Below are 72,089 nucleotides of genomic sequence, written 5' to 3'. Positions count from 1 at the left end.
TTTGATGCCTAATATATAAGCAGCTTCTCCAAGGTCCTTCATTGAAAAACTTTTATTCAAGTAGGCCTTGATGCTGTCCAAGAGTTCTATATCATTTCCCATCAAAAGTATGTCATCTACATATAATATGAGAAATGCTACAGAGCTCCCACTCACTTTCTTGTAAACGCAGGCTTCTCCATAAGTCTGTGTAAACCCAAATGCTTTGATCATCTCATCAAAGCGAATGTTCCAACTCCGAGATGCTTGCACCAGCCCATAAATCGAGCGATGGAGCTTGCACACTTTGTCAGCATTCTTAGGATCGACAAAACCTTCCGGCTGCATCATATACAATTCTTCCTTAAGGAAACCATTAAGGAATGCCGTTTTTACGTCCATTTGCCATATTTCGTAATCATAGAATGCGGCAATTGCTAACATGATTCGGACGGACTTCAGCTTCGCTACCGGTGAGAAAGTCTCATCGTAGTCAACCCCTTGAACTTGTCAATAACCCTTAGCGACAAGCCGAGCTTTATAGATGGTCACATTACCATCCGCGTCTGTCTTCCTCTTAAAGATCCATTTATTTTCTATGGCTCGCCGCTCAACGGGCAAGTCAGTCAAAGTCCATACCTTGTTTTCATACATGGATCCTATCTCGGATTTCATGGCTTCTAGCCATTTGTCGGAATCCGGGCCCGCCATCGCTTCTTCATAGTTCGAAGGTTCACCGTTGTCTAACAGCATGATTTCCAAGACAGGATTGCCGTACCACTCTGGTGCGGAACGTGTCCTTGTGGACCTTCGAATTTCAGTAGGGGCTTGATCAGAAGTATCTTGATCATTGTCATTAACTTCCTCTCTAGTCGGTGCAGGCACCTCAGGAACATTTTCTTGAGTTGCGCCAATTTCCGGTTCAAGAGGTAATACTTCATCAAGCTCTACTTTCCTCCCACTTACTTCTTTCGAGAGAAACTCTTTCTCCAGAAAGGACCCATTCTTGGCAACAAAGATCTTGCCTTCGGATCTGAGGTAGAAGGTGTACCCAATAGTTTCTTTTGGGTATCCTATGAAGACGCATTTTTCCGACTTGGGTTCGAGCTTTTCAGGTTGAAGTTTCTTGACATAAGCATCGCATCCCCAAACTTTTAGAAACGACAGCTTAGGTTTCTTCCCAAACCATAATTCATACGGTGTCGTCTCAACGGATTTCGACGGAGCCCTATTTAAAGTGAATGCGGCAGTCTCTAAAGCATAGCCCCAAAAGGATAGCGGTAAATCGGTAAGAGACATCATAGATCGCACCATATCTAATAGAGTGCGATTACGACGTTCGGACACACCATTACGCTGAGGTGTTCCAAGCGGCGTGAGTTGTGAAACTATTCCACATTTTCTTAAGTGTGTGCCAAACTCGTGACTCAAGTATTCTCCTCCACGATCTGATCGTAGAAACTTGATTTTCCTGTCACGTTGATTTTCAACCTCACTCTGAAATTCCTTGAACTTTTCAAAGGTTTCAGACTTGTGTTTCATTAAGTAGATATACCCATACCTACTTAAATCATCAGTGAGGGTGAGAACATAACGATAGCCACCACGAGCCTCAACACTCATTGGACCGCACACATCAGTATGTATGATTTCCAATAAGTCGGTTGCTCTCTCCATTGCTCCTGAGAATGGAGTCTTGGTCATTTTACCCATAAGGCATGGTTCGCATGTGTCAAATGATTCATAATCAAGAGACTCTAAAAGTCCATCAGCATGGAGCTTCTTCATGCGTTTGACACCTATGGGACCAAGGCGGCAGTGCCACAGGTACGTGGGACTATCATTATCAACCTTACTTCTTTTGGTACTCACATTATGAACATGTGTAGCATCACGTTCGAGATTCATAAAGAATAAACCATTCACCATAGGAGCATGACCATAAAACATATCTCTCATAAAAATGGAACAACCATTATTCTCAGATTTAAAAGAGTAGCCATCTCGAATTAAACGAGATCCCGATACAATGTTCATGCTCAAAGCTGGCACTAAATAACAATTATTAAGGTTTAAAACTAATCCCGAAGGGAGATGCAGAGGTAGCGTGCCGACGGCGACCACATTGACCTTGGAACCATTCCCGACGCGCATCGTCACCTCGTCCTTTGCCAGTTTCCGCTTATTCCACAGCCCCTGCTTTGAGTTACAAATGTGAGCAACTGCACCGGTATCAAATACCCAGGAGCTACTACGGGCACTAGTAAGGTACACATCAATTACATGTATATCACATATACCTTTTGTTTTGCCGGCCTTCTTATCCGCTAAGTACTTAGGGCAGTTCCGCTTCCAGTGACCGCTTCCCTTGCAATAAAAGCACTCAGTCTCGGGCTTGGGTCCATTCTTTGGCTTCTTCCCGGCAGCTTGCTTGCCGGGCACGGCAACCTCCTTGTCGTCCTTCTTGAAGTTCTTTTTACCCTTGCCTTTCTTGAACTTAGTGGTTTTATTGACCATCAACACTTGATGTTCCTTCCTGACTTCTACCTCTGCTGATTTCAGCATAGCAAATACTTCAGGAATGGTCTTTTCCATCCCCTGCATATTGAAGTTCATCACAAAGCTCTTGTAGCTTGGTGGAAGCGACTGGAGGATTCTGTCAATGACCGCATCATCCGGGAGATTAACTCCCAGCTGAGTCAAGCGGTTATGCAACCCAGACATAGTGAGTATGTGCTCACTGACAGAACTGTTTTCCTCCATCTTACAGCTGAAGAATTTGTCGGAGACTTCATATCTCTCGATCCGAGCATGAGCTTGGAAAACCATTTTCAGCTCTTCGCACATCTCATATGCTCCAAGTCTCTCAAAACGCTTTTGGAGCCCCGGCTCTAGGCTGTAAAGCATGCCGCACTGAACGAGGGAGTAGTCATCGGAACGTGCCTGCCAAGCATTCATAACATCTTGTTCTGCAGGGAGAACGGGTGCGTCACCAAGCAGTGCTTGTAGGACATAATCTTTCTTGGCAGCTATGAGGATGATCCTCAGGTTCCGGACCCAGTCCGTATAGTTGCTGCCATCGTCTTTCAGCTTGGTTTTCTCTAGGAACGCGTTGAAGTTGAGGACTACGTTGGCCATTTAATCTACAAGACATATTGTAAAATATTTAGACTAAGTTCATGATAATTAAGTTCAACTAATCAAATTATTAATGAACTCCCACTTAGATTAGACATCCCTCCAGTCATCTAAGTATTACATGATCCGAGTTTAACTAGACCGTGTCTGATCATCACGTGAGACGGACTAGTCAACGTCGGTGAACATCTTCATGTTGATCGTATCTTCTATACGACTCATACTCGACCTTTCGGTCTTCTGTGTTCCGAGGCCATGTCTGTACATGCTAGGCTCGTCAAGTTAACCTAAGTGTTTGCATGTGTAAATCTGTTTTACACCCGTTGTATGTGAACGTCTGAATAAAACACCCGATCATCACGTGGTGTTTTGAAACAGCGAACTGTCGCAACGGTGCACAGTTAGGGGGAACACTTCTTGAATTTATTGTGAGGGATCATCTCATTTACTACCGTCGTTCTAAGTAAACAAGATGCAAAACATGATAAACATCACATGCAATCAAATAATAAACGTGACATGATATGGCCAATATCACATAGCTCCTTTGATCTCCATCTTGGGGCTCCATGATCGTCTTGTCACCGGCTTGACACCATGATCTCCATCATCATGATCTCCATCATCGTGTCTCCATGAAGTTGCTCGCCAACTATTACTTCTACTACTATGGCTAACGCGTTTAGCAATAAAGTAAAGTAATTTACATGGCGTTTCTCGATGACACGCAGGTCATAAAAAGAATAAAGACAACTCCTATGGCTCCTGCCGGTTGTCATACTCATCGACATGCAAGTCGTGAATCCTATTACAATAGCATGAACATCTCATACATCACATATAGATCATTCATCATTCATCACAACTTTGGCCATATCATATCACAAACCACTTGCTGCAAAAACAAGTTAGACGTCCTCTAATTGTTGTTGCAAGTTTTACGTGGCTGAATTAGGGTTCTAGCAAGAACGTTTTCTTACCTACGTTAAAGCCACAACGTGATTTGTCAACTTCTATTTACCCTTCATAAGGACCCTGTTCATCGATTCCGCTCCAACTAAAGTGAGAGAGACAGACACCCGCCAGCCACCTTATGCAACTAGTGCATGTTAGTCGGTGGAACCGGTCTCACGTAAGCGTACGTGTAAGGTTGGCCCGGGCCGCTTCATCCCACAATACCGCTGAAGCAAGAAAGGACTAGTAACGGCAAGAAAGTTGACAAATCTACGCCCACAACAAATTGTGTTCTACTCGCGCAAGAAGAACTACGCATAGACCTAGCTCATGATGCCACTGTTGGGGAACGTTGCAGAAAACAAAAATTTTCCTACTCGTTTCACCAAGATCATCTAGGAGTTCATCTAGCAACGAGTGATTAGATGCATTTACATACCTTTGTAGATCGCGCACGGAAGCGTTCAAAAGAACGGTGATGATGTAGTCGTACTCGACGTGATCCAAATCACCGATGACCAGCGCCGAACGGACGGCACCTCCGCGTTCAACACACGTACGGGACGGGAGACGTCTCCTACTTCTTGATCCAGCAAGGGGGGAGGAGAGGTTGATGAAGATCCAGCAGCACAACGGCGTGGTGGTGGATGCAGGGCGTCACAGCAGCAGGGCTTCGCTGAGACTACAAGGGAGAGACGTAACGTGGGGAGATGGAGGCGCCAGGGGCTGGTGTGAAATCCCTCCTCTCCCCCCACTATATATAGGGGTGCCATGGGGGGGCGCCGGCCCTAGTAGATGAGATCTACTAGGGGGGGGGGCGGCGGCCAAGGGGAGGTTTCCCTCCCCCCCAAGGCACCTAGGGGTGCCTTCCACCACTAGGACTCCTCCTTGGTGGAAACCCTAGGCGCATGGGCCTATAGGGGCTGGTGCCCTTGGCCCATCTAGGCCAAGGCGCACCCCCTACAGCCCATGTGGCCCCCCGGGATAGGTGGCCCCACCCGGTGGACCCCCGGGACCCTTTCGGTGGTCCCGGTACAATACCGATAACCCCGAAACTTGTCCCGATGCCCGAAATAGCACTTCCTATATATAATTCTTTACCTCCGGACCACTCCGGAACTCCTCGTGACGTCCGGGATCTCATCCGGGACTCCGAACAACATTCGGGTTTCTGCATATACATATCTTCATAACCCTAGCGTCACCGAACCTTAAGTGTGTAGACCCTACGGGTTCGGGAGACAAGCAGACATGACCGAGACGACTCTCCGGTCAATAACCAACAGCGGGATCTGGATTCCCATGTTGGCTCCCACATGCTCCACGATGATCTCATCGGATGAACCACCATGTCGAGGATTCAATCAATCCCGTACGCTATTCCCTTTGTCTATCGATATGTTACTTGCCCGAGATTCGATCGTCGGTATCCCAATACCTCATTCAATCTTGTTACCGGCAAGTCACTTTACTCGTACCGTAATGCATGATCCCGTGACCAGACACTTGGTCACTCTAAGCTCATTATGATGATGCATTACCGAGTGGGCCCAGTGATACCTCTCCGTCATACGGAGTGACAAATCCCAGTCTTGATCCATGTCACCCAACAGACACTTTCGGAGATACCCGTAGTCTACCTTTATAGTCACCCAGTTACGTTGTGACGTTTGGCATACCCAAAGCACTCCTACGGTATCCGGGAGTTACACGGTCTCATGGTCTAAGGAAAAGATACTTTGACATTGGAAAACTCTAGCAAACGAACTATACGATCTTGTGCTATGTTTAGGATTGGGTCTTGTGCATCACATCATTCTCCTAATGATGTGATCTCGTTATCAATGACATCCAGTGTCCATAGTCAGGAAACCATGACTATCTGTTGATCAACGAGCTAGTCAACTAGAGGCTCACTAGGGACATGTTGGTGTCTGTTATTCACACATGTATTACGATTTCCGGATAACACAATTATAGTATGAATAAAGACAATTATCATGAACAAGGAAATATAATAATAATGCTTTTATTATTGCCTCTACGGCATATTTCCAACAAAATCAGCGGAGGTAGAGATCAAAAAGGAAAATCAAGTGTTGATGGTGAATAAAACCACTAAGTTCAAGAAAGGCAAGGGTAAGAAGAACTTCAAGAAGGACGACAAGGGAGTTGCCGCGCCCGGTAAGCCAGTTGCCGGGAAGAAGTCAAGCAATGGACCAAAGCCTGAAACTGAGTGCTTTTATTGCAAGGGAAGCGGACACTGGAAGCGGAACTGCCCCAAGTACTTAACGGACAAGAAGGCTGGCAAAACCAAAGGTATATGTGATATACATGTAATTGATGTGTACCTTACCAGTGCTCGTAGTAGCTCCTGGGTATTTAATACTGGTGCGGTTGCTCATATTTGTAACTCTAAGCAGGAGCTGCGGAATAAGCGGAGACTGGCGAAGGACGAGGTGACGATGCGCGTCGGGAATGGTTCCAAGGTCGATGTAATCGTCGTCGGCACGCTGCCTCTACATTTACCTACGGGATTAGTTTTAAACCTCAATAATTGTTATTTAATATCAGCTTTGAGCATGAATATTGTATCAGGATCTCGTTTAATTCGACATGGCTACTCATTTAAATCCGAGAATAATGGTTGTTCTATTTATATGAGTGATATGTTTTATGGTCATGCCCCGCTGGTGAATGGTTTATTCTTAATGAATCTCGAGCGTAATGTTACACATATTCATAGTGTGAATACTAAAAGATGTAAAGTTGATAACGATAGTCCCACATACTTGTGGCACTGCCGCCTTGGTATCATTGGTGTCAAGCGCATGAAGAAGCTCCGTGCTGATGGACTTTTAGAGTCTCTAGATTATGAATCGTTTGACACATGCGAGCCATGCCTCATGGGCAAGATGACCAAGACTCCGTTCTCCGGAACAATGGAGCGAGCAACCAACTTATTGGAAATCATACATATTGATGTGTGCGGTCCAATGAGCGTTGAGGCTCGCGGAGGATATCGTTATGTTCTCACTCTCACTGATGACTTGAGTAGATATGGGTATGTCTACTTGATGTAACACAAGTCTGAGACCTTTGAAAAGTTCAAGGAATTTCAGAATGAGGTAGAGAATCAACGTGACCGAAAGATAAAGTTCTTACGATCAGATTGTGGGGGTGAATATTGAAGTCACGAATTTGGTACACACTTAAGGAAATGTGGAATCGTTTCACGACTCATGCCGCCTGGAACACCTCAGCAAAATGGTGTGTCCGAACGTCGTAATCGCACTCTATTGGATATGGTGTGATCTATGATATCACTTACCGATTTACCGCTATCATTTTGGGGATACGCTCTAGAGACAGCTACATTCACTTTAAATAGGGCACCATCTAAATCCGTTGAGATGACACCGTATGAATTATGGTTTGGGAAGAAACCTAAGCTGTCATTTCTAAAAGTTTGGGGATGCGATGCTTATGTCAAGAAACTCCAACCTAAGAAGCTCGAACCCAAGTCGGAAAAATGTGTATTCATAGGATACCCTAAGGAAACCATAGGGTATACCTTCTACTTAAGATCCGAAGGCAAGATCTTTGTTGCCAAGAACGGGTGCTTTCTGGAGAAAGAGTTTCTCTCGAAAGAATTAAGTGGGAGGAAAGTGGAACTTGATGAAGTACTACCTCTTGAAACAGTGAGTAGCGCAACTCAAGAAGATGTTCCTGTGGTGCCTGCACCAACAAGAGAGGACGTTAATGATGATGATCAAGATACTTCGGATCAAGCTTCTACTGAACTTCGAAGGTCCACAAGGACACGTTCCGCACCAAAGTGGTATGGCAACCCTGTCTTGGAAATGATGTTGTTAGACAACGGTGAACCTTCGAACTATGAAGAAGCGATGGCGGGCCCAGATTCCAACAAATGGCTTGAAGCCATGCAATCCGAGATAGGATCCATGTATGAAAACAAAGTATGGACTTTGACAGACTTGCCCGATGATCGGTGTCGTGGATTTGTCACGGCAGGTGTCCTAGCGAAAGGACTTAGTCGTGGAGCCATCGCTACGAGTTTACTTGAAGGGGTTAAAGCGGACACAAAGACACGAGGGTTTTATACTAGTTCGGCCCCTTCGATGAAGGTAACAGCCTACGTCTAGTTGTGGTGGATTGATATGATCTCGATGGCTAGGGAGCAAACAAGCTTCGCCTAGGCTCGAGTTGTTGTTGTCTATCTTGAACCGCCGCCGGGTCGTCCCCTTATATACACGGGTGACGCCCGTCGGTCCATAGAGTCCCAGCCGGTTCATATTTGTATCCCGGTCGGTATCTCTCTATTCCTAACTTACAATACAAGTTATACATCAGGTCGGTTTTACAGCTACAGATTCTAAACCGACTATAGGCCTTGGGCCTTCACCTGCTTATACCACTATGAAGTTAACCCGGCCCAAGTAGGCCGGTTTACGCCCAGTGGTAATATCCCCAACATTAGGCCCCAGATTGATTTGAACTGGTTCATGTTAATCCTTCACACCATCTTGCGTCTTGGATGTCTTCTGTTAATTGGCAAATCTCCATGTCGTCATCATTTTTGGTTGCTGTAAACCGGCATGATGTCATCAGTTTTGGCTACTATAAACCGGCATGACGTCATTATGAAATTCATAACGCCCTCTTAATGACAGCTCCTCGATTCGCGCGCTTGACCTAGCTCAGTTGCCTTATAAATAAGACCGAAGGGTCATTTCCTTTCTCTTCCCCTTCGTCCCTTCTTCTTCTTCCTCACATCACCGGCTTTGGAGCTCCGCCACCACCGTCGACCTCTGCCTTGTCTCAGGCCGCTGCATCAACCTGTACATACCAGAGTGTTGCGGCGTCTTTCCGCATCTTCTCCATTCTCGGTAAGTCCTCTCTCCTTCTTAACCTAGATCTGTTCTTAGGGTTTCATGTTCTTGCTATGTTCATTGTGCGTTCATGGCTGTTCTCTGTCCTTGAATGCATCTATGAACTTTACTGTGCTTAATAGCGATCCCTTTAGTATCCGCTTGCTATTTCTCATCCAAGCTCATAAATCTCCTGCACATATCTGCTCGATAGTTCACTTCTGTTCCGCCTTAGTCTTCGAAATTTTTCCTGTTTTTTATGAGCTTGCTGTAGATCCGCGGCTATAACATAATTTTGTGAAACTTGTTTCTGCATAACTAGTTATCCATAGTTTCGATTGCTTCCGATGCTTAGGCCAGGCGGTTTAACTTCACCATAGAGAAAAAATTGTTAGACCGGTATATATGTCATTAGTCCCCTGGTTGAACCGCCAGAATCCATCTGATGTTGCGTTGTAGAAGATCAGTTTATGGGTACTGCCTCCGGTTTACCGTAATTAGATCAACACCGTTTTATCCGGCATGTTCTTGAACCGGATCATTTATTTCTTGTAGATCTTGTCATGGCCAAACAAGTGTACGAGTGCAACTGGGTTCCCTCCCGTGTCACAGAATCACAGCTCAACGATCTAGTCCTGATTGGCGCTTTGGATAGCAAAGACACGATTCATTGGAGGGTTCCTGGAGATGAATGTCCTCCTACACCCCAGGAAGGAGAGGTCGTGGTCTTCACAGATCATATGGCCCGGGGCTTCAAACCGCCCGGCTCCAAATTTTATCGGGATGTGTTAGCCAACTTTCAACTCCGTCCACAGGATATTGGCCCCAACTCTGTCACCAATCTATGTCATTTTCAAGTACTTTCTGAGGCATATCTTCAAGAGGAGCCTTCAGTCGAGTTATTTAGAGATCTCTTTCATCTGAACCATCGTACTGAATTCACTAACGGCCCTAATACCGAACTGGGCGGTATGGCCATTCAGAAGAGGAAAGAAATCACCTACCCTCACGTCAAACTCCATACGCACCCCAAAGAATGGAACGTAACTTGGTTTTATTGCAAGGATACATCTCCTGACAATGAAAATCCCTTGCCTGGCTTCCGTCCAGAACGGCTCAGCAACACTCACCCTTTTCCACAAAGGCTAAGCGCCAAGGAGAGAATTAAATATGCTCCTCAACTGTCCAAGCTCCGGGCCTTCATGGCCAATGGTTTAACAGGAATAGACCTTGCACGCTGCTGGATATCATGGAGTATTTTGCCTCTAAGCCGGCGCCCAAATTTGATGTGTGAGTATACTGATAGTGTCGATGACCCACTCCGACACACTAAAATCCAACTCCCTGAGGACGAAGTCACAGAATCTGTGAAAAAGATGCTGAATGAACCGGAGCACCTCTATGCTCAAACCAGTGTTCTTCCTTACTGCACCACCAACAAACCGCCAGCGGTAATATTTCAATTGCTCTATTGTTGAACCGGGTTACTATTTTATACGTTCAACGTTTAATTGCTGCTGATCCAGGGTGATAATCCGTTCTGGAGTAAGAAACTTCCTCAAGACAAAACGGAGAAGGCAGGACGGCCAACCCGGCCCAACACCAAGGTTGTCAAGAAACCAGCTCATAAGAGAAAAACCACCGCTTCATCTGACCCAGCCATTGATGATGATGTGGGTAATCCGGATCCTGAGGTAGAACTTGATTCACTTGGCTTACTTTTTACATGCCTTATTGATGATGATGTTTGTCAGGATGACGCTGAAGCCAGCAATGCGGTTTTCGTTGACGTAACCATTCTCTCTTCCGATTCAGAAATCTTTCCTTTGCCAAAATTTCGCTGGGTAAACCGGAAAGTTAAATTTTCTCCTCCTCTTGCTTATCTGGATTCCCAATTTCTTATGAAGACCCAGCAACACGAAGCTCGCCGCACAACCCGGCACAGTGGCCAGGTAGTTACCTCTGCCGGTTTACCAAACAGTCCGGTTCGAAAACGCCGCTCCGAGGTCTCCAACCTTTTTATTGATTTAAATCGTAAAGCGGGTTTCTTCCGTCAACCTCTTAATCCATCCGACTCCGATTATCAGGTCACTTCTCATTCATCATCTGGTGAATCGTCGGCCACCCAGCTACCACCTTTGAAAACAGTTGCTGGGTAAGTTAAACGGAACATATGCTTCCAGTATACTGCGCAATGATTTACACTTTTCCTTAATTTTTATCTTTTCTTCCAGGGATAAACCGAAACCAAGCAAGAAGGCCCGCCTGGATAAAGCGGCTGAAGAAAATGTGGCCCTAGAACATGACCAAGCGCCGGATCGTGAAGTGTTTACTTCTGAAGATATCCCCAATGATCCTCCTCTGCAAGACGACATTATCCCTGAAGAAGGTCTTATTAATGCTCCAGCTTCTGCTGATCCGCCTGCCAGCTCTGTCCAGATTGAGAAATCCACACTCCTGCTGACAAAACGGCCGCACCAACCCAAACCGGCGAGTCAAAAGATGATGATGTTGTGATTACCGGTGTAGGCCGCTCTGAACCCGGGAATCCTGCCACCCTTACCAGGCATACCATCAAAGAGGCTTCTTCCTCTTTGAACAAAGGAAAATGGGATGTTGAATTAGAAACATATGCCGCTCTGAATGCTCAAGATCTTCACTCTGGCTATTTAAACCGGCTTTACACTAGCCGTGACTGTGAAGCTGGCCTGGTCAAAATGATGAGGGATAAATTTGAGGTAAATTCCTTTTTTCTTTTCTGCCATTGCATTCATCCCGGTAGCCCCCAAGGGCCGGTTTGTGACCTTGGTCAAACCGGGACTTGATCCTGAATATATATTTTTTGAAATCCGTCGGCATAACCCTCGAGGGCCGGTTTAGCATAAGCAAACCGGGGCTAAAAAATAAAAAGTTGTCCTTAGAACATAACTTGATCAAATAGCCATTAGCCCCCAAGTGCCAAGTTGAATACTTGTATTGAGCTTGGGACTTTGTAATCGAGCAATATACAAAAAATTGAAGGTACATTAGCCCCCAAGTATCAGGCATATAACCTTGTTATGTGGTTGATACTTCAATTTCTTGGCTCGCCTGTGCAAAGCTTTAAAATGCCATCTGTATGCAGGCTGAGATTAAAATCAAGGAGGACCGGATTGCCGATTTGCAAGAGGCCCTGAAGACCCAGCAAGCTGAAACAGATAAGGCCAAGCAAGAATTAACCAGCGCTTTGAGCACTGCTGAACAGCTAAAACAAAATTTCAAGAAAGTGCGAGCTGACTGGGCCACTGAGAAGGCCGGTTTAACCAAAAGAGCAGAAAATGCTGAAGCGGCCCTTAAACTGGTGGTAGATGAACTGACGGCCGTACAGCGGCAAATACACTCCATGACTGCTACAATCTTTGGTAAGCTCCTTGTAACCTCTGTGATAAATTTGAATCTGCTGTATTGTTAATCCGGTTTGAGACCATTCCAATCCTGTTGTAGGCACACGTATTGGGCACTTAGGAAATGATGTGCGGAAGAAACTGAAAGCTGCCTACACTTTGGTAGAACAATTGTACACTGGAGCCCAACGGATCATCAGCACAGCTTCTCACAACAACCTGGCGCCCTCTTTAATCCAGGACACTCTTAGCAAGTTGTCAATGCTTCCAGCCCGGATTGAGGAGCTGAAAAAATCCGCTGCCCGAACCGGAGCCATCAATGCCTTAATCCGGGCAAAGGCATGGTTGCCCGACTTTGATCCTGTGGAAGCAGCTCAAGGCTATCCCAGTCTGAAAGAAGATGGCTCTGAGTTCAATGAAGAAGATTTAAGGATCATAAACCGTGCAGTGCGTCCTCTTGCTTGCCAGTTAGCTGAAGAGGCAGATTTGACGCATTATCAAGCGCAATATAATAATCAAAACAAGCGAGTGCCTGCCCCAACTGTTGAAGCGGAGAATCTGATTCCTCCAATCCGTAAGCACACTTACGCCCCTGATATTGAACCGTCTTCCCTGATCCATGAAGAAGCTGTTTTCCAAGCTTTAATGGGAATCGACTGGACCACTGTTGATTTCCAGCCGATGGGTAGAGACGAGGAAGCTGAAGCGGCGGAGGATGAGGAGCAGGCTTGAACCGGAAGCCGGTTTGAAGAGCTACTTGCAACATCCTTCCTCAAAAACAATGATTTTGTTTGGGCACCATGCTGCCTTGTAATAAGATAGTCAAAACTTCTGCCTGGAATATGCCTTCGTGCATAAGTACTGAAGCTTTTGCTTGAAAAACTTTAATTCATATTTCCTGCAATCAGAAAAATTTGAACTTCGGTAGCGGTTATACCGTCAGCCGGATTATGATCTTAATATGTGTATCAGAAATATAACAAATATATGATACATAAATACCTGCCATGTTTGGGTACAAAGCTGGCTTATCCAAGCCTGAAGCGGTGGTTTTATAAACCATTACCGTCAAAAAGGGAGAAAGTAGCCCCCGTACAAACTGTACTGACTTAATACGAGCCCCCTGGTTACTCCATGATGTTAACAGGGAAAAGGTAAACCGGGCAGACTCCTCCGGATTAGAAGGGGGATCAAAAATCATTGGCTGAACCGGAAAAAATATACTTGTTAACATAAAGAAATCCAACAAAAGCAAAAAACGAACAAACCATGAAAACAACATGGAAGCAGAAGTAATGATAAAAAAACCATTTGCAAAAATATGCTATACTGAGCTGTTCAGATGGCATTACCATGGTCGGACAAGATCAAGGCCCCCAATAGGAGTGACAATGATTCAAGTCAGCCAGGTCCCCAAATGACTCATGGCATATATGCCAAATCAAGAGGCATAGCAATGGCTCGGGCCCGACCATGCTCCCAAGTGATCTTGTGGCCTTAGGCCGACCAAGAGGCGTGACTGGTTCAGACTTGACCAAGTCCCCAAATGATCTGGTGGCTGTTGCCTATCAAAGGGTGTTTGTTGGTTCGGACACGACCAAAGCCCCCAGTGATATATAAAAACAAATGTCAAGGGGTAAACCGGAGGCCGCTTTAGACAGAACCACTCCGTGTAACCTCGCATGATGAAAAAGACAGAGACCCCGCTTCAGCTGAGGATCCGGTTTGATATATCAAAGATAATATATACACTGTCATGATATGTACATAGTTAGAGCCAATGGCTTAAGTATAGTAAGGCCGAAGATGAGCTATATTCCACGGTCTGTTGGTCTCCTCTTCTGATGTACGTGAGTCTTGATGCTCTCGAATATCAATCAGATAATACGACCCATTGTGCAGATTCTTGCTGACTACGAAGGGTCCCTCCCAAGGTGGGGATAACTTGTGCATATCTGTTTGATCTTGGATGAATCGAAGCACCAAATCTCCTTCTTGAAAAGTTCTGGTTCTAACCCGGCGACTGTGATAGCGACGAAGATCTTGCTGGTAAATCGCCGAACGGGCAGCCGCTATATCACGCTCCTCGTCCAATAGGTCCAAAGCATCTTGTCGTGTTGTCTCATTGTCTGCCTCAACATAAGCTGCCACACGAGGCGAATCGTGCCGGATGTCACTAGGGAGAACCGCCTCTGCTCCATAGACCATAAACAACGACGTGTATCCTGTGGACCGGTTTGGCGTAGTATTGATACTCCATAATACAGATGGCAGCTCTTCAACCCAACATCCTGGTGTTCTTTGCAATGGGACCAAAAGCCGGGGTTTGATGCCTCGCAAGATTTCCTGATTAGCTCGTTTTGCTTGTCCATTGGACTGGGGGTGTGCCACTGACGACACATTAAGTCGGATGTGCTCACGTTCACAGAACTCCTTCATAGCGCCCTTGGATAAATTGGTACCATTATCAGTAATGATACTGTGTGGAAAACCAAACCGGAAAATCACCTTCTTGATGAACTGTACCGCTGTTGCTGCATCACACTTGCTGACAGGCTCCGCTTCAACCCACTTGGTAAATTTATCAACTGCCACCAAAAGGTGAGTTTTCTTATCCTTGGATCTTTTAAAAGGTCCAACCATGTCTAGCCCCCAAGTTGCAAACGGCCATGTTATTGGGATCATCCTCAACTCCTGAGCCGGCACATGAGCACGCCTTGAAAATTTCTGACATCCATCACACCGTTTAACCAAGTCCTCCGCGTCAGCATGTGCTGTCAACCAGTAGAACCCGTGACGAAACGCCTTTGCAACCAGAGACTTTGAACCGGCGTGGTGCCCACAATCCCCTTCATGGATTTCTCTTAAGATTTCACAGCCTTCCTCGGGAGAAACACAACGTTGAAACGCCCCTGATACACTGCAATGATGTAATTCACCATTGACAATCGTCATAGACTTGGATCGCCGGACTATCTGCCTGGCCAGAATCTCATCCTCTGGCAACTCCCCCCTTGTCATGTACGCAAGATAAGGAACTGTCCAATCCGGAATAACACGCAAGGCTGCCACCAATTGGGACTCCGGATCAGGAATAGCCAAATCCGCTTCACCTGGGATCTTGACTGACGGATTGTGCAACACATCCAAAAAGACGTTAGGCGGAACCGGTTTACGCTGAGAGCCCAACCGGCTTAAAGCGTCCGCCGCTTCATTCTTCCGACAGTCCACATGATCCACTTGATAACCCTTGAAACAACCTGCAATATTATCCACCTCCCGACGATATGCAGCCATGAGCGGGTCTTTAGAATCCCAAGTGCCAGACACCTGTTGAGCCACTAGGTCCGAGTCACCAAAACACTTAACCCGGCTTAAATTCATCTCTTTAGCCATCCGCAGACCATGGAGCAAGGCTTCATACTCAGCTGCATTATTAGTACAAGGGAACATTAAGCGGAGAACATAACAAAACTTATCACCTCGCGGGGAAGTTAATACGACTCCAGCCCCCGATCCTTCCAATTGCTTGGATCCATCAAAATGAATAGTCCAATATGTGTGATCCGGCTTCTCCTCTGGAGCTTGTAATTCCGTCCAATCATTGATGAAATCAACAAGTGCCTGAGACTTCACTGCCATCCGAGGCACATACTTCAATCCGTGCGGCCCCAGCTCTATAGCCCACTTGGCAATCCGGCCAGTCGCCTCTCGATTCTGTATAATATCACCCAAGGGAGCTGAACTGACCACTGTGATGGGGTGCCCTTGAAAATACTGCTTCAACTTCCGACTGGCCATAAAAACACCATAGACCAGCTTCTGCCAATGCGGATACCTTTGCTTGGATTCAATCAGCACCTCACTGATATAATAAACCGGCCGCTGAACCGGATATTCCTTGCCTGCCTCTTTGCGCTCCACCACAATAGCCACGCTAACTGCCCGAGCATTAGCCGCTACATATAATAATAGTGGCTCCTTGTCGACCGGAGCTGCAAGAACAGGCGGATTGGCTAACTGCCGCTTCAGATCCTCAAATGCCTCGTCAGCAGCTGGACTCCAGATGAAATTGTCTGTCTTCCTCAGCATTTGGTACAAAGGGATAGCCTTCTCCCCGAGGCGGCTGATAAACCGGCTCAGCGCAGCGATTCGGCCCGCCAAACGCTGAACATCATTGATACATTCCGGTTTAGCTAGAGATGTAATAGCCGTAATCTTCTCCGGATTAGCCTCAATTCCTCTGTTAGACACCAAGAAACCCAGTAGCTTGCCTGCTGGAACACCAAAAACACACTTGGCCGGATTAAGCATCATCCTGTAAGCTCGCAAGTTGTCAAAGGTCTCCTTCAAATCATCCACCAGTGTCTCCTTCTGCCTTGATTTTACTACAATATCATCCACATATGCGTGCACATTGCGGCCGATCTGCTCATGCAGGCAATTCTGTACACACCGTTGATAAGTGGCTTGGGCGCTCTTGAGCCCGAAGGGCATAGATACATAGCAGAAGGCTCCAAAGGGAGTGATGAATGCTGTTTTCTCCTGGTCCTTAACCGCCATCTTGATCTGATGATATCCAGAGTATGCATCCAAAAAACTCAAACGCTCACAACCCGCCGTGGCATCAATGATCTGATCAATACGGGGGAGGGAAAAAGGGTCTGCCGGACAGGCTTTGTTAAGATCTGTGTAATCCACACACATAAGCCAAGTGCCGTTTTTCTTAAGAACCAGCACCGGATTAGCAAGCCACTCTGGATGGAACACCTCAATAATAAAACCAGCTGCTAAAAGCCTGGCCACTTCCACTCCAATGGCTTTGCGTCTTTCTTCGTTAAACCGGCGGAGGAACTGTTTCACCGGTTTATACTTAGGATCCACATTAAGAGTGTGCTCAGCGAGTTCCCTCGGTACACCTGGCATGTTAGACGGCTTCCATGCAAAAATGTCCCGATTCCCACGGATGAACTCGATGAGCGCGCTTTCCTATTTGGGATCCAGGTTGGCACTGATAGTGAACTGCTTGGATGAATCGCCGGGCACGAAGTCAACAAGCTTGGTCTCAGCTGCCGATTTGAACTTCAGATCTGAATCATGCTCTGTAGTTGGCTTCTTTAAAGGGGTCATATCCGCCGGATCGACCTTGTCCTTGTAATACTTCAACTCTTCCGTGGCACAGACCGACTATGCGTAAGCCGCATCACCCTCTTCACATTCCAAAGCGATCCTACGGTTCCCGTGAACCGTTATCGTCCCCTTGTAACCCGGCATCTTGATCTGTAAGTAGATATAACAAGGCCGCGCCATGAATTTGGCATAAGCCGATCGCCCAAATAAGGCATGATACGGGCTTTGGATCTTCACCACTTCGAAGCTCAATTTTTCCGACTGGGAGTCGTGCTCATCTCCAAAAGTCACATCTAGAGCTATTTTACCAACAGGATATGCAGATTTGCCTGGCACAACACCATGGAATACTGTATTCAACGGTCTGAGATCCTCGTCTGTTAGTCCCATGCGCCTGAATGTCTCATAATATAGTATGTTAATACTGCTTCCTCCATCCATGAGTACCTTGGTGAATTTATAACCCCCCACCTGAGGGTCCACCACTAATGCTAACTGGCCCGGATTATCAACCCAGGACGGGTGATCTTCTCTGCTCCACACGATGGGCTGCTCTGACCAGTGTAAGTAACGCGGTAAGGCCGGTTCAACAGAATTCACCGCTCGTTTGTGGAGTTTTCGGTCGCGCTTATCCAAGCCTGTTGTGAAGACATGGTATTGCCCATTGCTCAATTGCTTTGGCTGGCTCTGATAGCCTGACTGCTGCTGCTGCTGCTGGCTGTTCTGATTATTCTGGTGGTTGTGACCGCCCTGATTACATCCTGAACCGGAAACCCCATTGTGATCCGGCCCGCTAAAACCGGATCCTGAACCGCCACCTGATCCGTGATCATACCGGAAAGCATTAGAGTTCTTGAACTCCTGCATGATATAGCAATCTTTCCAAAGATGGTTAGCCGGTGCCTCCTTCGTCCCGTGCTTTGGGCAAGGCTGATTCAACAAATAGTTCAAACGGCTTGCATTAGGATTGGGAGCAACGTTATGATTTGCCGCTTTACCTCTGTGCCGCTGCCCCCTGTCCTACGCGTGAGTGTTGGCCACAAAGTCCATACTGCCGTCCGCCTTGCGCTTGCCTCCGTTTCCATGACCCGCTAGTTAGTTCTGCTGATGTTTGGAGTTGCTATTCTTCTTTCCCTTCCCTGCTTCATCATCATTAAGCTCGGGATCCTTGGTACTGTCCGAATCGGCATACTTCACTAAGGCAGCCATGAGGGTTCCCATGTCATTACAGAGCCGCTTCATGCGTCCCAGTTTCAATTTTAGAGGCTCAAAACGGCAGTTGCCTTCTAGAGTTAAGACCGCAGAGTCAGCATTAATCCTGTCAGACGAGTGCAAAATTTCCGAAACGCGGCGCACCCAATGGGTCGTTGACTCTCCTTCTTCCTGGACACAAGCCGCCAGGTCTACTATGGACTTGGGCTGCTTACATGTATCCTTGAAATTCTGTATAAACCGGGCCCGCAACTGGGCCCAAGAGCTGATAGAATTGGGCGGTAGGCTCTTTAACCAAGTACGAGCCGTGCCCTCGAGCATCATGGTGAAATATTTTGCACATGCGGCCTCATCCACATCCAGCATTTCCATGGCCATCTCATAACTCTCTATCCACGCTTCAGGGGGTAAATCAGCGGTATAATTCGGCACCTTGCGTGGACCCTTGAAATCTTTAGGCAGGCGCACATTACGTAAAGCAGGGATCAAGCAAGGCACTCCCAGAGCGGATGTGATTCCTAGTCCGGCAAAGGTGGCAGAACGAACCGGTGTAAGTTGGCCCGCATTATCCTGTGCTGCTAACTCGGCCTCCCTTTGCGCCCGGGCCCGGTTCACCGCATCCCGAGCATCGACAACACCACCTGCTGGGTCATCACCACGGGCCGCTTCACGGCCGTGCGCATTGCTTGATATGGCCGGTTCATCTATGCGCCTGCTGTAACTCCGGCTCGGACGGGGCGTAGAATGAATCCGATCACGGCTGTATGAGTATGCCTCCTGCTGAATCAGCGCGGTCCGGAGAAGCTCCTTAACCCGGCGTGTCTCCACTGCTTGCGGAGAATCCCCCTCGACTGGGATGGCCTCTAACCGTGCTGCGGCCGCAACAAGGTTGTCCATAGGATTCGAATAATGACCCGGGGGAGTCTGGACCGGTGGAGGAACCGCAATATTTTGGTGAGGGGGTTCCATCAGGCGAGGTTGGACCGTCGCTCCTGGCCCTGGCGCCTCAATCCGATTTGTCTCCTGGTACCGCGGTGGATTATTGGGTCTAGCTCCTGGAGTGTGAAAGAGATTTCGGGGGTCAAACCCTAACGGCAGGCGTGATCTGTGCTTCCGCTTTAAAACCTCCTGTGATGCATTCTGGTCAAGCATGAGTTTATAGGCCTGTGCGTCCAAAGCGGCCCGCTCTGCGGCCATCCGGTCTTTTTCTGCTGCCAGATCCGCTTTGGCTTGCACGATCTGCTCTCTTACCTTCGCGATTTCTGCATTATGAGCCTCTTGATCCGCCGGATCATCCTCTGCCATAAGCGCGGCTAGTGCGTCAAACAGATCAGATAGAACTTGAACCGGCGGGCGCACAAGGCCTCCTGCCCCTGCTGCCGCTGCCGCTGCGGATCCGGAGAGCATTGCTGCGGCAGTCGGAGAATAATTCGCCGCCTGGGTGCCAGCCATGAATATTCCAACCCGGTTGATCTGGCCTGGGGGGTCCGGAATACTGTCGCCATCGGAACAACCCCTAACCTGATCGTCTTGCATCCGGTATAGCGACTCGGTCTCTCTGGTCGAGGACTCATCGCCGGAATAGACGACGGTCTCGCTACCGTGCTCCAATTCGTCCTCACGCTCTCCTCCGTAGATGACTCCAACGAATGCACGCTTCATGGCCGGTTTACCCTGGGTAGATCTCGCACGCTGAGCCATCTCGACGGGGTCGGTGCAGATGTCCGGCTCAGGCCCAGGCTCACCAATCTTGCCGATGAAGACGTGTATGCTGCCAAAGGGGACCCGGTACCCATACTCTTGGTCATCGATGTAGATCCTGCCCCGATGACTCTTGGTCATCCGACCCACAACGTAGCCTTCGAGTCCCTTGAGCTTGCCCTCCAAGATCATCAAACCATCGTGCGATAGCCCCACGGTGGGCGCCAACTGTCGTGGATTTGTCACGGCAGGTGTCCTAGCGAAAGGACTTAGTCGTGGAGCCATCGCTACGAGTTTACTTGAAGGGGTTAAAGCGGACACAAAGACACGAGGGTTTTATACTAGTTCGGCCCCTTCGATGAAGGTAACAGCCTACGTCTAGTTGTGGTGGATTGATATGATCTTGATGGCTAGGGAGCAAACAAGCTTCGCCAAGGCTCGAGTTGTTGTTGTCTGTCTTGAACCGCCGCCGGGTCGTCCCCTTATATACACGGGTGACGCCCGTCGGTCCATAGAGTCCCAGCCGGTTCATATTCGTATCCCGGTCGGTATCTCTCTATTCCTAACTTACAATACAAGTTATACATCAGGTCGGTTTTACAGCTACAGATTCTAAACCGACTATAGGCCTTGGGCCTTCACCTGCTTATACCACTATGAAGTTAACCCGGCCCAAGTAGGCCGGTTCACGCCCACTGGTAATATCCCCAACAATCGGCGAGCGATAGAAAACAAATGGATCTTTAAGAAGAAGACGGACGCGGATGGTAATGTTACCATCTATAAAGCTCGACTTGTCGCTAAGGGTTATCGACAAGTTCAAGGGGTTGACTACGATGAGACATTCTCTCCCTTAGCGAAGCTGAAGTCTCTCCGAATCATGTTAGAAATTGCCGCATACTATGATTATGAGATATGGCAGATGGACGTCAAAACGGCATTCCTTAACGGTCACCTTAAGGAAGAACTGTATATGATGCGGCCGGAAGGTTTTGTCGACCCTCAGAATGCTAACAAGGTATGCAAGCTCTAGTGATCCATTTATGGGCTGGTGCAAGCATCTCGGAGTTGGAATATTTGCTTTGATGAGATGATCAAAGCATTTGGGTTTATGCAGACTTATGGAGAAGCCTGCGTTTACAAGAAAGTGAGTGGGAGCTCTGTAGCATTTCTCATATTATATGTAGATGACATACTTTTGATGGGAAATGATATAGAACTTTTGGACAGCATAAAGGCCTACTTGAATAAGTGTTTTTCAATGAAGGACCTTGGAGAAGCTGCTTACATATTAGGCATCAAAATCTATATAGATAGATCAAGACGCCTCATAGGTCTTTCACAAAGCACATACCTTGATAAGATATTGAAGAAGTTCAATATGGATCAGTCCAAGAAGGGGTTCTTGCCTGTGTTGCAAGGTGTGAAATTGAGCTCGGCTCAATGCCCGACCACGGCAGAAGATAAATAAGAGATGAGTGTCATCCCCTATGCCTCAGCCATAGGGTCTATTATGTATGCCATGATGTGTACTAGACCTGATGTAAACCTTGCCATAAATTTGGTAGGAAGGTACCAAAGTAATCCCGGCAAGGAACACTGGACAGCGGTCAAGAACATCCTAAAGTACCTGAAAAGGACTAAGGATATGTTTCTCGTATATGGAGGTGACTAAGAGCTCATCGTAAAGGGTTACGTCGATGCTAGCTTCGACACAGATCTGCATGACTCTAAGTCACAGACCGGATACGTGTATATTTTGAATGGTGGGGCAGTAAGCTAGTGCAGTTGCAAGCAAAGCATCGTGGCGGGATCTACATGTGAAGCGGAGTACATGGCAGCCTCGGAGGCAGTGCATGAAGCAATCTGGGTGAAGGAGTTCATCACCGACCTAGGAGTCATACCTAATGCGTCGGGGCCGATCGCACTCTTCTGTGACAACACTGGAGCTATTGCACTTGCCAAGGAGCCCAGGTTTCACAAGAAGACCAGGCACATCAAGCGTCGCTTCAACTCCATATGTGAAAATGTTCAAGATGGAGACATAGATATTTGTAAAGTACATACGGATCTGAATGTAGTAGATCCGTTGACTAAACCTCTCCCTAGAGCAAAACATGATCAACATCAGAATGCAATGGGTGTTCGATTCATCACAATGTAACTAGAATATTGACTCTAGTGCAAGTGGGAGACTGTTGGAAATATGCCCTACAGGCAATAATAAAATGGTTATTATTATATTTCTTTGTTCATGATAATTGTCTGTTATTCATGCTATAACTGTGTTATCCGGAAATCGTAACACACGTGTGAATACATAGACCACAACATGTCCCTAGTAAGCCTCTAGTTGACTAGCTCGTTGATCAGTAGATAGTCATGGTTTCCTGACTATGGGCATTTGATGTCATTGATAACGGGATCACATCTAGGAGAATGATGTGATGGACAAGACCCAATCCTAAGCATAGGTCAAAGATCGTGTAGTTCGTTTAGTCAGAGCTTTTCCAAATGTCAAGTATCATTTCCTTAGACCATTAGATTGTGCAACTCCCGGATACCGTAGGAGTGCTTTGGGTGTGCCAAACGTCACAACGTAATTGGTGACTATAAAGGTGCACTACGGGTATCTCCGAAAGTGTCTGTTGGGTTGGCACAAATCGAGACTGGGATTTGTCACTCCGTATGACGGAGAGGTATCTCTGGACCCACTCGATAATGCATCATCAATTGAGCTCAATGTGACCAAGTTTCTGGTCACAGGATCATGCATTACGGTACGAGTAAAGTGACTTGCCGGTAACGGGACTGAACGAGGTATTGGGATACCGACGATCGAGTCTCGGGCAAGTAATGTACCAATTGACAAAGGGAATTGTATACGGGATTGATTGAATCCTCGACATCGTGGTTCATCCAATGAGATCATCGAGGAGCATGTGGGAGCCAACATGGGTATCCAGATCCCGCTGTTGGTTATTGACCGGAGAGGCGTCTCGGTCATGTCTGCATGTCTCCCGAACCCGTAGGGTCTACACACTTAAGGTTCGGTGACGCTAGGGTTGTAGAGATATGGATATGCAGTAACCCGAAAGTTGTTCGGAGTCCCGGATGAGATCCCGGATGTCACGAGGAGTTCCGGAGTGGTCCGGAGGTGAAGAACTATATATAGGAAGTGCAGTTTCGGCCATCGGGAAAGTTTCGGGGGTCACCGGTATTGTACCGGGACCACCAGAAGGGTCCCGGGAGTCCACCGGGTGGGGCCACCTATCCCGGAGGGCCCCGTGGGCTGAAGTGGGAGGGGAACCAGCCCCTGGTGGGCTGGTGCGCCCCCCCCCCTTGGGCCCCCCTGCGCCTAGGGTTGGAAACCCTAGGGTTGGGGGCGCCTCCACTTGCCTTGGGGGGCAAGCCTCCCCTTGGCCGCCGCCCCCCTAGGAGATCCCATATCCTAGGGCCGGCGCCCCCCCCCCCCTAGGGGGCCTATATAAAGGGGGGGAGGGAGGGCAGGCGCACCCCAAAGTCTTGGCGCCTCCCTATCCCCTGCTACACCTATCCCTCTCGCAGAAGCTCGGCGAAGCCCTGCCGGGATCCCTGCTGCATCCACCACCACGTCGTCGTGCTGCTGGAACTTCATCAACCTCTCCTTCCCCCTTGCTAGATCAAGAAGGAGGAGATGTCACGCTGACCATACGTGTGTTGAACGCGGAGGTGCCATCCGTTCGGCGCTAGGATCTCCAGTGATTTGGATCACGACGAGTACGACTCCCTCAACCCCGTTCTCTTGAACGCTTCCGCTCACGATCTACAAGGGTATGTAGATGCACTCCTCTCTCTCGTTGCTGGATGAACTCATAGATTGATCTTGGTGAACGTAGAAATTTTTTATTTTATGCAACGTTCCCCAACATAGTTCACCCTCGGGGCTGAGGGTATGTACCAGTAGCTATGTGTTTGATCTCTCTCTCTCTCTCGTGTTACCTCTATGGCACGATCTTGATGTATCCCGAGCTTTGCTATTGTAGTTGGATCTTATGATGTTTCTCCCCCTCTACTCTCTTGTGATGAATTGAGTTTCCCCTTTGAAGTTATCTTATCGGATTGAGTCTTTTATGAGAACACTTGATGTATGTCTTGCCGTGATTATCTGTGGTGACAATGGGATATCATGTGCCACTTGATGTATGTTTTGGTGATTAACTTGCGGGTTTTGTGACATTGGGAACCTATGCATAGGGGTTGGCACATGTTCTTGACTCTCCGGTAGAAACTTTGGGGCACTCTTTGAAGTACTTCTTATGTTGGTTGGCTGAATCTGAGATTGTGTGATGCATATCGTATAATCATGCCCACGGATACTTGAGGTTACAATGGAGTATCTAGGTGACATTATGGTTTTGGTTGATTTGTCTCTTAAGGTGTTATTCTAGTACGAACTCTTTTATCTATTGATCCGAAAGAATAGCTTTGAGGTGGTTTTGTACCCTACCATAATCTCTACGTTTGTTCTCCGCTATTAGTGGCTTCGGAGTGACTCTTTGTTGCATGTTGAGGGCTTGTCATATGTTCTATCTATGTTATTATTGTTGAGAGAACTTGCACTAGTGAAAGTATGAACCCTAGGCCTTGTTTCCTATCATTGCAATACCGTTTACGCTCACTTTTATCTTTAGTTACCTTGCTGTTTTTATTATTTCAGATTACAAAAACCTATATCTACCATCCATATTGCACTTGTATCACCATCTCTTCGCCAAACTAGTGCACCTATACAATTTACCATTGTATTGGGTGTGTTGGGGACACAAGAGACTTTTTGTTATTTCGTTGCAGGGTTGCTTGAGAGAGACCATCTTCATCCTACGCCTCCTATGGATTGATAAACCTTAGGTCATCCACTTGAGGGAAATTTGCTACTGTCCTACAAACTTGTGCACTTGCAGGCCCAACAACGTCTACAAGAAGAAGGTTGTGTAGTAGACATCAATTACCTGCTACTTTATTGTCCCGTTCACCTCTTGGACTCCAAGTCAGGTCCAAATTAATGTTCAAACTTGAGTTCTAAATTAGTTGTGGGGCACATATCGAGGCAGCAATGAATAGTATCTATGTCTAATATCTGGTTCACCTAGGGTAGGCCTATGTTGTTCATCTTGGGTGGGAAAGAAATAGTAAAGCAAACACCATCTGTCTTTTTATTAAATTAAAGCAATCATCAGCATGCTATCATTATTTTTGGATCCATCCACTTGTTGTTACCATCACTCTAAATTTCTGCATGCTCTCCTTAGATAATCTCACCATATTTTTTTGTATGCGTGTCAGATATTGTACACAGTCATGCTGAACATGTAGAGAAAAAGAGAAGAGTTTTGCGCGGCAATACAATGTCATGCAGACATCGCTCCATGGTGGGTTCAATGGCAAACCCTCCCCCCCCCCCACACTCCAGATTGTAATCCAGAGGAAAATATCTGTTCTGAGGCGGATTCAGACGCAGCTGACCACTCCTGTTTACCCCCAAGGTGTTTGCTCTACCTTGGCATGATGATGTTAGTCATATCATGCATATGTTGCCTTGCAGTGCCTACTTTTGACATCATATATGTCATCTGTTTAGTTTAGACATGTTTTGTAATGCCACCTCTTTAGTTTCTATATCATATATGGTAATTATGCAGTCTCATGTCTTTTAGCCAGCCATAATATATGTGAAATGTGCAATGCTATCCTGTTTAACCAGGCATCATATACTTGAATGATATCTTGCCCATCCTTTTCTTCATTACATTTACATTTGTCGACAATGTTTGTACATTAAACTACTCTTCGTGTGAATCAGCCATTTGGGTGGGAGATGGTCTGGAGTGAAAACAAGGCCTTCAGAGCAGACAGTGCTACCTGTCGAAGCAGATCTCTTGTTGGGTCCCGATAGCTCCTCAGAGATGGATTCAGAGACAGATGACCAGTCATATTCCCCCACCGAGCTGTATGCTCTAACTTGGCACGGTTATACTGCTCATATCATGCATATGGTGTCTTGCATTGCATAGTTTAGACATCATATACACAATATTCAACACCATGTTCTTAGTTTAGACATCATATCGAATGCCCTCTGTTTAGCATACAAATCACATATGTGAATTAAATCATGTGATCCTAATTACTTAGATAACATGTAGGTGAATTATGTCATGCAATCCTGTTTAGTTATTCATCATATCTTTGAATTATGTTATGCTATGCTATCCAGTTTAGATAGACATCATATATGTGAAATTATGTCATGCTATCCGTTTTAGTTAAACAATATATATGTAAACTATTTCATGCCCTCTTTTTTCCACACTATCTATTGCATATGTCTCTCATACAATGTCTGTACATTCAACTATGTTTCCTGTTTATCAGCCATTTGAATTGGAGCGGGTGATGCCAGTATCTAGCAGACTAAAAACGCGGTCTTCAAATAAAAACAGTGCTACCTCTTGGTGGAGATAGCACCCCGATTGTACATGCACGAGAACCAGACCCACCACACATAACCCAAACTCTCGTAGATTGTACCCCTACTGCGATGGATAGAGAATCAGCTTCACCCAATCTAACCCCAACCCCAGCAGATAGTAACCCAGTTCCTATTGACACAGCACCATCTCCACCACAGAGCTCCCAAACAAGAGCAGTTAGTAAGACAGCTCCAGTGCCCAAAGGGCCAGTACTACCACGGTGAACCCCAACTCCACCAGTTAGTACGCCTATTCATGTGGAGGAAGCACAACCAGCTAGTCGTAGTTTAGCATCTATTGCATTTGATGTTGTTAAATCCTACGTGTGTATCTTCCTATCTTGGAAATATTATACTGAAGATGAAGGAAAATGCCAGTTGTAGGTGTTTGTCCAGGAGTTATGTGTAAGTAATGTTATTCATGGCAATTACTTTGCTTTGTCCCATACATCCTACCTCCATGATGGTTATAATACAGCAAATTTTCCCATTTTTTCTCTATAGAGAAGGACCGATTTGGAAACTCAGGATGAGGTAACTTGTGCTAATACCTCTGCTATCTTCAAGAATGCTTGGTGGCAGTATCAGAATTACCTGAAGAAAACGTACTTCACCGGCAAAGCAACTCATCAAATTCCCTTACGTTCTCCTAAGACACATTTACTGGACGATGACTGGGAACGCCTTGTTCTGTACTGGTCCCGAACCAAGAATGTGGTAAGGTCTATGAGCTTATTTTTTTAATTTTTAAGTACTATATTCTTGCGTCTTACTGTACTCTGTTCATGTAGAACAAGTGCCTAAACCTGAAGAACAATTGTTCTAATTTAAGATTCCATTGCTATCATAGTTCAAAAAAGCGCTTGGCGTTAATTGTGCGTTTTGCCACCGCCTTGTGCTTTACTGACCAAAGCGCATATGCTTATGCGCAGTTACGCACAGATTAAGCGTAGTTATGCGCAATGCATTTTGCCAATGCCTACAGCCTAGGCGCGCTTAAGCGCTCGCTTAGGCGCGCCTTTTTTAACTATGATTGCTGTCATGCATACTGCTTTGCTCTTGTATCACTGTATTTACTCATACAAACTTATTTTTAAATGGAAGGATCCAATCGAAACTCCAATGGCACAACAGGTATGTTCATGCATGTTTCTTTAATAGGTTTTCTCTTATCAATAGCTCTGTTGATTTCAATTTCAATTGTGTATATAGTTGACTTCTCATATCATGCACAGTACTAGCATCACAACAGAGCCAATAGTGTTGTTGTACATGTAGACCCATGGTACCCATCTGAAATCTTGTTGTGTCGTGTAGTTTCCCACGCTTTGTATTCTTTCACTGTTGCTTTGTCTTGAACTGATATCATTTGAACCATGTCTCTATTTTGATTTGGCAAGACAATGCAGTGACCATAGGATATAGATATATGTTTGTTTGATGCTTTTTATTATGTACTAGTACTTGGCAATAGAAGACTTGGTAGTCTAATCATGTCCACCTTACTAATGAACTGTTTCACCAAAATGAGTTTCATATACTAGTACATGTTAAACCTGTTATGTGTATGCTTGTTTCTTCTTTTAGAATGCTGACAGAATATTGGGGAAGAGTGCCTTATTAAGCAATGGTAAAGGAAGTAATGCAGATAAGGTTCAGGATAGTGAGACATCCTTGTTGGTCTCCAACAAAGCTGATAAAACAGCAAAGGAAGACTATCTTGAAGACAGTGAGACAACCCCAAAGTCCTGTCTTGGTTTAGTGTTTGAGTTACCGGCCACTACCGCTTGCACAAGCTATTCAAACTCACTGTCTGAATCAGTTCAGTTTCTTGAGTCTCAACTACAAGCTGAAAGATATCGAACAGATGTGCTGCAACAAGAAGCGGAAGGACTGCGGAATGCCCTGGACCATTCAGATGCATACTTTCTGGTGCAACAGCAAGCGTTGGAGGATTTTAGCGCCAAGCAGGACAATGCTAATAAGCTTGCTAAGCTTATTGCCAGCATGGTAGATACCCAGGATAACGTTTCTTGAGCTCTTCTGAAGTTGTTTCAGTTATGCTCTTGTTTTGTTGTCGCGTTTATTTGCACTGGTGGCCAATTTTGATGGCCAGTGTATGTAATATGCTGCTTTGTACCCTATATTAGCACTGGTGGAAAACTTTGATGGCCAGTGGATGTAATATGTGTAATAGCGGTAATAGGCTAGTGTTAGTTGCTTGCTTATTTATTTATTTCCTTATTGTCTTGTTTAGTTGTTTGCTTGTAGTCACTGCAGTTCTTTTTCCGTGTTTTTCTAGTGGCCACAATAACCTATTTTTGGTAACTAGGCCACAATAATCATGGCAACACACGGACTGTTGTAACCATGGGCCTCCTACGGGTCGTATGATCCATGGGCCTTCTACGGGCCGTAGGATCCATTGGTCTTCTATACGGGCCTTAGGATCCATGGGCCTTCTACAGGTCGTAGGATCCATGGGCCTTCTACGGGTCATACGATCCATGGGCCTTCTACCAGCCGTACGATCCATTGATCTTCTACGGGCCGTAGGATCCATGGGCCTTTTATGGGGCGTATAATCATTTCGCCAATCATGGGTCGTACTATTCGTGGACCATAACAGGCCGTTAATAGACCATATTTGATAACTCTATGAAAATAGCCCAATGGGTTTTTTGACATGAAAACGGCCCAACTTATTAACGGGCCACAAACGGGCCGACTGTAACCACATGCTGAATTTGGCCCACAAGCAGAAAATGACAGTAACGGGTCGTAAGTAACCGAATGCTGAAAATGAGCCCAAGAATAAATGGGCCCTGAGAAGGCTAAAAGATAACATGGGCTGGAAACGGCCCAATGGAATAATGGGCCGTTAATGGGTATAAAGTGATACACTGTTCATTACGGGCCAGTTCCACCACGGGCCATTAATGGGCCAAGAGTTACAAAGGGCCTCATATGGGCCGAAAGACGTCATGGGTCATACATGGGCTGGAAGTTAAAATGGGCTGGAATCATATTGGACGGCCGAGATGACGCTACTGGGCCTAATTTGGATAGGTCGTAACAGGCCCTGGGTTAGCGGGTTGTAAATGGGCTATATGCGAACAAGCCATTAATAGGCTTTCCATGGGCCGGCCCGCCACCTTTCGACCAAGTCAAACGGGCCGGCCTTTTCATAGGAATGGGCCTCTGTTGGGCCGTGACACGTGTCGACGTATCATAGGCGCCTTGGGTCCAATGATTGGATGATATCTGTCCCAACGGTGAGCCGACACGTGTTTCCTCCAGCCAATGATGATTTTACACCTGGAAAATCCCCATTGGTCGGGGCTGTTAATGGGTTATCGGATCCAAAACCGGACCCGATAGCTTAACGGCGTTCTGTTACGATGGATGCCACGTGTCAGTTACATTTGACGAAAGCACTTCTGTGACGCGCGATTTATCGTCATGGAAGTGGACACTTCTATGATGATAATTGTGGTAATGTCACGGAACACTTATACGATAGCACAGGTATGACTATCTTCATCCTGTCATAAAATCGTCATGGATGTACATGCATGACAAAAAACGCGACCTGCTCCGACAAACATGTATCATCATGGAAGTGTATTTTTTTGTAGTGTATGTTACTTGCCCGAGATTCGATCATCGGTATCCTCATACCTAGTTCAATATCGTTACCGACAAGTCTCTTTACTCGTTTCGTAATGCATCATCCCATAACTAACTCATTAGTCACATTGCTTGCAAGGCTTATAGTGATGTGCATTACCGAGAGGGCCCAGAGATACCTCTCCGATACACGGAGTGACAAATACTAATCTTGATATATGCCAACCCAACAAACACCTTCTGAGACACCTGTAGAGCATCTTTATAATCACCCAATTACGTTGTGACGTTTGATAGCACACAAGGTGTTCCTCCAATATTCGGGAGTTGCATAATCTCATAGTCAGAGGAATATGTATAAGTCATGAAGAAAGCAATAGCAAGAAAACTTAACGATCATTTATGCTAAGCTAATAGATGGGTCTTGTCCATCACATCATTCTCCTAATGATGTGATCCCGTTCATCAAGTGACAGCACATGTCTATGGTCAGGAAACTTAACCATCTTTGATTAACGGGCTAGTCTAGTAGAGGCATACTAGGGACACTTTGTTTTCTCTATGTATTCACACATGTATCAAGTTTCCGGTTAATACAATTCTAGCATGAATAATAAACATTTATCATGATATAAGGAAATATAAATAACAACTTTATTATTGCCTCTAGGGCATATTTCCTTCAGTCTCCCACTGGCATTAGAGTCAATAATCTATATTGCATTGTAATGATTTTAACACCCATGGAGTCTTAGCGTTGATCATGTTTTGCTTGTGGAAGAGGCTTAGTCAATGGGTCTGCAACATTCAGATCCGTATGTACTTTGCAAATCTGTATGTCTCCCTCCTTGACTTGATCGCGGATGGAGTTGAAGCGTCTCTTGGTGTGTTTGGTTCTCTTGAGAAATCTGGATTCCTTCGCTAAGGCAATTGCTCCAGTATTGTCACAAAAGTTTTCATTGGACCCGATGCACTAGGTATTACACCTAGATCGGATATGAACTCCTTCATCCAGACTCCTTCATTTGCTACTTCCGAAGCAGCTATGTACTCCGCTTCACACGTAGATCCCGCCATGACGCTCTGCTTGGAACTGCACCAACTGACAGCTCCACCATTCAATATAAATACGTATCCGATTTGTGACTTAGAGTCATGCGGATCAGTGTCAAAGCTAGCATCGACGTAACCATGTACGACAAGCTCTTTGTCACCTCCATAAACGAGAAACATGTCCTTAGTCCTTTTCAGGTATTTCAGGATGTTTTTGACCGTTGTCTAGTGATCCACTCCTGGATTACTTTGGTACCTCCCTGCTAATCTTATAGCAAGGCACACATCAGGTCTGGTACACAGCATTGCACACATGATAGAACCTATGGCTGAGGCATAGGGAATGACTTTCATTTTCTCTCTATCTTCTGCAGTGGTCGGGCGTTGAGTCTGACTCAACATCACACCTTGTAACACACACAAGAACCCTTTGTTTGACTGATCCATTTTGAACTTCTTCAAAACTTTATCAAGGTATGTGCTTTGTGAAAGTCCAATTAAGCGTCTTGATCTATCTCTATAGATCTTGATGCCCAATATATAAGCAGCTTCACTGAGGTCTTTCATTGAAAAATTTGTATTCAAGTATCCTTTTATGCTATCCAGAAATTCTATATAATTTCCAATCAATAATATGTCATCCATATATAATATTAAAAATGCTACAAAGCTCCCACTCACTTTCTTGTAAATACATTCTTCTCCAAAAGTCTGTATAAAACCATATGCTTTCATCACACTATCAAAGCGTATATTCCAACTCCGAGAGGCTTGCACCAGTCCATAAATGGATCACTGGAGCTTGCACACTTTGTTAGCACCTTTAGGATCGACAAAACCTTCTGGTTGCATCATATACAACTCTTCTTTAAGAAATCCATTAAGGAATGTAGTTTTGACATCCATTTGCCAAATTTCATAATCATAAAATGCGTTAATTGCTAACATGATTCAGACCCACTTAAGCATCGCTACGGGTGAGAAGGTCTCATCATAGTCAACTCCTTGAATTTGTCAAAAACCTTTCGCAACAGGTCGAGCTTTGTAGAGAGTGACATTACCATCAGCGTCGGTCTTTTTCTTAAAGATCCATTTATTCTCTATGGATTGTCGATCATCGGGCAAGTCAACCAAAGTCCATACTTTCTTATCATACATGGATCCCATCTCAGATTTCATGGCCTCAGGCCATTTCGCGGAATCTGGGCTCATCATCGCTTCCTCATAGTTCGTAGGTTCGTCATGGTCTAGCAACATGACTTCCAGAACAGGATTACCGTACCACTTTGGTGCGAAACATGCTCTGTTTGACCTACGAGGTTCGGTAGTAACTTGATCTGAAGTTTCATGATCATCATCATTAGCTTCCTCACTAATTGATGTAGGCATCACTGGAACTGATTTCTGTGATGAACCACTTTCCAATTCGAGAGAAGGTACAACTACCTCATCAAGTTCTCCTTTCCTCCCGCTCACTTCTTTTGAGAGAAACTCCTTCTCTAGAAAGGATCCATTCTTAGCAAAAAATATCTTGCCTTCGGATCTGCGATAGAAGGTGTACCCAACAGTTTCTTTTGGGTATCCTATGAAGACACACTTCCCCGATTTGGGTTCGTGCTTATCAGGTTGAAGCTTTTTCACATAAGCATCGCAGCCCCAAACTTTAAGAAACTACAGCTTAGGTTTCTTGCTAAACCACAGTTCATATGGTGTTGTCTCAAAGGATTTAGATGGTGCCCCTATTTAACGTGAATGCAGCTGTCTCTAAAGCATAACCCCAAAACGATAGTGGTAAATCGGTAAGAGACATCATAGATCGCACCATATCTAATAAAGTACGGTTACGACGTTCAGACACACCATTACGCTATGGTGTTCCAGGTGGCGTGAGTTACGAAACTATTCCACATTGTTTCAAATGAAGACTGTCGGTGTCAAAACCGGCGGATCTCGGGTAGGGGGTCCCGAACTGTGCGTCTAGGCGGATGGTAACAGGAGACAAGGGACACGATGTTTTACCCAGGTTCGGGCCCTCTTGATGGAGGTAAAACCCTACGTCCTGCTTGATTGATATTGATATTGTGGGTATTACAAGAGTGGATCTACCACGAGATCAAGGAGGCTAAACCCTAGAAGCTAGCCTATGGTATGATTGTTGTGATGGTTGTTGTTGTGTCCTACGGACTAAAGCCATCCGGTTTATATAGACACCGGAGAGGGCTAGGGTTACATAGAGTCGGTTATAATGGTAAGAGATCTACATATCTGTATCGCCAAGCTTGCCTTCCACGCCAAGGAAAGTCCCATCCGGACACGGGACGAAGTCTTCGATCTTGTATCTTCATAGTCTTGGAGTCCGGCCGATGATGATAGTCCGGCCAATGATAGTTCGGCCGATGATGATAGTCCGGCTATCCGGACACCCCCTAGTCCAGGACTCCCTCAGTAGCCCCTGAACCAGGCTTCAATGACGATGAGTCCGGCGCGTATATTGTTTGGCATTGCAAGGCGGGTTCCTCCTCCGAATAATTCATAGAAGATTGTGAACACCAGGATAGTGTCCGGCTCTGCAAAATAAATTCCACATTCCACCATAGAGAGAATAATATACACACAAGTTCAATTTGCTGACGTTTTTTGCGGCATGACGTCACACCACTACCAAGCCCTTACTTGAATCGTTTTTTACCATACCACCTCAGCGCATTTAGCGAAGCGGTTTCCTTGGCATGTCTTGTCGAAGCAGAGATCGTGTTCCCCCTTATTCCAGGATTCTCATCAATACGGACGTGGGTAACCCAACCGCGCTCGCCGCCACGCCCCCTCTATCGAAGGCGAGTCCCGAACGGTCACGGAGACAGCTCTCGGTATTCTCCCTCTTTAAAATGGGACCAAGGCTCGTTTCTTTTCTTCAATCCTCCATCGAATCTTCTCCTTGCTCCAAGTTCCAGCACCTAGAGCCCCAGATTCAAGCGCTTCGGACCTTCAACAATGTCCGGTTCCGACCTCCAGGGCCGGTGGATGCCCTCCTCTGTCACGGAGGAGGACGTGCTAAAGCTGCGGGAGGCCAAGTACCTGACTTACGAGATTTCGCATAGGTTGCCCGCCGCAGGGCAGGTAATCCCCACCCCCGAGCCCGGCGAGTACATCGTTTTTGTATCCCACCTCCGTCGGGGTTTAGGCTTCCCGATGGATCCTTTTGTGAGAGGGCTCATGTTTTACTATGGGTTGGAATTCCACGACTTGGCTCCGGAGTCCATCCTCCATATTTCCGCTTTTATTATCATCTGCGAAGCCTTCCTCCGCGTCACCCCTCACTTCGGCCTATGGCTGAACACCTTCAATGTGGAGCCGAAGATGATCGAGGGATGTCAAGAAGAGTGCGGCGGGGCGGCCGTAAGTAGGAGGGCCGATGCCCCGTGGCCCGCGGGCTCCTTCCAAGAGGAGCTCGGCCTGTGGCAGCAGGAGTGGTTCTATATTACCGCTCCGAAGGGCAGCAGACAGAAGCCGCCGCCCATATTCTGCCCGGGACCTCCACGACGGTTGATGTCGTGGGTCAACCAAGGGCTCAACTGGGGGCCGTCAAAGGACGTGCCCCTTCTGCAGGGCCGGATTCGAGATCTCCAAGCGAGGGAGATTGATATGGTGGTGGTAATGCAGGTCATGCTGATTAGGCATCTCCTGCCCTGCAAACGCCGCCCTCTCCGGCTGTGGGAGTTTAATCTGGAGGGGCCACGGATTCTTCAACACTTCATGGGTATGACACCCATGGAGATGTACAAATTATTCTTCGGATCGCAAGAGGCGTGTCCGGAATTGACCGAGGATGTTGGCCTAAGCTGCAATCGCCCGGATACTCAAGTAAGTAGCTCCGAGTCTGGACATACCGTTTGTTTGCCTTTCGATGATTCGCCTCATGACCAATTTCCTTCTAAACAGGAGTGGATAGCGCAAGCAAAACTGATATGGTGTCCGGCCCCCCTCCCAGAGACCACGCCGGATTCCGTGCTGGTCAGGATGCTGGAGGTTGCGCCTTCAGAGGAAGGCGAAGGGGAAAGTAGAAGAGCTACCACCTCGCCTAAGGAGGCTCTTGAAAGAGGGGGGATCGAGAATCCCTCCCTCCAAGGGGAGAAGAGGACTGGCTCCGAGGACCCGGGGGCCAAAGCCCCTAAGCGGGGGAAGAAATCTTCGCCAGAGGGTCCTGCGTCCGGGGAGGCCCCGGCCGCACAGTCTCCCCTAAAGAATCAGCCCTCCAATGAGCTGTAAGTAGAAAGAAGGGAGTTTTATAATAAGGGACACCCCTATTCGTGCTTCTGAGGATAACTCAAGTTTTTACCTTGTAGTTCGAATCTCCGTCCTTCGCAAACGAGCTCGTCTTCGGGGGACCTTCGTCCGGAGATGGTGGAGAGCGAGACGCCTCCGTCCGGGGCGCCGTCGGATATGGCGGACGGGCCTGAAGTGTCGTCACGGAGGGAGCCCTCGGGTTTGGCAAAGCCGGATAGTTCGGCGCCAACTGGTATACGGCTGATGGATCTGCTTGAGAAGGCGTCTATCTCAGAAGATCACCACGCATTGATGAGTATGGTGATTGAAAGGACTTCGTCCGCCGAAGGCGGATTGCATAATGCCGTCAGGAGTTTGCTGGCGGGGTTTGAGGTACGTAAAAGTGACACACCTTTTGACAGTTTTGCATATAGAGTGCGCCTTGTATAGATAGTAGCCCCTGAGACTCGGTAGGTTGTCGAAAGCGACAGCATGCCGAGGATCAAAATCACAGGTTTCAATTTTCGCCGTGCCTATGTAGGTGGCGGATCGTCCGGGGGCCAGCCGGACTGATGGAGTTGCTGAACTAAAGCGGCAACTCGACGTTGCGGATGCGGACATCACGCTAGTCAACAGGCGACTTGATGAGTCACAAGGTAAGTGTTTCTTTGCAGTCGCTTGGTAAGGGAGCCGAAGCCCGCTCCTTACAACATGTGTGTGAAATGCAGATACTGCCGCTGCTGTGGAGAGCCTTCGGGCCGAACTTGCTCAATCCAAGGAGCAAGCCGAAAGGAGTAATGCGGCGGCCTCGAGGGCGGCCGAGGAGTTAGAAGCCAAAAGGGCTGCACACTGCCGAAGCAGGGAAGAGATGGCCGAAATGGCCGTGAAGTTAAAAGATGCTACCGACCGCAATGAGGCTCTTGAAAAGGAGCGCCTAGCGGGGCAAGAAGACCTGGGGAAGGCCACCGCCGAAGCCAAGGATGCCCGTTCTGCAATGCGGGCTATAAAGGAAGAGCTGCGCCAGGCCGGAGACATTGTAGCTGGCAAGCCTTTTCTGCTGCGCCGAAGGTTTACGGATCCAAAGTATGCTCAGCTGGGCCAGCTGTGGGGTCCAGAGGACCCTTATATGGACTTAGCAGCGAGTGCGGCGGATGCCGTTGTGCATTTTCGAAGCCAGAAGGATCACAAGACGGAAGAGCTGTTTTGGTCTCAATTCCATAGTCCGGAGCGTTCACTTCCGCTGACCGACCATTTGGCCGAATGGGCTGAGCTGAATAGGTTGTCCGGGCTTGCCATGACGGATATCGTGACCCATGTCTGGCCGGATAGGCCCAGGCCGAAGAGTTACTTTGGCTTATTGCAGCAATTTCTTAGGGCGGTGCCGCATATCAAGGCGATGAAGCGGTCGGCCTGCATAGAGGGTACGCGGATGGCACTCGCCCGTGTGAAGACACATTGGACAGAGATGGATGCCACCACTATTGCGACCCCGGGTTCGGACGATAGCCGGTTACCCGCCGAGCACTATTTTGGCGAAGTTCTGCGTGGTGCTCGTGTAATAGAGTCGCAGTGCTCAAAAAATGTTACGTTCAAATGAACGTTTGTAAAACAATGTTTATGATGTAAACGCCTTTTATACTTGTGCGTTCAAGTAGTGGAATATCTCCTGTGCGGCCGTTCATGTATGCGTGTGTATAACCTGAAAGATGGCAGTCGTCGGCTTCAGCCCCCACGCACAAGGTGCGGGGGTGTTCGCAAAAATAGCGCATTTTCACACTTAATCCGACGTCTCGGTCCTGTAAAGGAGGTGGTAGCATAGCAAACGAGGCAACCCGACTATAATGCTTTATCACTTTCACTTAGCCATGGGAGTTCGAGGGTGGGGCCACGATATAGCCCCTGGGGGCACCGCGCTCTCCGAATTTGGGGCGCGTATGTGCCTGACCGGGAAACGGCCCTTCGTCAAAGCGGAGGAATTCTAAACATTCCCTTGGTCGATCGAGTGGTTGACCAGTCTCTCGCTGTATCATGACAGTCAGTTTTCGGCTTTCTCTACTGAGGTGCTCGCCCAGCCGAACTGGGGCACAATCGCAGTAGTTCTCCTGGTGCCGCATTAGCCGATGATACGGAACGTAAGGCAGCAAAACACAGGAGCCGGGCAAACCCAACATTTGACCAAAGACATGATTCGAAGCTGATGCATATAAGGCCTAACTCGAGACGTCGAACACTCCCGAAGGTGTTCGGTCTTTATAATAACGGGCAGAACAATGCCCTAAGCCCCTTGTGTCCAGGTACAGGCAAGTTCCTCTGACGCGGCCGATGCCAAAACGCCAGTCTCCACTTATAATGAGAAACCAGGGGATTATAGCAACAAGAGACAGTAAGAAAGGTTTACGTAGGATCTTAGTCTGAAAAGAATCCTTGCAACGGGTCCCTACTGCACGTCTGCGCCTGTGTCTCCGTTGTGCCATATCCTGGACGGGTGTGCACGTTGTTCATCTGTAAAAAGAGAGGAACTTAGTTTGAAAAGAAATCGTGCGAAAAAGTGCATACAAAATTGAAATATAGATTAAGAAAGCTGAGCCTATGCTAGCTCATTATGGCTTATATGCACAAACCCTTGTGAAGGGGTGTGCGGCTAGGTAGCCCCTAGCTTATTAATTTTGGACTCGTCCAGCCGTGTCCAGGGTCTTAGACGACCTTTTAATGAAATGATGCCACGTGGACCGGGCATTTTAAGCATAAGAGACGCATAGTGTGGTATTGCATTAAAGCGGACGGAAGCTTCACGTCCCAGTAGTGCTTGATAGCTACTTTTAAATGGGGTGACATGAAAGGTTAGCTTCTCTCGTCGGAAGTTGTCAGGTGACCCGAACACAACTTCTAGTAATAATGAACCTGTGCACCTGGCGTAAGGGCCTGGCGCCACTCCTTTGAAGGAAGTGCGGCTATGTCGAATTGTAGTAGGGTCTATCCCCAACTTGCGGATTGTGTCCGGATATAGCAGGTTTAAGTTACTGCCGCCGTCCATCAGGACTTGTGTAAATTGCAGTCCGTCTATTATAAGATCCAATATCAGAGCAGTCCATCCTGCGTTCCGGATACTTCTGGAATAATCCAGGTGGTCAAAAGTGATTGGTTTTGACATCCAATCTCGGTGTTCCGCTGGGGTGGACCGTGCGACACCTATCTTAGAGGGTGCCGTATTGTATTTCCGTACTATCACATGAAGTGAGTTTACTGTTTTGACTTCTTGTGGGAAAGTCTTTTGTCCTTCGGTGCTCTGCTGGTGGGGTTCATCATCGTCCTCGCTTGGCGCATTGAGCCCCTTGTGTTCGGCGTTGAGTCTGCCGGACTGTTTAAAAACCCAACAATATCGGTTGGTATGGTTTGCATGCCTTCCGAAGGTACTGTGGATTTGACATATCTGATCCAAAATTTTGTTTAAGTTGGATAGCTCGTCACTGTTGTCCTTAAGAGACAGTGTTTTATTGTTTGGCCGCGAGTTTTTGAATCCGGCGTTGACCGCCGTGCTCTTTGGGCTTTTTTCTTTATTCCGGTGCTGATCTTTTCTGCGCCGTGATTTTCCGTTTCCATCTCTGATTTCGGATGTACTCGGGTCGCTGGTGCTGCATCTTGCTAGCCAGCTGTCTTCCCCTGCGCAAAAGCGCGTCATGAGGCTTGTTAGCGCGGCCATTGTTCTTGGCTTATCTTGTCCGAGGTGTCTAGCGAGCCATTCGTCTCGGACGTTGTGTTTAAAAGCTGCTAAGGCTTCCGCGTCCGGACAGTCGACTATTTGGTTCTTTTTGGTAAGGAACCTGTTCCAGAATTTGTGCGCTGACTCTCCGGGCTGTTGAGTTATATGACTTAGATCGTCTGCATCCGGAGGGCGGACATAAGTCCCTTGAAAATTTTCTCTAAACACATCCTCAAGCTCTTCCCAACTTCCAACAGTGTTTTCTGGGAGGCTTTTGAGCCAATGTCGAGCTGGCCCTTTGAGCTTGAGGGGTAGATATTTTATGGCGTGGAGATCATCTCCTCTGGCCATGTGTATGTGTAGTATGTAATCTTCTATCCAGACTCCGGGGTCTGTTGTTCCATCATATGCCTCTATGTTTATGGGTTTGAACCCTGCTGGAAATTCATGATCCAGCACCTCATCGGTGAAACATAGCGGGTGTGTGGCGCCCCTGTATTTGGGTGTGCCGCTGTCTTCGAACACTTGCCGTGTTGTGTTGCTTCCTGGGGCCCTCTTTTTTGGCCCGTAAATGGACCTGACTGGGCCGCCTGTTTTCCCACGATCGTGAATCGGATTGTGTGCGGCGCCGATTGTCCTTTTTGGCCTGTCATCTGGCCGTCTATCCGGCCAGGCGGCCTCTTTGTTTTTTGACTGTGAGGGCTCTATGGCTTCCTCGTCAAATTCTGGCAGCAGCTTGCGCTTTGGGTAGCTCTTCGTTTGGTGCCCATTGCCATATTTGTCTGCGGTCTTGAGTACTTTGCTCCACCTCTTTCTGAGTATGTCTTCCGCTGTTTTGAGCTTCCGCTTTTCCTTCTTCAGGCTTCTTGCAGTGGCGACGAGTTTTTTGTGGAGGTTCATATGCTCCGATGGTGTGTCTGGCGTGAGGTTGTCCGGACTGTTGGTTTCGCCGGCCACGTCTTGATTGTTCGATTCGTCCTGTTCGGACGGTTGCTTGGTTGCATGATCATCGTCCACTGGTTTGCCCTGCTCTATTGCTGGGTCATTAGGAATGCTGTTTTTGTCGAGGCGGGACTTAGGGCGGCGTCTGCGTCGCCGTTTTGGTTGTTTATCGGCGGGATTATCCTTTGCCGCGCCCCGTTGTTCCTCGTTATCGCTTCCTTTTGGGGTGTCCACCATATATATGTCATGTGACGGGGTGGCCTCCCAGTGCTCAGTGAACGCTGCTTCTTGATCGTCTCCAGCATCGTCGTCCATACCGTCGATTTCTTTGGAGTCGTAGTTTAGCGTGTCGGTTAGATCATCGACAGTTGCTATAAAGTGGGCGGTGGGTGGGCTTTGAGTTTCTTCGTCGTCCGCGTCCCAACCATCCTGGCCGTAATCCGGCCAGGGCTCTCCGGATAGCGAGAGATGCTTCAGCGAATTTAAGATGTCGCTGAAGGGTGAGTGCTGAAAGATGTCCGCAGCGGTGAACTCCATGATTGGCACCCAATCGGGTTTGATTGGCAGGGGCGCAGGAGGTTCGGAGTCCGGCACCTCGGAGTCATGAGCTTTATAAGGGACGAGGTTAGTGTTCGGCTCCATCTCCGTGGAAGTTGCAGCTCCCGAGGCAGTGTCCAGCCACCTGTCCTCGATCTGCGCGATCGGCTCCGGACTATGGGTTGGAGCGGATTCGTGTGCGGCCTCCAAGGTACTGTCCGGCGGCAGAGTTAGGTCATGCCCATCGTGACAGTGCGGCACGCTCGGCTGCGGCTTGGATCCATCGAAGATCAAGTCTCCGCGGATATCGGCCGTGAAGTTTAGGCTTCCAAACCTGACCTGACGGCCAGGGGCGTAGCTTTCGATCTGCTCCAGATGGCCAAGTCAGTTGGCCCGCAGTGCGAAGCCGCCGAATATGAAGATCTGTCCGGGGAGAAAAGTCTCGCCTAGGACTGCGTCGTTGTTGATTGAAGAGGCCATCAAGCCTATCGGTGACGACACAGAGGAACTCTCAATGAAAGCATCAATGGCGGTGTCAAAACCGGCGGATCTTGGGTAGGGGGTCCCGAACTGTGCGTCTAGGCGGATGGTAACAGGAGACAAGGGACACGATGTTTTACCCAGGTTCGGGCCCTCTTGATGGAGGTAAAACCCTACGTCCTGCTTGATTGATATTGATATTGTGGGTATTACAAGAGTGGATCTACCACGAGATCAAGGAGGCTAAAACCTAGAAGCTAGCCTATGGTATGATTGTTGTGATGGTTGTTGTTGTGTCCTACGGACTAAAGCCATCCGGTTTATATAGACACCGGAGAGGGCTAGGGTTACATAGAGTCGGTTACAATGGTAGGAGATCTACATATCCGTATCGCCAAGCTTGCCTTCCACGCCAAGGAAAGTCCCATCCGCACACGGGACGAAGTCTTCAATCTTGTATCTTCATAGTCTTGGAGTCCGGCCGATGATGATAGTCCGGCCAATGATAGTTCGGCCGATGATGATAGTCCGGCTATCCGGACACCCCCTAGTCCAGGACTCCCTCAAAGACCAAACTCATAACTCAAATATTCACCTCTACGATCAGATTGTAGAAACTTTATTTTCTTGTTATGATGATTTTCCACTTCACTCTGAAATTCTTTGAACTTTTCAAATGTTTCAGACTTATGTTTCATTAAGTAGATATACCCATATCTGCTCAAATCATCTGTGAAGGTCAAAAAATAACGATGCCCGCCGCGAGCCTCAACACTCATCGGACCGCATACATCAGCATTAGTAAGGTACACATCAATAACATGTATATCAAATATACCTTTCACTTTGCCATCCTTCTTATCCGCCAAATACTTGGGGCAGTTCCGCTTCAAGTGACTAGTCCCTTTGAAGTAGAAGCACTCAGTTTTAGGCTTAGGTCCAGACTTGGGCTTCTTCCCAGGAGCAACAACTTGCTTGTTGTTCTTCTTGAAGTTCCCCTTCTTTCTTTTTTCTTGAAACTAGTGGTCTTTTTAACCATCAACACTTGATGCTCCTTCTTGATTTCTACCTCCGCAGCCTTAAGCATTGCGAAGAGCTCGGGAATTGTCTTTTCCATCCCTTGCATATTATAGTTCATAATGAAGACTTTATAGCTTGTTGACAATGATTGAAGAACTCTGTCAATGACACTATCATCCGGGAGATTAACTCCCAGCTGAGTCAAGCGGTTATGGTACCCAGACATTCTGAGTATGTGTTCACTGCCAGAACTGTTCTCCTCCATTTTGCAGCTATAGAACTGTTCTCCTCCATTTTCCATGGGTCGTACTATTCGTGGACCTTAACGGGCCACTAATAGACCATATTTGATAACTCTATGAAAATAGCCCAACGGGTTTTTTTGACATGAAAACGGCCCAACTTATTAACGGGCCACAAACGGGCCGACTGTAACCACATGCTGAATTTGGCCCACAAGCAGAAAATGACAGTAACGGGTCGTAAGTAACTGAATGCTGAAAATGAGCCCAAGAATAAATGGGCCCTGAGAAGACTGAAAGATAACATGGGCTGGAAATGGCCCAATGGACTGTTCATTATGGGCCAGTTCCAACACGGGCCATTAATGAGCCAAGAGTTACAAAGGGCCTCATATGGGCCGAAAGACGTCATGGGTCATACATGGGCTGGAAGTTAAAATGGGCTGGAATCATATTGGACGGCCGAGATGACGCTACTGGGCCTAATTCGGATAGGTCGTAACGGGCCCTGGGTTAGCGGGTTGTAAATGGGCTATATGCGAACAGGCCATTAACAGGCTTTCCATGGGCCGGCCCGCCTCCTTTCGACCAAGTCAAACGGGCCGGCCTTTTCACAGGAATGGGCCTCTGTTGGGCCGCGACACGTGTCGACGTATCATAGGCGCCTTGGGTCCAATGAGTGGATGATATCTGTCCCAACGGTGAGCCGACATGTGTTTCCTCCAGCCAATGATGATGTTACACCTGGAAAATCCCCATTGGTCGGGGCTGTTAACGGGTTATCGGATCCAAAACCGGACCCGATAGCTTAACAGCGTTCTGTTATGATGGATGCCACGTGTCAGTTACATTTGACGAAAGCACTTCTGTGACGCGCGATTTATCGTCATGGAAGTGGACACTTCCGTGATGATAATTTTGGTAATGTCACGGAACACTTATACGACAGCACGGGTATGACTATCTTGATCCTGTCATAAAATCGTCATGGATGTACATGCATGACAAAAAACGCGACCTACTCCGACAAACATGTATCATCACGGAAGTGTATTTTTTTGTAGTGTATGTTACTTGCCCGAGATTCGATCGTCGGTATCCTCATACCTAGTTCAATATCGTTACCGACAAGTCTCTTTACTCGTTCTGTAATGCATCATCCCATAACTATCTCATTAGTCACATTGCTTGCAAGGCTTATAGTGATGTGCATTACCGAGAGGGCCCAGAGATACCTCTCCGATACACGGAGTGACAAATACTAATCTTGATATATGCCAACCCAACAAACACCTTCAGAGACACCTGTAGAGCATCTTTATAATCACCACATTACATTGTGACGTTTGATAGCACACAAGGTGTTCCTCCAATATTCGGGAGTTGCATAATCTCATAGTCAGAGGAATATGTATAAGTCATGAAGAAAGCAATATCAAGAAAACTTAACGATCATTTATGCTAAGCTAATAGATGGGTCTTGTCCATCACATCATTCTCCTAATGATGTGATCCCGTTCATCAAGTGACCGCACATGTCTATGGTCAGGAAGCTTAACCATCTTTGATTAACGGGCTAGTCTAGTAGAGGCATATTAGGGACACTTTGTTTTGTCTATGTATTCACACATGTATCAAGTTTCTAGTTAATACAATTCTAGCATGAATAATAAACATTTATCATGATATAAGGAAATATAAATAACAACTTTATTATTGCCTCTAGGGCATATTTCCTTCAGTCTCCCACTGGCATTAGAGTCAATAATCTATATTGCATTGTAATGATTTTAACACCCATGGAGTCTTAGCGTTGATCATGTTTTGCTTGTGGAAGAGGCTTAGTCAATGGGTCTGCAACATTCAGATCCGTATGTATTTTGCAAATCTGTATGTCTCCCTCCTTGACTTGATCGCGGATGGAGTTGAAGCGTCTCTTGGTGTGTTTGGTTCTCTTGTGAAATCTGGATTCCTTCGCTAAGGCAATTGCTCCAGTATTGTCACAAAAGTTTTCATTGGACCCGATGCACTAGGTATTACACCTAGATCGGATATGAACTCCTTCATCCAGACTCCTTCATTTGCTACTTCCGAAGCAGCTATGTACTCCGCTTCACACATAGATCCCGCCATGACGCTCTGCTTGGAACTGCACCAACTGACAGCTCCACCATTCAATATAAATACGTATCCGATTTGTGACTTAGAGTCATGCGGATCAGTGTCAAAGCTAGCATCGACGTAACCATGTACGACAAGCTCTTTGTCACCTCCATAAACGAGAAACATGTCCTTAGTCCTTTTCAGGTATTTCAGGATGTTTTTGACCGTTGTCTAGTGATCCACTCCTGGATTACTTTGGTACCTCCCTGCTAATCTTATAGCAAGGCACACATCAGGTCTGGTACACAGCATTGCACACATGATAGAACCTATGGCTGAGGCATAGGGAATGACTTTCATTTTCTCTCTATCTTCTGCAGTGGTCGGGCGTTGAGTCTGACTCAACTTCACACCTTGTAACACACACAAGAACCCTTTCTTTGACTGATCCATTTTGAACTTCTTCAAAACTTTATCAAGGTATGTGCTTTTTGAAAGTCCAATTAAGCGTCTTGATCTATCTCTATAGATCTTGATGCCCAATATATAAGCAGCTTCACTGAGGTCTTTCATTGAAAAATTCTTATTCAAGTATCCTTTTATGCTATCTAGAAATTCTATATAATTTCCAATCAATAATATGTCATCCATATATAATATTAAAAATGCTACAGAGCTCCCACTCACTTTCTTGTAAATACATTCTTCTCCAAAAGTCAGTATAAAACCATATGCTTTCATCACACTATCAAAGCGTATATTCCAACTCCGAGAGGCTTGCACCAGTCCATAAATGGATCACTGGAGCTTGCACACTTTGTTAGCACCTTTAGGATCAACAAAACCTTCTGGTTGCATCATATACAACTCTTCTTTAAGAAATCCATGAAGGAATGCAGTTTTGACATCCATTTGCCAAATTTCATAATCATAAAATGTGGCAATTGCTAACATGATTCGGACCCACTTAAGCATCGCTACGGGTGAGAAGGTCTCATCATAGTCAACTCCTTGAATTCGTCAAAAACCTTTCGCAATAGGTCGAGCTTTGTAGAGAGTAAAATTACCATCAGGGTCGGTCTTTTTCTTAAAGATCCATTTATTCTCTATGGCTTGTCGATCATCGGGCAAGTCAACCAAAGTCCATACTTTGTTCTCATACATGGATCCCATCTCAGATTTCATGGCCACAGGCCATTTCGCGCAATTTGGGCTCATCATCGCTTCCTCATAGTTTGTAGGTTCGTCATGGTCTAGCAACATGACTTCCAGAACAGGATTACCGTACCACTTTGGTGCGGAACATGCTCTGTTTGACCTACGAGGTTCGGTAGTAACTTGATCTGAAGTTTCATGATCATCATCATTAGCTTCCTCACTAATTGATGTAGGCATCACTGGAACTGATTTCTGTGATGAACCACTTTCCAATTCGAGAGAAGGTACAACTACCTCATCAAGTTCTCCTTTCCTCCCGCTCACTTCTTTTGAGAGAAACTCCTTCTCTAGAAAGGATCCATTCTTAGCAAAAAATATCCTGCCTTCGGATCTGCGATAGAAGGTGTACCCAACAGTTTCTTTTGGGTATCCTATGAAGACACACTTCTCCAATTTGGGTTCGTGCTTATCAGGTTGAAGCTTTTTCACATAAGCATCGCAGCCCCAAACTTTAAGAAACTACAGCTTAGGTTTCTTGCTAAACCACAGTTCATATGGTGTTGTCTCAATGGATTTAGATGGTGCCCCTATTTAACGTGAATGCAGCCGTCTCTAAAGCATAACCCCAAAACGGTAGTGGTAAATCGGTAAGAGACATCATAGATCGCACCATGTCTAATAAAGTACAGTTACGACGTTCGGACACACCATTACGCTGTGGTGTTCCACGTGGCATGAGTTACGAAATTATTCCACATTGTTTCAAATGAAGACCAAACTCGTAACACAAATATTCACCTCCACGATCAGATTGTAGAAACTTTATTTTCTTGTTAAGATGATTTTCCACTTCACTCTGAAATTCTTTGAACTTTTCAAATGTTTCAGACTTATGTTTCATTAAGTAGATATACCCATATCTGCTCAAATCATCTGTGAAGGTCAGAAAATAATGATACCCGCCGCGAGCCTCAACACTCATCGGACCGCATACATTAGCATTAGTAAGGTACACATCAATAACATGTATATCAAATATACCTTTCACTTTGTCATCCTTCTTATCCGCCAAATACTTGGGGCAGTTCCGCTTCAAGTGACCAGTCCCTTTGAAGTAGAAGCACTCAGTTTTAGGCTTAGGTCCAGACTTGGGCTTCTTCCCAGGAGCAACAACTTGCTTGTTGTTCTTCTTGAAGTTCCCCTTCTTTCTTTTTTCTTGAAACTAGTGGTCTTGTTAACCATCAACACTTGATGCTCCTTCTTGATTTCTACCTCCGCAACCTTAAGCATTGCGAAGAGCTCGGGAATTGTCTTTTCCATCCCTTGCATATTATAGTTCATAATGAAGACTTTATAGCTTGGTGACAATGATTGAAGAACTCTATCAATGACACTATCATCCGGGAGATTAACTCCCAGCTGAGTCAAGTGGTTATGGTACCCAGACATTCTGAGTATGTGTTCACTGACAGAACTGTTCTCCTCCATTTTGCAGCTATAGAACTTGTTGGAGACTTCATATCTCTCAACTCGGGCATTTGCTTTAAATATTAACTTCAACTCCTGGAACATCTCATATGCTCCATGACGTTCAAAACATCTTTGAAGGCCCGGTTCTAAGCCGTAAAGCATGGCACACTGAACTATCGAGTAGGCATCAGATTTAGCTAGCCAGACGTTCATAACGTCTGTAGTTGCTCCTGCAGCAGGCCTTGCACCTAGTTGTGCTTCCATGATGTAATTCTTCTGTGTATCAATGAGGATAATCCTCAAGTTATGGACCCAGTCCATGTAGTTGCTACCATCATCTTTCAACTTAGCTTTCTCTAGGAACGCATTAAAATTCAAGGGAACGGTAGCATGGGCCATTGATCTACAACAACATAGATATGCAAAAAAAACTATCAGGACTAAGTTCATGATAAATTAAAGTTCAATTAATCATATTACTTAAGAACTCCCACTTAGATAGACATCCCTCGAGTCACCTAAATGATCACGTGATCCATATCAACTAAACCATGTGCGATCATCACGTGAGATGGAGTAGTTTTCAATGGTGAACATCTCTATGTTGATCATATCTACTATATGATTCACGTTCGACCTTTCGGTCTCAGTGTTCCGAGGCCATATCTGCACATGCTAGGCTCGTCAAGTTTAACTTGAGTATTCTGCATGTGCAAAACTGTCTTACACCCATTGTATGTGACGTAGAGCTTATCACACCCGATCATCACGTGGTGTCTCGACACGACGAACTGTCGCAACGGTGCATACTCAGGGAGAACACTTATACCATGAAATTTAGTAAGGGATCATCTTATAATGCTACCGTCGTACTAAGCAAAATAAGATGCATAAAAGATAAACATCACATGCAATCAAAATATGTGACATGATATGGCCATCATCATCTTGTGCCTTTGATCTCCATCTCCAAAGCACCGTCATGATCTCCATCGTCACCGGCTTGACACCTTGATCTCCATCATAGCATCATTGTCGTCTCGCCAACTATTGCTTCTACAACTATCGCTACCGCTTAGTGATAAAGTAAAGCAATTACATGGCGTTTGCATTTCATACAATAAAGTGACAACCATAAGGCTCCTACCAGTTACCGATAGCTTTTTACAAAACATGATCATCTCATACAACAACGTATATCACATCTTGTCTTGACCATATCACATCACAACATGCCCTGCAAAAACAAGTTAGACGTCCTCTACTTTGTTGTTGCAAGTTTTATGTGGCTGCTACGGGCTTCTAGCATGAACCGTACATACCTACGGCACAAAAAACACAACGGTGATTTATCAAGTTTGCTGTTTTAACCTTCACAAGGACCGGCCGCAGTCAAATTTGATTCAACTAAAGTTGGAGAAACAGACACCCGCCAACCACCTTTATCAAAAACTAGTTGCATGTCTGTCGGTGGAACCGGTCTCATGAACGCGGTCATGTAAGGTTGGTCCGGGCCGCGTCATCCAACAATACCGCCGAATCAAAATAAGACATTGGTGGTAAGCAGTATGACGATCACCGCCCACAACTCTTTGTGTTCTACTCGTGCATATGATCTACGCATAGACCTGGCTCAGATGCCACTGTTGGGGAACGTAGCATGCAATTTCAAAAAAAATCCTACGCTCACGCAAGATCTATCTAGGAGATGCATAGCAATGAGAGGGGGAGAGTGTGTCCACATACCCTCGTAGACCAAAAGCGGAAGCGTTAGGTTAACGTGGTTGATGTAGTCGAATGTCTTCGCGATCCAACTGATCAAGTACCGAACGTATGGCACCTCCGAGTTCAGCACATGTTCAGCTCGATGACGTGCCTCGAACTCCTGATCCAGCAGAGGGTCGATGGAGAGTTTCGTCAGCACGACGATGTGGTGAGGGTGATGGTGATGTGATCCGTGCATGGCTTTGCCTAAGCACTTTGTGAATATGACCGGAGGAGTAAACTATGGAAGGAGACGCCGCACACTACTTGGAACAATTGGTGTGTCTCCAAGGGGTGCCCTACCCACGTATATAAAGGAGGGAGAGGAGGAGGCCGACCACCTTGGGGCGCGCCAAGGGGGGGAGTCCTACTAGGACTCCACTCCTAGTAGGACTCGGGCCCCCTTTTTTCCTTCTCATGGAGGGGGGAAGAGGGAAGGAGAGGGAGAGGGAAAGGAAAGGGGGGTTGTGCCCCCTTCCCCTTGTCCAATTCGTATAGCCCATGGGGGGCGCCACCCCTTGTGGGCTCCCCTCTCTCTCCCCTATGGCCCATGTTGGCCCATTACTTCCCCAAGGGGTTCCGGTAACCCCTCGGTTCTTTGATAAATATCCGCAACATCCCGAAACCATTCTGGTGTACAAATACTATCATCCAATATATCAATCTTTACCTCTCGACCATTTCGTGACTCCTAGTCATGTCCGTGATATCATCCGGGACTCCGAACTATCTTTGGTCACCAAAACACATAACTCATAATACAAATCGTCATCGAACATTAAGCGTGCGGACCCTACGGGTTCGAGAACTATGTAGACATGACCGAGACATATCTCTGGTCAATAACCAATAGCGGAACCTGCATGCTCATATTGGTTCCTCCATATTCTACGAAGATCTTTATCGATCAAACCGCAATAACAACATATGTTATTCCCTTTGTCATCGGTATGTTACTTGCCCGAGATTCGATCGTCGGTATCCTCATACCTAGTTCAATATCGTTACCGGCAAGCCTCTTCACTCGTTCCGTAATGCATCATCCCATAACTAACTCATTAGTCACATTGCTTGCAAGGCTTATAGTGATGTGCATTACCGAGAGGGCCCAGAGATACCTCTCCGATACATGGAGTGACAAATACTAATGTTGATATATGTCAACCCAACAAATACCTCTGGAGACACCTATAGAGCATCTTTATAATCACCCAGTTATGTTGTGACATTTGATAGCACACAAGGTCTTCCTCCGGTATTCGGGAGTTGCATAATCTCATAGTTAGAGGAATATGCATAAGTCATGAAGAAAGCAATAGCAACAAAACTTAATGATCATTTATGCTAAGCTAAAGGATGGGTCTTGTCCATCACATCATTCTTTTAATGATGTGATCCCGTTCATCAAATGACAGCACATGTCTATGGTCAGGAAACTTAACCATCTTTGATTAACTAGCTAGTCTAGTAGAAGCATACTAGGGACACCTGTTTTGTCTATGTATTCACACATGTATCAAGTTTCCAGTTAATACAATTCTAGCATGAATAATAAACATATATCATGATCTAAGGAAATATAAATAACAACTTTATTATTGCCTCTAGGGCATATTTCCTTCACATGCTAGATTGTTACAGAGACTTCCTTTTTTAATTGCTCAGCAATGAGGTTGTGGGAGATAAGGATGAACGAGGCAAGGGCTTATCTGTAAATGTGGAGAGAGGTGCGGGTATCTTTTGTAAAATTGTCATAGTTTTCTTTCTATCCGTCAGATATAGATCGGACGGTCTATATTACAAGATGGCAGTCACACCATCATCACCAACTCGGTTTTTTATAAGAGTAGAGAAGAGAGTAGATATAGAGATATTTCGCTGTGTGAAAACAAATTTATATATGAACGAATAATCGATGTCCGCGGTCTTCAGCCAGGAGCCCGGGACACAGTTGGATGGCCTCATAGTAGTAGTAGTGTAGAGTACTACTAGTACTACTAGATAGTGAGTGTTTACTACTGTATCAACGTAACTAAAATTGCAACACATGCATGTGTTAGCAGTATAATGACCACATATGGATTTGATGGTAAGATTTTTGTAAGTTGGATGTCATATTATTGCTCTAACATGTGGTCAAAGTTAGCCTCCAAAACGCATTTTATACCCTATATGGATTGAGGGAGTACATGCATTGCCGAGGTTTCTCTTAATCCTTGCGTGCAATGTTTTTATTGAAGCTTGAAATGTGAACATGTGAATGGGAGGGACTACTACAACCCTTCCAAAAGAATTGTAGTACTAATGGTATCGTACTCCCTTTGTTCACCATCTCACATGCTCAGTTTTTTCATTTGATAAGAGGCAAACCATGTGGGTCCTACCTTAGAGGCAAGGCTCTATACACTTGAGATGCTCTGTACTTTTGATGTGTCCCCTCAACTCACAGAACGAGAATAAGCTTGCTTAGTAGTACGTCGTCTCCCCCGCCCATGGGCGCGGTGGCTCGCAGAGTTGCAGGACGAGGAGAAGCTTGCTTACTACGTCTATGCCTGCTCTCTCGCCCATGCACGCGGTGGCTCATAGGACGAGGAGAAATTTTTACTACTCCCTCCATGTACTCCTCGTCCCTACCTTGGTTAGAGAGATTATCATATTGTTTGGAATATGTCTTTTAGTAGTAGGAGTAGTACAGTGGTACATAGGAGTAGTACTACAACAATTTCCTTGGAGTCCGTGGTGCAGCAAGCTACCCTAGGCTATGTTACTACTCCCTCCTTTCCGGTTTATGGCTCAATTTCAAAATCTCTCCAACCAAGGTAGATGGTGAGTGGTGGAATTAATTTTGTAGTTTGCACAAGTAATTAGTACGCTTGTTTTTCTCAAGAAGTTATGTTTACCGAGGCATTAATTACAACGAATGCATGCATGACCACTAAATTTCCATGAACTTCTACATGCATTGATGAGTTTTCTCTTCACACTGCTTGCATCGGGTAATTTAATGCACCTCAAAATCCAAACATGTGATGGTACTACTAGTAGAATTGAGACTTATAAAACGGAAAAACGAAATTTTTTTAGATGAGCCCTATAAATCGGAAAAGAGGGAGTAGTAAGTAGTACTACCTCCATAGTGGGTACGTACTCCGTAAAATCAGATTTTCCCAAAACTAAGTCACTCAACCTTTATTTGTTTGTTTCCCTTCCTGCCTCGTTGCCTCGAATAGACTATGCCAAACCCCCCTGCCTGTCGCGCGGGAAAAGACCCGCCCTCGCCTTTTTTAGTCTGGGTTTGTATCGATGGATCGCGCAAAGCAGCAAAAACCAAGTCGTTTCTTGTACTCCTTCGTCTACGCTCACTTTCATGAATTATGTACTTCCTCTCACCGGCATGTGGGACAAATAGCAACCGGGTAGACGTGTCATGCACCAAACAACAATGTAGAACAGCAGGGGGATGCACCCCAGTCGTAGTAATGAGCAATGAGACGTTAAATCACAATGCCGCACCTTCCCAGATGGACGAAGCAACCATTATTTCACACTTCGCTGAATCCGCTTCGCCATCATCTCCTTCAAGAAAACCACGTATTTCTTCTGCCATTGTTATGCCTCAAGAGGGACACACATCGCGTTGGTACATCATGACACGTGGGACCGCATGACAGGCCATGCTCCCCCGCCCACCGCTCGGTAAAATCACCTCATTTTTACTACTTCCTCTGTATCGGTTTACAGGGCATGCATGTCGTTCTAGGTTGAGAATTTAACTGGCTATATATGTGTTGAACAATAAATGTTTAGAAACTACATCTACTTAAGAATCCAATGATATACTCTTTGTGACATAGTAACTCATATTTAGTTAGTCAAATGGATGACCTAGAACTACGTGCACACCCTATAAACCGAGATGGAGGAGTATCTTTTTAGATCAATATATAGTCGGGATTCACCAAGGAGCAAAACCAAGTGGTAGGTTGCTCCTGTCGTATTGGCGTAGCAACTCAAGTAGGGTCAGTCCGCACACAAAATGTTGACACACTTAACAGGACCCCTTTGGCTGACATGTGGCTCATCCACTATCTTGTTCCACGTGCGATGCACCAAATTACAGTTCGGAGCAGCGGTTGGACTTTGAGGCACCCCGGTCGTACCGCCGCAGTAGTAGTAAATGAGCGATGAGGGGCTAAATCACAAAGCCCCACCTTTCCCACAGTAAGCTGGACGGACGAAGCAACCATCATTTCACTCTAGGGCGCAAGAGCATAAAGAAAACAAAAAACCAATGATGCGTGCAGTAGCTACCTAGGGCACCCTAGGGTAGGAGCCAACACTACGAATCCTTTTTTTGGAAACGCCTCCACTACAAATCCGCTTCGCCCTCGTCCTCTTGAAGAAAACCGATGATGCATGCGGCGGTAGGGTTTGTAGGAGTACTACGATGTGCGGGGCCACGGCATAGTAAATGGGAGAGGGATTGAGTTCGAGTCGATGCCTTAATATGTGTGGGTCGCTTGGTTTTATGGGAACGAGGCAGCATTTTGGGTTCGGGGACCAGTGGAGATATACGTACAAAAAATTGTGGACGTAGGTTCGACCAAAAGGCAATGATGCATGGGCCCTGCATTTTGATATACCCACGGCCGCGTGAAATTTGCTACTCAAAATAATGCATAGAAGTTCCTCGAAAAACATCTATAACTAATGGGAAGTGAATGTAAGCTTAAAATGAAAATGTAATACCCCCTCCGTCTAGGTGTATAATCTTAGGTTTTTTGCTAGTTAATAGCATTGCATCCAAGGAATTAACCACTTCATGTCATGTTTGAATGTCTCAAGCCATTGAAAACATGCACGACCCATATCTCTTATTGGTTGATATGTCACGAAACAAGAAACGAGGAGGGAGTTAATGTACCATGCCTAAGTTTTTTGGGATTATTTGGTTTTCGGAAGATGACTTACACACCTAGACGGAGGGAGTACAAAGAGAAATAATGAATTGCAGTTAAAAGAATGACATTTCTAACAAAAATGTGAATGTGAACTACATATGTGTGCACGTGACCAACACATACATTGTCAATACAAAATCTAATGCAAGAAATAACTTATGAGTAACATGCACGAATTGATGATGTGGTGCTTGCATGCATAGAGTGCAAAAACAATGTGATTTATGACTTGCATGCATGACATGTTCTTGTGCCATAGTTGCATGTCTAGGGAAAAAGCTACTACTGGGTTGTACTAGCTATTTAGGAATATAGGATGTATACATGGAAGTTGTAGGGAAAGAGATGACATGTCTCTCAATTCCTATGAGTAGGGATTGGAAAAGAGATGTCATTTGGTTCACATCATAGGAACTTTTCTATTGAATCTAGAGATGACATGTATCTCAATTCCTATGAGGGGGGATTAGAAAAGAGGTGTCATTTGTTCACGTCATAGGAACTTTTCTATTGAATATACGCTAATGTTTACTTTCCTTTGAAATTGTGGGAGTATAGGAATCCATTCATATGAACCAAGTGGCTCTAAAGCTATAAAAATGATATCATGTTAATTTTCCTTTAAAATGTGCAGTATATGAATCAATTCCTATGAACCAATTGGCTCTAAAGGAAAGAATGCTATAAAAATCATATCATATAGAGTTCCTGTGATATTCCTCCACACCAAAGGATGGTTGAAATTGCTGCAGGGACGGTCTTACTTTGTACACTCCTCCCCCATCTTTATAGTTACCTCTCGAAGATGAATGAAATGGTATATACTGGGTATTCTATATGTGCATTTTGGTACACGAAAACTCGGTAAAAGTTTGCGAGATTTGAATTTTCAATAAAGCTATATGCACTGCATTTTGGAACGGAGGGAGCATACGCAGTTGCTAACACTCACGTGGAAGATTTGTGTGTAGGAGGAGTGGCTGTTCTGTTAAATGACATGGCAAAACTGACACTGTCGGATGCCGATCTAATGGTTCTTACAGCGTTCATCAGGAAAAGGCTTGTGGCGAACGTTTGTTGGATAATGATTTACGGACACATGCATTACATTGATACGTGCCCCTTCTCTCTCACGCACACTCGCACCCTCACGAGTCACGACTCTCCCGAGTCCTCTCGCACCCACCGTCTATCTGCAGGTAGACGTCACACACATATGTGCTCTTCACACCCTACCTCAGAACTTCTAAAAAACAAAAGACGCCGCGCACATTTTATTTTAGCTCACACGTCACACACTTATACTATTACTCTTGTGGCGAACGTTCTTTGGGCATAGTATATTGTACTCTCACAAGGAGAAGTGATGCACGCACGCACTAGTTCTCTCACACCCACTCGCGGATACACGTAGGGGCACATTTTTTGAAGCTGGTACAACAAAATCACTCCACTATATATATAAGCAGGAGCCTTAGCGCTTGCTTTACTAGGGTTCATCTCTTTCACTCTCTCATGCTCTCCAGATCTAAGCAAGACATAGGTGGCCACACTCTCTCTCTCTGCTAATGACTGGTCACAAATCCGGCCGGACCACCTCGACCGGGGCAGGGGTGTAGGTGCATTGTTCACGCTGTCGTCAGCGGCGAGGGAGGAGACCAACGGCTACCTGCGTGTCCTGATCAGTGGTCGTGCCGTTCTCTCCAAGAGAGCGCTAGCTCGGGAGGGCCTCCGACCCCTTCTTCCTTCCTGTGTTATTGTGGCCAAGATGCGGCCTCCCGACGCCATCTTTGCCACATGCCGACGACCCTCAGGTATATATTCCTCCGAAACAGGCCTTGCTCTACTGCCCCAGCTCCCCACATGGCTGCGTGTGGATCTTTTTCTACTTCTGTCGGCTGTTCCAAAGCCACCTAGACTTTTACTATTATTAGAGGTAAAGCTAGTTCATACGGTCGAATCTAACAGTTGGTTCAAACAGGGAAGAAAGTGGGAAAGTTGTAGCATAAATCTAGGACTTGGTTCTAAGAGGAAACGAGGGAAAGTGGTAGATACCACCATTTTATGAAGTGCTTCCATCTTGCTTTATTTCCCATGAATTGTGTTTTTGCAGTTACACCTAAATCTCACACCGCTAACATTGCTTCATCCCAGTGGAACTGCACAAATTTGATTGCACATTTATTGACCATGTGCTACTCTCATGACAGTAATACTAATGCTATTGTTATGCATGTTAATCTAGTGGTAGTGTTGATGTGATGTGATGCTACTTACTTAAGGGCACTTTCATACTGTAAATGTAGTGCCAATTATAACACAATAGATGATGTTGTTAATCATATGCCACTGCAAATAACTGTCACTGTTTAAATAACCGCATTTCGTATTTGCGCAAACAGGGATATCTGTCACCATATCGTTTCTATCTGCGCAATCAAAAGTACACACCTCAGTTTTAGTAGAACTGCATAAAATGAGACGACTATTCCTAGTTGTCGTCCTCTAATCACCTGTCTTCCAGGTATTCCTACATTGGTAGTAACTAGGTAGAATGACCAACGCAATCTGAAAGAAGTTGATTCGTATGTTTTACTTCCTGATCGTGGTGCAGGGACGAACGAAAACAACTGCATCCTAGTCCGGAATGCACTTTCTACCAGTTCATCCATGGAGGAAGGACTAGCTAGCACGACTGCATGGAGTTTTTTGGGATAGGTGCGCGGACAAGAGGCATTGTGGTCTGCTTATTTCTGCAAATAGCGGTGCTTAAATTCAGTGGAATGCACAAGAATTTCAGATGGTCACTACACTACATGGTTCAGTTCAGCATTCGACCTGAGAACACAATTATAATGTGTTATTCTGGAATGAGAGAACCTAACCCTGGATGGTGGCTGTCGGTGTCAAAACCAGCGGATCTCGGGTAGGGGGTCCCGAACTGTGCGTCTAGGCGGATGGTAACAGGAGACAAGGGACACGATGTTTTACCCAGGTTTGGGCCCTCTTGATGGAGGTAAAACCCTATGTCCTGCTTGATTGATATTGATGATGTGGGTATTACAAGAGTAGATCTACCACGAGATCAAGGAGGCTAAACCCTAGAAGCTAGCCTATGGTATGATTGTTGTTATTGTTGTTGTCGTCCTACGGACTAAAACCATCCGGTTTATATAGACACCGGAGAGGGCTAGGGTTACACAGAGTCGGTTACAATGGTAGGAGATCTACATATCCGTATCGCCAAGCTTGCCTTCCACGCCAAGGGAAGTCCCATCCGGACACGGGACGAAGTCTTCAATCTTGTATCTTCATAGTCTTGGAGTCCGGCCGATGATGATAGTTCGGCTATCCGGACACCCCCTAGTCCAGGACTCCCTCAGTGGCAACAAGAAAAAACCAGAGTGAACTCAGGGAAATTAAAGCCCGCCTAGGGAGGCCCTTTGCTCAAAGAAGCCTTGCTTGATTTTTCCTGATTTGTAAACCTTCTCACAACTTTTGTATTTTGCTGTGAACTAGTATATGTTTGTTATGTTATCATTGAGATGTATAAAATTGCTTAACTTGTGCTTTTCAACTTTTTTATTAAGCCGAGTTTAATGTGAGTGTTCCACATGAACGCTGGACTAGCGTGTGAATGTTTGGAATTTACATTGTGGCCTCAGTTAACTGCATGAACCACTGTAACAAGATACGTAGTTGCTTATATGTCAGACAGCAGATTATTGATTGTTAGTTGGTCGATAGCCTAGTGTTGAAGCGAGCTGAGCCAATGTGTCGTGTTTTGCACAACTTCTTACAAGTGGGGTACCACCAACAGTGTTTACAAGTACTTAACCAGCCTTACCTACCATATGTATATGGTGCACAGTTCTCGAACGAGTACTCTATTTCATCAAACACACACTGCTCGTATGATAAACTGTGACAACTTATGTCTTACCATGCCATATTCATGAAAAAACTAGTGAGGACGCATCTGTTTTGGCAACAATTATGATGGTTCTCACATGATTCACGGGCACACAAAAGTAGCAGCAGTTCCCATAGACGGATTCAAACAGAGTACTAGCCCCAGAGGGCTCGATAATAGGCAAGGTTCGGATAATTAGACACAATACAAACTACTATTAAACACTAGTTGGGGCAACTATTTCATGCTTCGATCTAATTTGGGATGGACACAAGACGGACCTTGCCATGAACATCATCGAGGACGTCCGGCAGCAGCTCAATCATGTGAACCTTCCTGAAGATAACCTTGTGGCCTTACCACTCAAAAACTTGTTTGTGGAGGCATGCTGATACATCTCCGACGTATATATAATTTTTGATTATTCCATGAAATTTTATTTTCAATATTGGATGTTTTATAATCATTATATAGCCATTTTATATCATTTTTTGGTACTAACCTATTGACATAGTGCCAAGTGCCAGTTTTTGTTTTCTGCATGTTTTTTACATCGAGGAAATCGATATCACACGGAGTCCAAATGCCACGCCAATTTACTATGATTTTTTATGGACCAGAAGGAAGAAGTTGGGCCCTGGTTGCACCTGGGGGGAGTCCCGAGGAGGGGACAACCCACTAGGGTGCGCCAGGAGGCCCAGGCGCGCCCTGGTGGGTTGTGCCTGAAGGAAATATGCTCTAGAGGCAATAATAAAGTTATTATTTATTTCCTCATATCATGATAAATGTTTATTATTCATGCTAGAATTGTATTAACTGGAAACATGATACATGTGTGAATACATAGACAAACATATAGTCACTAGTATGCCTCTACTTGACTAGCTCGTTTATCAAAGATGGTTATATTTCCTAGCCATGGACAAAAGAATTGTCATTTGATTAACGGGATCACATCATTAGGAGAATGGTGTGATTGACATGACCCATTCCGTTAGCCTAGCACTTGATCGTTTAGTATGTTGCTATTGCTTTCTTCATGACTTATACATGTTCCTGTAACTATGAGATTATGCAACTCCCATTTACCGGAGGAACACTTTGGGTGCTACCAAACGTCACAACGTAACTGGGTGATTATAAAGGAGTACTACAGGTGTCTCCAAAGGTACATGTTGGGTTGGCGTATTTCGAGATTAGGTTTTGTCACTCCGATTGTCGGAGAGGTATCTCTGGGCCCTCTCGGTAATGCACATCACTATAAGCCTTGCAAGCAATGTGACTAATGAGTTAGTTACGGAATGATGCATTACGTAACGAGTAAAGAGACTTGCCGGTAACGAGATTGAACTAGGTATTGGATACCGACGATCGAATCTCGGGCAAGTAACATACCGATGACAAAGGGAACAACGTATGTTGTTATGCGGTTTGACCGATAAAGATCTTCGTAGAATATGTAGGAGCCAATATGAGCATCCAGGTTCCGCTATTGGTTATTTACCGAGAATAGTTCTAGGTCATATCTACATAGTTCTCGAACCCGTAGGGTCTGCACGCTTAAGGTATCGATGACAGTTTTATTATGAGTTTATGAGTTTTGATGTACCGAAGGAGTTCAGAGTCCCGGAAGAGATCGGTAACATGACGAGGAGTCTCGAAATGGTCGAGACGTAAAGATCGATATATTGGACGACTATATTCGGAGTTCGGAAAGGTTCCGAGTGATTCGGGTATTTTTTGGAGTACCGGAGAGTTACGGGAATTCGCCGGGGAGTAAATGGGCCTTATTGGGCCATACGGGAATAGAGGAGAGAGACCAAAAGGAAGGAGGCCTGCGCCCCCCCCCCCCTCTGGTCCGAATTGGACATGGGGCGCAGCCCCCTTTTCCTTCTTCCTCTCCCCCTCTTTCCCCTTCTCCTACTCCAACAAGGAAGGAGGGAGTCCTACTCCCGGTGGGAGTAGGACTCCCCTTGGCGCGCCTCCTCCTAGGCTGGCCGCCCCCTCCCCCCTTGCTCCTTTATATACGGGGGCAGGGGGGCACCCCATGACACACAAGTTGATCTACGGATCGTTCCTTAGCCGTGTGCGGTGCCCCCCTCCACCATATTCCACCTCGGTCATATCGTCGCGGAGTTTAGGCGAAGCCCTGCGCCGGTAGAACATCATCATCGTCACCACGCCGTCATGCTAACGGAACTCATCCCCGAAGCTTTGCTGGATCGGAGCCCGGGGATCGTCATCGAGTTGAACGTGTGCTGAACTCGGAGGTGCCGTACGTTTGGTACTTGGATCGGTCGGATCGTGAAGACGTACGACTACATCAACCGCGTTGCCATAACACTTCCGCTTATGGTCTACGAGGGTACGTGGACAAACACTCTCCCCTCTCATTGCTATACCATCACCATGATCTTGCGTGTGCGTAGGAAAATTTTGAAATTACTACGTTCCCCAACAGTGGCATCCGAGCCTAGGTTTTATGCGTTGATGTTATATGCACGAGTAGAACACAAGTGAGTTGTGGGCGATACAAGTCATACTACTTACCAGCATGTCATACTTTGGTTCGGCGGTATTCTGAGATGAAGCGGCCCGGACCGACATTACGCGTACGCTTACGCGAGACTAGTTTCACCGTTATGAGCACTCGTGCTTAAAGGTGGCTGGCGGGTGTCTGTCTCTCTCACTTTAGCTGAATCGAGTGTGGCTACGCCCGGTCCTTGTGAAGGTTAAAACAGCACCAACTTGACGAACTATCGTTGTGGTTTTTTTGCGTAGATAAGAACGGTTCTTGCTAAAGCCCGTAGCAGCCACGTAAAATTTGCAACAACAAAGTAGAGGACGTCTAACTTGTTTTTGCAGGGCATGTTGTGATGTGATGCTATATTTTATTGTATGAGATGATCATGTTTTGTAACCGAAGTTATCGGCAACTGGCAGGAGCCATATGGCTGTCGCTTTATTGTATGAAATGCAAACGCCCCTGTAATTGCTTTACTTTATCTCTAAGCAGTAGCGATAGTCGTAGAAGCAATAAATGGCGTAACGACAACGATGCTACGATGGAGATCAAGGTGTCGCGCCGGTGACGATGGTGATCACGACGATGCTTCGAAGATGGAGATCACAAGCACAAGATGATGGCCATATCATATCACTTATATTGATTGCATGTGATGTTTATCCTTTATGCATCTTATCTTGCTTTGATTGACGGTAGCATTTTAAGATGATCTCTCACTAATAATCAAGAAGTGTTCTCCCTGAGTATGCACCGTTGCGAAAGTTCTTCGTGCTGAGACACCACGTGATGATCGGGTGTGATAGGCTCGACGTTCAAAGACAACGGGTGCAAAACAGTTGCACACGCGGAATACTAAGGTCATACTTGACGAGCCTAGCATATACAAATATGGCCTCGGAACACGGAGACCGAAAGGTCGAGCGTGAATCATATAGTAGATATGATCAACATAGTGATGTTCACCATTGAAAACTACTCCATCTCACGTGATGATCGGACATGGTTTAGTTGATTTGGATCACGTGATCACTTAGATGACTAGAGAGATGTCTGTCTAAGTGGGAGTTCTTAAGTAATATGATTAATTGAACTTAAATTTATCATGAACTTAGTACCTGGTAGTATTTTGCAAATTATGTTGTAGATCAATAGCTCGCGTTGTTGCTTTCGTATGTTTATTTTGATATGTTCCTAGAGAAAATTGTGTTGAAAGATGTTAGTAGCAATGATGCGTATTGGATCCGTGATCTGAGGTTTATCCTCATTGCTGCACAGAAGAATTATGTCCTTGATGCACCGCTAGGTGACAAACCTATTGCAGGAGCAGATGCAGACGTTATGAACGTTTGGCTAGCTCAATATGATGACTACTTGATAGTTTAGTGCACCATGCTTAACGGCTTAGAATTGGGACTTCAAAGACGTTTTGAACGTCATGGATCATATGAGATGTTCTAGGAATTGAAGTTAATATTTCAAGCAAATACCCGAGTTGAGAGATATGAAGTCTCCAACAAGTTCTATAGCTAAAAGATGGAGGAGAATCGCTCAACTAGTGAGCATGTGCTCAGATTGTCAGGGTACTTCAATCGCTTGAATCAAGTGGGAGTTAATCTTCCAGATAAGATAGTGATTGACAAAATTCTCTAGTCACCATCACTAAGTTACTAGAACTTCGTGATGAACTATAGTATGCAAGGGATGACGAAAACGATTCCCGAGCTCTTCATGATGTTGAAATCGACGAAGGTAGAAATCAAGAAAGAGCATCAAGTGTTGATGATTGACAAGACCACTAGTTTCAAGAGAAGGGCAAAGGGAAAGAAAGGGAACTTTAAGAAGAATGACAAGCAAGTTGTCACTCCCGCAAAGAAGCCCAAAGCTGGACCAAAGCCTGAAACTGAGTGATTACACTGCAAAGGAAATGGTCACTGGAAGCGGAAATGCCCTGAATATTTGGTGGATAAGAAGGATGGCAAAGTGAACAAGGGTATATTTGATATACAGGTTATTGATGTTTGTCTTACTAGTGTTTATAGTAGCCCCTGAGTATTTGATACTTGTTCGGTTTCTAAGATTAGTAACTCGAAACAGGAGTTACAGAATAAACAGAGACTAGTTCAAGGGGAAGTGACGATGAGTGTTGGAAGTAGTTCCAAGATTGATATGATCATCATCGCACACTCCCTATACTTAGTGTTAAACCTAAATAAATGTTATTTGGCGTTTGCGTTGAGCATGAATATGATTTGATCATGTTTATTGCAATACGGTTATTCATTTAAAGTCAGAGAATAATTGTTGTTCTGTTTACATGAATAAAACCTTCGATGGTCATACACCCAATGAAAATAGTTTGTTGGATCTCGATCGTAGTGATACACATATTCATAATATTGATGCCAAAAGATGCAAAGTTAATAATGATAGTGCAACTTATTTGTGGCACTGCCGTTTGGGTCATACCGGTGTAAAGCGCACGAAGAAACTCCATAAAGATGGATTTTGGAATCACTTGGTTATGAATCATTTGATGCTTGCGAACCGTGCCTTTTGGGCAAGATGACCAAAACTCCGTTCTCCAGAACAATGGAACAAGCTACTGACTTATTGGAAATAATACATACCGATGTATGCGATCCAATGAGTGTTGATGCTCGTGGCAAGTATCGTTATTTTCTGACCTTCACAAGATGATTTGAGGAGATATGGGTATATCTACTTGATGAAACATAAGTCTGAAATAGTTGAAATGTTCAAAGAATTTTAGAGTGAAGTGGAAAAATCATCGTAACAAGAAAATAAAGTTTCTGCGATCTGATCGCGGAGACGAATATTTGAGTTACGAGTTTGGTCTTCAATTAAAACAATGTGGAATAGTTTCACAGCTCACGCCACCTGGAACACCACAATGTTATGGTGTGTCTGAACGTCGTAACCGCACTTTATTGATATGGTGCAATCTATGATGTCTCTTACTGATTTACCACTATTGTTTTGGGTTTATGCATTAGAGACAGCTGCATTCACGTTAAAAAGGGCACCATCTAAATCCGTTGAGACGACACCATATGAACTGTGGTTTAGCAAGAAACCCACGTTGTCGTTTCTTAAAGTTTGGGGTTGTGATGCTTATGTGAAAAAGTTTCATCCTGATAAGCTCAAACCCAAATCGGAGAAGTGTGTCTTCATAGAATACCCAAAGGAAACTGTTGGGTACACCTTCTATCACAGATCCGAAGGCAAGATATTCGTTGCTAAAAATGGATCCTTTCTAGAGAAGGAGTTTCTCTCGAAAGAAGTGAGTGGGAGGAAAGTAGAGCTTGATAAGGTAATTTGTACCTTCTCCCGAATTGGAAAGTAGTGCATCACAGAAATCAGTTCGAGTGATTCCTACACCAATTAGTAAGGAAGTTAATGATGATGATCATGAAACTTCAGATCAAGTTGCTACCAAACCTCGTAGGTCTTCCAGAGTAAGATCCGCACCAGAGTGGTACGGTAATCATGTTCTGGAAGTCATGTTACTAGACCATTATGAACCTATGAACTATGAGGAAGCGATGATGAACCCAGATTCCACGAAATGGCTTGAGGCCATAAAATCTGAGATATGATCCATGTATGAGAACAAAGTATGGACTTTGATTGACTTGCTCAATGATCAGCAAGCCATGTTAAATAAATGGATCTTCAAGAGGAAGACGGACACTGATAGTAGTGTTACTATCTACTAAGCTCGACTTGTTGCGAAAGGTTTTCAACAAGTTCAAAGTGTTGAATACGATGAGATTTTCTCACTCGTATCGAAGCTTAAGTTTGTCTGAATCATGTTAGCAATTGCCACATTTTATGAAATCTGGCAAATGGATGTCAAAACTGCATTCCTTAATGGATTTATTAAAGAAGAGTTGTATATGATGCAACCAGAAAGTTTTTGTCAATCCTAAAGATGCTAACAACGTGTGCAAGCTCCAGCGATCCATCTATGGACTGGTGCAAGCATCTCAGAGTTGGAATATACGCTTTGATGAGTTGATCAAAGCATATGGTTTTATACAGACTTTTGAAGAAGCCTGTATTTACAAGAAAGTGAGTGGGAGCTCTGTAGCATTTCTAATATTATATGTGGATGACATATTGTTGATTGGAAATGATATCGAAATTCTGGATAGCATGAAAGGATACTTGCATAAGAGTTTTACAAAGCAAGACCTCGGTGAAGCTGCTTACACATTGAGCATCAAGATCTATATAGATAGATCAAGACGCTTGATAAGATTTTTCAATGAGTACATACCTTGATAAATTTTTGAAATAGTTCAAAATGGAACAGTCAAAGAAGGAGTTCTTGCCTGTGTTACAAGGTGTGAAGTTGAGTAAGACTCAAGACCCGACCATTGCAGAAAATAGAAAGAGAATGAAAAGTCATTCCCTATGCCTCAGTCATAGGTTCTATAAAGTATGCTATGCTGTGAACCAGACCTATTGTATATCTTGCTCTGTGTTTGGTAAAGGAATACAATTTTGATCTAATAAGTAGATCACTGGACATGGGTCAAGAATATCCTTAGTGAGGACTAAGGAGATGTTTCTCGTTTATGGAGGTGATAAAAGAGCCCGTCGTAAAAGTTACAACGATGCAAGCTTTTACACCAATCCAGATGACTCTAAGTCTCAATCTGGATACATATTGAAAGTGGGAGCAATTAGCTAGAGTAGCTCCGTGCAGAGCATTGTGGACATAGAATATTTGCGAAATACATACGGCTCTGAATATGACAAACCCGTTGACTAAGCTTCTCTCACGAGCAAAACATGATCATACCTTAGTACTCTTTTGGGTGTTAATCACATAACGATGTGAACTAGATTATTGACTCTAGTAAACCCTTTGGGTGTTGATCACATGATGATGTGAACTATGGGTATTGATCACATGCAGATGTGAATATTGGTGTTAAATCACATAGCGATGTGAACTAGATTATTGACTCTAGTGCAAGTGGGAGACTTAAGGAAATATGCCCTAGAGGCAATAATAAAGTTATTATTTATTTCCTCATATCATGATAAATGTTTATTATTCATGCTAGAATTGTATTAACCGGAAGCATGATACATGTGTGAATACATAGACAAACATATAGTCACTAGTATGCCTCTACTTGACTAGCTCGTTTATCAAAGATGGTTATGTTTCCTAGCCATGGACAAAAGAGTTGTCATTTGATTAACGGGATCACATCATTAGGAGAATTATGTGATTGACATGACCCATTCCGTTAGCCTAGCACTTGATCGTTTAGTATGTTGCTATTGCTTTCTTCATGACTTATACATGTTCCTGTAACTATGAGATTATGCAACTCCCGTTTACCGGAGGAACACTTTGGGTGCTACCAAACGTTACAACGTAACTGGGTGATTATAAAGGAGTACTACAGGTGTCTCCAAAGGTACATCTTGGGTTGGCGTATTTCGAGATTAGTTTTTGTCACTCCGATTGTCAGAGAGGTATCTCTGGGCCCTCTCGGTAATGCACATCACTATAAGCCTTGCAAGCAATGTGACTAATGAGTTAGTTACGGAATGATGCATTACGTAACGAGTAAAGAGACTTGCCGGTAACGAGATTGAACTAGGTATTGGATACCGACGATCGAATCTCAGGCAAGTAACATACCGATGACAAAGGGAACAACGTATGTTGTTATGCGGTTTGACCGATAAAGATCTTCGTAGAATATGTAGGAGCCAATATGAGCATCCAGGTTCCGCTATTGGTTATTGACCGAGAATAGTTCTAGGTCATGTCTACATAGTTCTCGAACTCGTAGGGTCCGCACGCTTAAGGTTTCGATGACAGTTTTATTATGAGTTTATGAGTTTTGATGTACCGAAGGTGTTCAGAGTCCCGGATGAGATCGGGGACATGACGAGGAGTCTCGAAATGGTCGAGACGTAAAGATCGATATATTGGACGACTATATTCGGAGTTCGGAAAGGTTCCGAGTGATTCGGGTATTTTTCGGAGTACCGGAGAGTTACGGGAATTCGCCGGGGAGTATATGGGCCTTATTGGGCCATACGGGAATAGAGGAGAGAGACCAAAAGGAACGAGGCCTGCGCCCCCCCTCTGGTCCGAATTGGACAAGGGGCGCAGCCCCCTTTTCCTTCTTTCTCTCCCCCTCTTTCCCCTTCTCCTACTCCAACAAGGAAGGAGGGAGTCCTACTCCCGGTGGGAGTAGGACTCCCCTTGGCGCGCCTCCTCATAGGCCGGCCGCCCCCTCCCCCCTTGCTCCTTTATATACGGGGGCAGGGGGGCACCCCATGACACACAAGTTGATCTACGGATCGTTCCATAGCCGTGTGCGGTGCCCCCCTCCACCATATTCCACCTCGGTCATATCGTCACGGAGTTTAGATGAAGCCCTGCGCCGGTAGAACATCATCATCGTCACCACGTCGTCGTGCTGACGGAACTCATCCCCGAAGCTTTGCTGGATCGGAGCCCGAGGATCGTCATCGAGCTGAACGTGTGCTGAACTCGGAGGTGTCATACGTTCGGTACTTGGATCGGTCGAATCGTGAAGACGTACGACTACATCAACCGCGTTGCCATAACGCTTCCGCTTATGGTCTACGAGGGTACGTGGACAAACACTCTCCCCTCTTGTTGCTATACCATCACCATGATCTTGCGTGTGCGTAGGAAAATTTTGAAATTACTACGTTCCCCAACAGTGCCCACCTCGGGTGCCCCCTGGACCGCCTCTTTGCTCTATAAATACCCCAATATTCCCAAAACCCTAGGGGAGTCAACGAAATTTTCATCCAGCCGCCGCAGAGTCCAGAACAACCAGATCCAATCTAGATACCATCACGGAGGGGTTCACCACTTTCATTGGTGCCTCTCCGATGATGCGTGAGTAGTTCTTTGTAGACCTTCGGGTCCGTAGTTAGTAGCTAGATGGCTTCCTCTCTCTCTCTTGATTATCAATACAATGGTCTCTTGGAGATCCATATGATGTAAGTCTTTTGGCGGTGTCTTTGTTGGGATCTGGTGAACTTCGAGTTTATGATCAGTTATATCTTTTTATAATCATGAAAGTTATTTGAGTTTCTTTGATCTCTTATATGCGTGATTACTTATAGCCTCGTATTTCTTCTCTGATATTTGGGTTTTGTTTGGACAACTTTATCTATTTATCTTGCAATGGGAAGAGGTGCCCGGTAGTGGGTTCGATCTTATGGTGCTTGATCCCAGTGACAAAAAGGGAACCGACACGTATGTATCATTGCTACTGAGGATAAAAAGATGGGATCCATATCTGCCGCAATAGATAAACGGGTCTTGTCTACATCATGTCATCGTTCTTATTGCATTACTCTGTTTTTCCATGAACTTAATACACTAGATGCATGCTGGATAGCGGTCGATGTGTGGAGTAATAGTAGTAGATGCAGGAAGGAGTCGGTCTACTAATCTTGGACGTGATGCCTATGCAATGATCATTGCCTGGATATCGTCATGATCATTTGAAGTCCTATCAATTGCCCAACAGTAATTTTTTCACCCACCATTTGCTATCTTTCTCGAGAGAAGCCACTAGTGAAAACTACAGCCCCCGGGTCTTCTTTCTCATATATTTACCTTGCGATCTACTTTTTCCTTGCGTTTATTTTCAGATCTATTAAATCAAAAAATACAAAAATACCTTGCTGCAATCTATTTGTTCCGCGATCTATTTATCCCATCTACAAACACGTCCTTTGCCTATCTTGAGGCGTCGTACCCTGAAAGGGATTGACAACCCCTTTAACACGTCGGGTTGCTAGGTGTTGTTATTTGTGTGCAGGGGTTGTTTATGTTGTGTTGCTTGGTTCTCCTACTGGTTCGATAACCTTGGTTTCATATCTGAGGGAAATACCTATTGCCGTTGCACCGCATCATCCCTTCCTCTTAGCTTCAAGCGACATCAAAAGGAATTTTTGGCGCCGTTGCCGGGGAGGATCTTCAACATAACCAGGTTCCTAATCACAAATCTCATCTCCTTGCAATTTACGTTATTCGCCATTTGCCTCTCATTTTCCTCTGCCCCACTTCACAAAAATTTGTCATTTTATTCGCCTCTCTTTTTCACCGATCTCCTGTCTCTAGTCCCGATGGCTAGCGTCCCTACTCCTCCTTTGTCACCAGATTTAGAAGTTCTTTACTTCAAGGAAAGACAAGGAGAAAATTTGAAAGATGTCTGGTATAGGCTTATGGAATCGTATCGTATCTCCAACCTAAAAGGGGATGCTAAGGTTTTGCTTCGTAATTTTTACATAGGATTAGCTTTGCATCATAGACAACTTCTTGATTTTGCCGCTAAAGGAAATTTTATTGAGCTTGATGCAAACACTGCCTATGAAATCTTGGAAGGAATTTTGGGAATTCCTCCTCAAAAGAAGGGGTTTTCCTTTGCCCCTGAGGGGAATTCAATGTTGGACAAACTTGGTGATTTACATAAACATATGGTCGAAATACAGAAATATAATGAACCCCTCAACCACCTCAATGGTAGTATCAATCGCATGAATACCTTGATTACTCTTTGCAACAAGCGATTGGATATTTTGGATCTTAAGATGGTTTATTTTCTGGAGAATTTAGGGAAGTGTAAAGAGCCTCCCGGGTTTGAGAAAACCCTTACAAAAGTTGCCAAAACTTTGGATGACAAAACTTAGATCCTTGCTTTATGCCTAGCTAAGGGCGTAAATCTATAGCGCTTGTTGGGAGGCAACCCAATGAATAAAATTTATTTTTGCTTTTTGCTTTCTGTTCTTGAGTGTTAGCTAAATTATTCTACTATTATGATTGTATTTTTTGTGTTTTAATTAGTTTTTGTGCCAAGTAAAGCCTTTAGGATCTTCTGGGATGATAGTTGTTTGATCTTGCTGAAAAAGACAGAAACTTTGCGCTCACAAAAATAATTCTGATAAATCACAAAAAATAGATTTTTTCCCCTGATTATTTTTGCTGAAGATTAATATACAAATTATGCTGGTCTTCCTAATTTGGTAGAAGTTTTGGAGTTACAGAAGTATTCGAACGTTCCAGATTACTACAGACTATTCTGTTTTGATAGATTCTGTTTTCTTTGTGTTGTGTGCTTATTTTGATGGCTCTATGGTTTTCTTTGATGAGTTTTTGCCATAGAAAATTTGGAATATAGTAGATATAATACAAAAAAAACAAAATAAGAATTGGTTTGACACAGCACTCATAGTAGTGGTTTGCTTTCTTTTACTAACGGATCTCACAAGGGTTTTGTTGAGTTTTATGTGATTGAAGTTTTCAAGTTTTAGGTTATCTTACGATGGATGAAAGAAGGATAGAAGAGCCTAAGCTTGGGGATGCCCCGGCATCCCAAGCTATTATTCAAGAATGAGCAACCAACTAAGCTTGGGGATGCCCCCGAGTGGCATCCCCTCTTTCTTCTAACGACCATCAGTATTTTACTCGAGGCTATATTTTTATTCGTCACATGATATGTGTTTTGCTTGGAGCGTATTGTATGACATGTGTATTTGCTTGTTTTATTTTGTGTTTTAAGTCTCAATCCTTGTTGTGCACACCTATTTGAGAGAGCCAAAATTATGTCATGACTTGTTAGAATTGCTCTCTATGCTTCACTTAAATTTTTATGAGCAATGGACTTCCTCTAGTGATTCACTTATATTTTTTTGAGCACGGTGTGCTTAGTATTTTTGAATAAATGCTCTCTTGCTTCACTTAAATTTATTTGAGAGCTAGTAAAATTTTGAAGAAATTCTCTCTTGCTTCACTTAAATTGTTTTGAGAGAAAGAAAATATGTTATGCTCATGATCTTCACTTATATTTGATTGAGCTTATGAAAAGCAACACATGAAATTAGTCCCAAAGTGATAGATATCCAAGAAGGATAAATAAAGAAAAAAATATATGTCATGCAGATTGTCGGTGTACTAGAGTAGGGGTACCCTAGTATCCCGAACTTGTGCACGGGAAGTCGCAGCACCCCGCGGCAGGGCCCACCAGGTCAACGCCAAGACCCTCTGTGGCTCTTCAGAAAACAAGACCCCGGCAAGAGGAGCTTGCCGGGAAGCCATTCAAGAACAAAGTATTTAACCAGAGAAGACAAGGCCCCGGCAAGAGGAGCTTGCCGGGAAGAGACAAGACCCCGGCAAGAGGAGCTTGCCGGGAAGGCCAACCACGGCACCTCAAGAAACTTGCCGCGACGCGCCGCGCTTCCCGGCAAGGTCTGGCAAGCGACAAGCTTCCGGACGCGACAAGATGATGACCCCGACAAGGTACTTGCCGGGGGCCAGCGGCCACTCTGTGCCCGCGCTCCAGCGCATCAACCTGCGTGTCGCCTTGAGGTTTTCTCAGGGGCGCGTGGCGGGAGCCTGTGCAGCCAGGGGTACGCGATGGCCAGCGAGGATGAAGAGGAGGCCATCGTGGCAAACGGTGGCGCTCCTAACGGTCGCTTTTTGGCACTGTTTAGGCGACTCGGACGGGCATTCAATGCCCTTGTCTCCCGCCGTCAGAGTTAGGTAGGTTACACTGTGTCCACAGTAGCGGTAGCTGTACCTACCGCACTCTTTTTCCATTTTTACCCTTCTAGCCTACGTTGCCACCTGTTGGTGACCCCTTGAGCGTATAAAAGGAGGACCATGCGCAACGTAGAAAGGGTTCGACTCATTCAAAGCTATCACACTCCCACGCTCGGTCTTGTATCTCATCTCGCTCCCGAGCAAGAACACCCAATACAATCAAGCAGCAGTAGGAGTGTTATCTCTCCGGAGAGCTCCGAAGCTGGGTAAACTGCTCGTGTGCGCTGCCTCGATCCGCTCTTCGTGCGGCCTCCGCCCTCTGCCGAACCGAAAGGGGCTCGGTCCCCATAGGTGCTCGCGGATCAGTTTCTCCGACATCTTTGGCGCGCCAGGTAGGGGGCGTCGAGTTCGTGTGAACCCGATCCGGTGTGCGCGCGAGCTGAATCTTCATCGTCTTCATCGACATGCCACCGAAGAAGAAGGCTTCGGGGGCAACAGGCCCTTCTGCGTCGCTTCCACCGCCTCCAGAGCAAGCGGACGGTGGGGTGGACACCGGCGGAAGAACGGGCGCCGACGAGGGAGCTCACAGTGCGGCCAAGTCCAAGGACAAGGCCGCGCAGACCTCGGCGTCCGTACGTGCACCGTGCCCGTCCCAGGAGGCGCGGGACCAGCGGCGTCATGGCGTTCGCAGCGCCATACGCCCGCTCGGGCAAGATCAAGCTGGTGGTTCGCGTGGCGTTCAAGACCAGCATGCGCGCCAGCATGCTAGCCCCAGCAAAGTTCGGTCACCCGGACAGGATATTGCTCCTTCTAACTTAGTTAGAAGTCCGAGCATAACCCGCTC

The sequence above is a fragment of the Triticum dicoccoides genome, chromosome 2B (genome assembly GCF_002162155.2).
Source record: "Triticum dicoccoides isolate Atlit2015 ecotype Zavitan chromosome 2B, WEW_v2.0, whole genome shotgun sequence".
In the NCBI taxonomy this organism is placed as follows: domain Eukaryota; kingdom Viridiplantae; phylum Streptophyta; class Magnoliopsida; order Poales; family Poaceae; genus Triticum; species Triticum dicoccoides.
The sequence above is the reverse complement of the archived record's forward strand: the minus strand, read 5'-3'. Positions refer to the sequence as shown.